At 43.7% G+C, this 51,626-nt stretch overlaps 1 protein-coding gene across 1 annotated transcript; it reads right to left on the bottom strand.

Moving 5' to 3' along the window:
• Positions 1-5,889: 5,889 nt before the first annotated feature.
• SPTY2D1 (SPT2 chromatin protein domain containing 1) lies at positions 5,890-30,533 on the bottom strand. Its single transcript, XM_034770229.1, has 6 exons — positions 30,328-30,533; positions 15,715-15,829; positions 13,391-15,073; positions 12,167-12,326; positions 9,155-9,232; positions 5,890-7,936 (listed from the first exon to the last, which is right to left on the bottom strand). Exons 1-6 carry the CDS (start codon positions 30,385-30,387, stop codon positions 7,840-7,842), a joined length of 2,193 nt encoding a protein of 730 aa, XP_034626120.1. The 5' UTR covers positions 30,388-30,533; the 3' UTR covers positions 5,890-7,839.
• Between the last annotated feature and the right edge of the window lie 21,093 nt (positions 30,534-51,626).

Raw genomic sequence — 51,626 nt, forward strand, 5'->3', positions numbered from 1 at the left:
GGGGCAGGGGGGGGTCCCATGAGGGGGCAGGGGCCAGGCTTTTTGGGGAGGCACAGGCTTCCCTACCCGGCCCTCCATACAGTTTTGGAACCCCGAAGTAGCTCTCAGGCCAAAACTTTGCCCACCCCTGCAGTAGACCTACTTGTGTTTAAATGCTATGCTGAATAGAGGCTAGATATTTCAGCACTTTGAGGGTATGAGTCCTTGATGAACAAACTGCAGGAGACGCCAAAACGTATAAAATGTTTCAGACACCTGGGGATTCTTTTACATATGAATGACTGGTATTTACTGGGAAGATATCCCATCCCTTCAACTCCTTTTGGCTTTTTTTTTTTTTTTTTTTTATTGCAACTACCTTTTCAACAAATGCAAGTCCCAGCCTATGCAGAACACCACTGCATGCACAAAAGTGAGACTGGAAGGTACATAAGAACATTGTAAGACAAAATTTAGTAGATTATTAAATTGTTAGGGAGATTTTTTTTTGGAAGCATTACAGCCCTGTTCATAGTGAACATTTGTTAAAGCTGGGTGTTACAAGTCTCGATGAAATAACCTTTGTCTGCTTTTGATGATATTCTGCACAGATTCAAGACAACTGAAAATCAGGTTTGAATTTGAACCAGTTCTTTGTAGTTCAGAAGTGTTTTCTGTGACAGGAATACGTACTGGATCAGGTACTGGTAGAGGTACTTTCTTTGAGGCCTCACACAAAAGTGTAAAGCATCCTAATTCGATGGAACATGAGCTACAATTTCTCAGATGCTGAGGAAGCAGCAAATCAAGCTGAAGGAACTGCCTACAACTCTAGAACACATTATCTTCAGCAACTATCAGTCTTGAAACTCATTCAGTGTAACTAAATACTGTGAAAAAAGAAGAAAAGGTGAAATCTTCACCACATTTTAATTTTGTTCTCACAATATTAATCTCAATCCTCTACTGAAATCTACATATCCAAAACCTCCAGCCATGTTAATCTTACAATTATATTGTAGGTAAAGGATCCCAAGAGTAACAGGGCCGGCTCTAGTTTTCTTGCCGCCACAAGCAAGAAAAACAAACCTCCAAGAGCGCAACTGCCGAAGCAAAACAAAAACAAAAAACCCACCTCCCTGGAATTGTGCCATCCCAAGCACATGCTTGGTTTGCTGGTGCCTAGAGCCGGTCCTGAATAGTAAGTGACCATGATTTGGGAAATGTGTTAGTAGTGATCTTGATAATAACATTCTCTATGAGCTCATTCTCTCTCAAGAGAACCCTCTGAGGATGTGATGTAATGTCCAAATTAAACTAATAGCAATGGAACTGAAATTCCAAGTTACTACTAAATTTGGATTTACAAATATTAAGATTGCATGAAATTTGACTGACAACCTCAGAGAGTGAAGTCTTGGAGATAAATGAAGATCAGGTTAATACAGGCAGAAGCAACACTGGCTTCTCCAAAGAAGGGGTAGGTCAGTCTCTTTGCCCATCCTGTCCTTGATCTCTCTGTCCTGAGCATTCAGCAAGGTGGCATTTGATGTTATGGTTTGTGTGACCTGGACTATAACTAAACATTTTTACCGCCTCAGAGCCATCATTCAAAAACTACTTTTGTTCACTACCAACTAAGGCTGGATTTAAACCAATAATCTCAAGATGCTGTGTGTCCCAGTGCCAGTCCCATGACACACCCAGTCCCTTCCACAAAATGTTAAAATAAAACCTACCCATCAAGACTCAATGTGCTAAATGCACCAACTAAATAGGTTAAGTTATCCCCTATGGACACTACACTGCTAACATCACAATCATGGAATCCCAGCTGGTGCATAAAGATAGGAAATAGGAATTTGGTAAGTAAACATTTTCTGCAAAGTGCTTTATTCTACTTTCCTTTTCATATTTTTTTAAAAATTACAAACCACACATTCCTGCCCTTACCAAACCCCTCAATTAGCTAATTTCATGCCCCAACAGGTTGTGATGACAGCAGCATAGCGCATGCTGAGACATCAGTTGAAATGCAAGCCAGTTCTTATTCTGCTTACTCTGAACATTCAGCACATGCTTCTGACCTTGGCAAGCTTCCAATACCACATTTAGAAAGTCTGGTAACACAGGAGTGCTGGAAAGGACTGCTTTTTATTACCTGGCCTCAGCCATATAGACTCAGACTTTAAGGTCAGAAGGGACCATCATGATCAGCTAATCCGAACCTCACCCACTCCTGTAATAGACCCCTGACCTCTGACTGAGTTACTGAAGTCCTCAAAACATGGTTTAAAGACTTCAAGGTGCAGAAAATTCACCATTTACACTAGTTTAAACCTGCAAGTGACTTGTGCCCCAGGCTGCAGAGGAAGGTGAAAAACCCACAGGGTCTCTGCCAATCTGACCTGAGGGAAAATTCCTTCCCAACCCCAAATATGGTGATCAGTTATACCCTGAGCATGTGGACAAGACCCACCAGGCATAACTCAAGCAATTCAAGAGACCCAGTGTACACACGACTCTAAACCACTGGAACCCAAGATCCTTTGTCAGGTGTATATAAAATGGGCAGAAGTACGATGGCACCAAATGTCAGAAATTATAACATTGCCACCAAATTTGAGGAATTAGAAGGCTTGAAACCCTAACTTGATGAGTGCAAATAAATTCAGAAGTGGGCCCTTGTGCTTAACATATAAAAAAAAATCAAAGCTCTTATTCTCTCTACAATATCAATCTGCCATGAACATGCAAGTACACAAAACATTTTGAAATGAACTTGGCTACCAGTCTCACTGCACATGGAGCCAAGTCTGCTGAACCATTCACCCGCACCACAGCAAGCAACAGGGCAGCCTTCAACAAACTTAATCCAAAGGACAAGTCCATCCAGAGGAAGAAATAAGCACTAGTGGCCTGCTTTTCACCAAAAGAGGAAAATTTGGAGGAGTTGGGCACAAACAGCACCTGAAATGCATGGGCTGACCTGAAAAATTTACCAATCTGGAGGAAATGGTGGGGGGGAAGTCAGTTGGGAGAGGATGGAAACAGTTCAGCTGACACCAATGTAGAGAGCTGTGAATGAAGTTTCCAAAGGCAACCTGAGTGCCAGATCTGTTCTGGGGAAAGCCGCTGACTGACTGTAGCCACAAAAAGCCAGTCACAGGCAGGGAAGGCTTGACATTAAATAGGCCCAGTTACCCCAGGAAACTAATTACATCCTGCACAAAGACAAAATTACAATGTAATATGCTCAGTGTATCCAAGAATCTAGTGATCAAGAAATCTTACAAATTATTTTAAATAAATTAAGTTGCAGTTAAGCTGCAGAAAAGGAAACAAAACATGGAAACCCACAGCTTCAAAGCAAAACAAGGTATTAACAGGACACTATTCAATGTTAAAATTGGAAAATATGACCTGCCCTGGAGTAAGGTTCTGCTTTTAAGTGTACCCCAAAAGCACTAACCCATTCTGTTCTCTCAAAAAACGGAAGCAGATGGCCTGATTTCCACTACCTTGCACCCTGCGTATTCATTTACCCTCACGCAAGGAGCGTAAATTGCTACCAAATCAGAACAGTACTGATTTACACCCAATTTTCATAGAAGTGAACCACCATGAGGGATGAGGCAATGGAGAAACAGGCTCCAAATCTTTTATATTTCAGAAGCCGGTCAATAACAGGACAAAAGCTTTGTCATAATCAGACCTGAAACTGTGCATGGCTCACTGTTCCTCCACTTCCCCTGTGGGCCCCATTCTTGTCAGCAAAACTAGGCAAAAAGTCTCAAATACATTGGACATAAGGATGGAGTCAGCGCTGAGTGGAGGGATGGCCTGTCACTGTGCAGTCTCAAAATTTGCTGTCCTGAATGGCTGAGTTACCCTGCTAGATTTCCATACATTCAGGTTGGCTATATGAGCACTTGTGATCACTTTCTTCCCCTTTAGGACAACTGGGGGTCACCTAGTATCTTGTAAGGAGTCTAGGAGGGAAAAAATAGCATAAATGTTATATAAATTAATGCAAACCAATGACAAAGATAAATAAAATGTTTAATACCTGTAATTTATTATATACATAATATGCAAAACTTTTATCTGCATTCTGCAAGTGCAAAAGTGTACACTTTCTTGACAGCACCCAGAAAACAGTTAAGCTATGTACGTTTTTACCTGATTTGTCACATTGTGTAAAAAGACACTGTGCACAAATGAAACCCCCAAAGAAAATCATAGGCTAAACTAGAAAGCATTCAATTACACAGACAATTCAATATTGCATCACATGCACCGGAATAAATAAAAGTCAAGTATATTCGTCACAATTTAATCACCAGTCTCTCTCCATATATTTTCTCTCTCTGTTTTGGTCTTCTGCTGTATTGGGAAATATACTTCAGATACTAGTCAGGTTTCAAAATGAGAAAAAAAAAAAGTTTTCCTGCACAATTTTGGGGTTTACACAAAAATAATTCCAGACTCCAGTGAAGAGATTTCATCTACTTTGAAAGATTTCTACTTTAAAACACATCACAGAATTGCACACTAAGGCTTCCTGTGTTGCACTACCCTGCTCTCCCAAGGACAGTCCTGTGATGCGTAAGCACAGCTGAACTGTAAACTCAAAAAGTCTAATACAAAGTGCCCTTAATTTATTTTAGTAATACAGGTAAAGAAATAGCTACTATAATTGTGCAGTCGAAGCCTGACCTAGAAGGGTTTTATGAAAACTAATCATTTCAGACTATCAAGTTTAAAGATCTGTCATCCGTGATAGCAGAAACAGACTAATCTTTACTTTTTTATACTCTTACATTCATGAATAGATTTTTTAGACCCAATTTAGTAAAAAAAAAAGGCACATCTTCAAACATTGAATTTAAAATCTAAAAACCAAAATAAAAGTTTAATTATAATGAACGTCACTAGCTTAACATGTAATCCTTATAAGCAGGAATAGGCAGTGGGTTTTTTTTGTTTGTTTTTTACTTCAAAGTCTTTTGAAGTCTCATCAGATATTGACTACATTAACAAAATAAAATTAATTATCTGGTAGAGAGTAAACAGATTTTTGGATATAAAATATTTTTTTAGTACTTTCCTAGCTGATTTACAAGCAGTAAGAATGCAGTAAATGTACAAAGACAGGTTAATTAAAATCTAGTAACTTGTACAAAGTTTGAAAAATCATTAGTAACCCATACTAGCTATGAGAAAGTATTTGACTGCAAAGAGTGAATTAAATTTCTATATGAAATATCAAAAAAAATGTTAAACAATGATTATTTTATGAGGGAACAAATACAGCACAAGGTGTACTGTGTTTGAGGAAGGCTGGCAATGGAGACAATATTCCAGTCATCTTGTACAAGACAAACGACAACACAGTGCTTTCAAGATAAAAGAGTTGAACTAATCTTGTAATAGTGGTTAATTACAGCATCTCTCTGCCAATTCCATAAGTAAAAAAAGGATAATCAGGGCTTTATTTCACCTATTTTTATCTGAAATGCAGATTTAGCTCTAAACTGAATGTTTTAGAAGTGTCATTTTCTAATACACACTTTTAAAAATTTCAGTGGATCAAACAGTGAATACATTTTTTCATTTCCAAAGTTTTTTTCAACAATTCAGATGATTGTTCGTGGCTAATATAGTTATCTGGGCTGACAAAGATCTAGAGGTTCAATTCAGTTTAAAAAAATGAATAGCCACTTGGTCATGGTCCCAACATTCAGTCATTGTCTTGAGTGGATAATTCTAGAAACTACAGCAATCAATTCAGCTGGTCCCATTAATTAGAGCAAACATACAATGGCATGTAAATAATCAACCAATCAGGTTACAGTATCTTGCATCATCTCAAAAATATTGCATAACATAAAAACTGATCCAGCTCTATTGTACTTGAGATATCTCAAGTACAATAGAGCTGGATCAGTTTTTATGCTATGCAATATACACACTTTTTAAAAAAATACATAGGTGCACTGGTAATTACCTTAATTTGGGTATCTGTCAATTACTACTACACAAACCTGTAACGACTATCCAAAGGGTTCATTCGTTTTAGCAGTGTGTTGAAAAGATGGACTGATTCACCACTGCCCAAAACAGTTTATAATAGGGACAATGTCCCTTTTTTTCCTTACAGTGAGTCAGGTCACCTGCTGCCAATATTGGCCCTTCCACTTTGATGCTAGAATTGGTGTTTCTGGAGACAGCAATGACAAGAAATGCTCTCTGATAGGCTAAGTTCCCTCCGTCCTTGTGTATCTACTCATTTTGCATGCAATTTCTCTTCCCCCACCTCCTCCTTATTCCTTGGCCAGTCTCTTCCACTTACCCCCAATAACCTTGTAACACTTGCCAATTGCTTCTAGCATTAGAGGTTAGCAACAGTTCAAGGATCTAATGGTAGAAGTACTACTAATGGAGAGCTAATGCTTGAAGCAGAGTAGAGTAGTGATACTGGTTCTTTGATGAGACCACACACTATGGTAGCTTGTGGGATAAAAAGTAATGCATCATTAGATTAGGGCTGTGAACCCAGAGTGCAATCTCTGCAGATTTAGATGAACTTTGTGCCTACTGTTTACACGCTTATTTACTGAGAGGAAACGTATCTTTGTAGTGCATAGCTTGAAATAAAGGTGCAATATGGGCATCAAAATAGAGGGCGGAACTCTCTTGATATACATTACATTTAAATTTTTGGTTCACTAAAATTAAATCAGAAGTATTCACTAGTTAAATTCAGCATGACAACTGCAAAGTTATTTGATATCACAGAGGAATTGCAAATGCATCTTGGCTTGATCATAAAAAAATATCTGAAAATTCTGTATTTCACACAACTTCATTCTAATGTACTCTTCCAGACTTTGGAACTGCTTGCATAAATAACTGCTTCATATTTAAAAAAAACCTGATTTTTAATACAAGAGAAAACAAAAAAGTGTACTGTACACTCAATGTGTAAAAACAGATGAAACTAAGATCAATTTTAAGATTTACAGGGCAGAAAAAAATTCCTAAGCATTTGCTTGAGCTAAAAAGCACTAGTTATATACAAACGTTGCAAATTCCTATTTTCCAGGAAAAATGTTTATTTGTGTTTTACTGAAATCGGTTGGCATTGACATTCCAGACATAAAAAATGCCAATGTAAACTTGGTCACACTGCTAAATGCAAGGTATAATGAATGACAAGCATTTTTTAGAAATTAAAGGTTCTTCTGTTTGTTTAATTACTATTTTTGTTAAGACACAAGGTTCTCAAATCAGAAAAACACATCATTTTATTGCTTTAAACATTACTGGCAATGGCTGAAATTTACAACCAAGCTGTTTTGAACAGAAGATATTTCAATATTTTGAGGGATCCTAATTCTGGAGATTTAAGACAAAGCAGTACTTTTATCTCTTAAAAATAACTAAGGAACATAAATGGCATTCATCTTTTTTTCCCCACATGTCAAATGAAGAATGCAAGTCTGATTTACTGGTGTATGGGCCCACATAAATCTTGCAAGCCAGTGCATAGTTAGTCAATATTTCTGCTGGCATTTTGAACTAATTTAGTCAATGGAAACATTCATTAATAGCTTTTATTCCAAAAATCTGCATTAGTTTCTTTTTGTAAAAAATTAACCCTGGCAAGTATTAAAAATAAATATTTTAGGGTCAAACTAAAGCCATGTTTTTCTATGCCCTCTCCTCCCTTTACATATTTTCTTGCTCACCAATAAGCAAATAAAAACTAAAGTTATAGTATAAGAGGAGCTGAAATATTGAGGCAAAGGGGTGACCAGGACAGTAGAAAAACAGAACAAAACCACTGTAAATCAGTTAACGTGTCCTCAGCTTCTTTGCCTGCCTCTTACGTTTCAATTCCTCCTCTTCACGTCTCAGCTCTTCTAGGTCCTCTTGGACACCAAGTCTCAAACTGCCAAATAAGAGAAGATATCAAATCCTTTACACACTGCTACCCAGAGACATTAATGTGTACAACTCCTGCTCTTCTTTTCATGTAGAAAAAGTAACTAACCCAAATTTAGAGTTTAACTTAAAGTAATAAATACACCAAGTATTCAAATATTTGAAGTTTGGCATAAGATATTTTTCTTTTAAAATGAAAGCTGCATGGTACCCAGAATTTTAGGTTTGTTGGGTTAGAAAGATCTCTCTCCACTTGAAGGATGCACAACAAGTCTAGGATATTTGGTTAAAAGCATTTTGGGGTAGAGAGAAAAAGATATTTTGCACAGGTGCTTTACAATTAATACAACTCTTTCCTTAGACTTTTAAGGGGAGCATCTAAACCTTCAGAAACAGGTTTTTCAGTTGAACAGGGAGCCAGGTGATCAACACTGAAAAACCCTTGTTTCATGGTCCCAATCACACAATCTGGTGAAGAGCAGCTGCTGTGTAGCATTCAAGTAATCAATTGGACAGTTGGTCCCCGTAACTCCATATTGCAGGCTGGCTAACTTTGTGAGAAGAGTAGCTGTACCTGGGGAAGCAATCAAGACCTACTGACCAACCTTGGTGAGAAGTTGCAAGTATGCAATACTTAACATCTTTTAAAGGACAACGAAAAGGCCCAATAAGGAAACAGGAAACTTGCGCAACTGTCTCTATGCTTGAGTCCCAGTACTCAGTAGCTGGGGTAAAACACTGAGTAGATTTTATAACTCCACCACATTCACCTTCAAACCATGCAGATGATAAAAATCTATTACAGGTTGTTGGCCTGTGTCATATATTGCCACTAAAGAGCAGCCCCAGAGATGAATGACTGAAATTCAAAAATCTGCTTTATTTTTCATTATTTTATTACTACTATATTTTGCATTTTTGTGTCTGGACGATGTTTATATATGCATTTACTAGTCAATTCCTTTCCCCAGCTCTCAAGAATTAGCAAAATTCTACAATATTTAAGTGATAAACCGCAAGGTTTGTTAACATTTTTTGACTGGAACTATAAGACACTTATGGAAGATATTTGGCCTTAAGTTTTATGTAAGCCCGTTTTCACAAAGCTTGTATTTAGGACCAAATTTCACCTGACAAATGTCCATTTTAACTCAGCTACATGACAAAGGTTCTAGTAGTAAGCAGAAGAAAATTCTTACTAACAAAACTTAAATCTAATTCATACCTCCTGGCTTCCTCTTTTTGTTGCTCTTTCCAGCTGCTCTCCATGTAACGTAAGGCATAATCACTTTCATCTTTATATCTGAAAGCAAATACTTATATTTAATCCAATATAATGAAAAACAAAAATTAGCGCTAATCAACACGAATACATATGGTTGAATTAAGAATAGGCAAGATTTTTTAAAATAAAAGATTATCCTGATTTATACCCTATTACACTTCTCCAAAAAATTAAACTCAAGTTTTAACCCGCTGAATAATAAGCATACTTTAACTTACTTATCCGAGTATTTGTTAACCCACGTTCAATAGTGAATTACAGAAAGCGTGTCCTGTCCTATGCAGCACACCTGACACTTGATATGGCTCATTCTGTTTCGTTTCTGTTGCAGTGCTAACTATATCAGACCTGCTGTTGAAGGTCCAGGTGTCCATAACAGCAAAATATGGAAAAGGCTGAAATCCTTCCTAGTATTCTTCATTAGAAAATAACAAATATATCCATATGATTTAGTCTTTGAGCCACTAGCCCAACATTGTAAAAGAAAAGCTCTTGACAGTATGCCAGGTTTTTTTAATCTCTTATTTGAATAGTTTCGCTCTTTTCCTCACCTGGGACTTTGGACAGTTTAGTTACCCACCTTCCCTCCCATCCACCCAAAAAAAAAAAAAAAAAAGACAAATGAAAGTCAAGTAGAAACAAAGTTTGAATTGTGTGAAGGAGGAAGCAGTTGCCTACTTGTGGATGAACTGTCATGATATTTTAATGACAACTATACTGATTGGCAAGACAGCTGCGAAAGAACAATTGCAAGCAGAAGAGGGTAACACTTCTGCTTCACAAATCTTCACGTCAAAAATGTTCACTTGACACTATTCACACTAATTAATTCATATGGTGGGTTATGCTTACATGGCAGCTCTATTAGGGGTGCCACACTGTTAAAGAAAATATTGTTTTATCAAGAAAAACTGAGGTTTTTGAAATATCATTAAGTTTAAAAATATACTTTAAGAAAGGAGGCAGAGTATGAAATGAGGCAAATAAAAGGTTTCATTTCTGTGTCAATGTGTGCATATGTTAATTGCTCCATGTAACAAATATATCAGAGGTTTGACCCTCTGACAGAACAGTTAACACAAATTGAAGAGCTAGCTACACAGCTTTACACTTAGGCAACAAAATACTATAATGTTGAATATAGTATAAATATTTAGAAGAGACTATGAAATATTACAGGCTTCCATAGAAAGCATTCCAAAGGGCAGGAGGGATAGCTCAGTGGTTTGAGCATTGGCCTGCTAAACCCAGGGTTGTGAATTCAGTCCTTGAAGGGGACATTTAGGGAACTGCGGTAAAAAACTGTCTGGGGATTGGTCCTGCTTTGAGCAGGGGGTTGGACTAGATGACCTCCTGAGGTCCCTTCCAACCCTAATATTCTATTCTATAATAAAGCATTAAATACCACAGGGCTGGAAATACATATTGTCAGTTATCACATACGGCGACTCAAAGAATTGATAATTTTTTAATTTATGCTTCATTACCACCAAATTTTAGATCATTCTAGTTTTTTAATCAAAATGTCATGCAGTACCAAGTCAAATACCTTACAGAAGTCTAAATATATTATGCAACACTATTACTTTTATCAACCAAACTTGTAATCTCTAGGGGAAAAAAAAGATATCAAGTCAGTTTGATAGGATCTATCTTCCATAAAGCCACGTTGATTTGCATTAATTACATTACCCTCCTTTAAGTGTTTGTTAATCGAGACCCATATCACCCACTCCACTATCTTGCCTGGGACTCACATCAGGCTGCCAGGCCTATAATTACCCAGGACATCCCATTTACCCTTTTTAAAACTTGACACATTATCAGCTTTTTCCTCATCTTCTGGAACTTCCCAGTGCTCCAAGACTTATTGAAAATCAACATTAACAGTCCAGTGAACTCCTTAGCAAGCTTTTTTAAAAATCTTGGATGGTAGTTATCTGGACCTGATGATTTAAAAACGTCCAACTTTAGTAGAAAGAAGAACAGGAGTACTTGTGGCACCTTAGAGACTAACAAATTTATTAGAGCAACTTTAGTAGCTTCTTTAGTAGCTTAACACCCTCCAGAAATACTTGCGGAATGGAAAGCGCGTAATCACCATGTGATTAGACTATATCATCTGTTTCCCCCCCACAAATACAGAACAAGAATATTTACTGAACCCTTCTGTCTTTTCTGATTATTGATAATTCTACCATTTCCATCTAGTAATAGACCAATAACATTGGCAGGATTCTTTTTGTTTCCAACATATTTTAAAAAGTCCTTCTTATTGTCCTTAATTCTGCTGGCTATAGATTTTTCCTTGTGTCCCTTTGCTTTCATTATCAATTTTCTACAATTCCTAACTTTCAATTTATATTCATCACTGTCAACATCTCCTTTCTTCCATTTGTTTTAAATATATATATATATATATATATATATATATATATATATATATATATATATATATATATATTTATATTTTTTTTTTTTAGTTTTTTTCTCTTTCTCTCTAAATCAGATTGTTTTTTTTAACCACCATGACCTTCCACTTCAGTTGGTGGATTTTTGGAGCATTTAGTAAGATGTTTTTAAATGATCCTCAATTATCATTCACATTTTTTCTGATTAAATTCTTCCTTCCAGCTGATTTGGCTCATAATTGTTTTCAGCTTTGTAAAGTTGGCTCTGTTAAAGCATCAAGTATATATACACTACTGGTTTGGACTTTCTTCTGTTTGCACATTTTAAATGTGATCAAGTCATGATCACTTGTAACTAAGCTACCATTAATTTTTAGTTCTGTGATCAGTTCTAGCCTGTTAGGGGAATTCTTTATTAGAGCTTCTTCTATGTTGGGTGCAACACTAAGTGTTTAACAATTTACAGTTTCAGAAGAAAAGAGCTGGTCAAACAAAATTAATGTAGGACATGAAAATATTGTTACATCTTAATTTCTCTTACTTATTCCGATCATAGCCAAATATTTCTCGAATATGTTTTGATATTTCTTCCTGGGGTTGCCCTTCATCATCAATGAAATCGTCCATTTCAGAGTCATATTCCTCATCATCTTCTATTTGCCTTTTATAACTTATAGGTGGAAGAGAAGGCCTTGGAAGACCTAAAGAGAAAGAGTAAAAATATTTACAGCTTCTGTAACGCATCTGTCACAAAATAATCTTCACTACTGAAATTATTATTTTTATTATTTTTCTATTTATGCTTCTCCCCATTACTTCTCTCCCATTTTTTTCTCCTTGATAAACACATGATTTCACTGGACTCTGTGCAGGTATATCTATGATTTGGAGTACAATTTGCAGTTCTGGGCCGCAAGACTGAGTTTTAAAAAAAAAAAAAATGATTTGGACATTCCAAGAGTCTCAGCAAGAGGAAATATTTCCTCTAAGCTACACATACAAGCCAAGTTTCCCATCATTACAGTCAACTGCATCCCAGAAGAACTGCTAGAATGAAAGGTAAATATATGCCTGCATACTTGCTCAACCATGGAATTTCAATACACTCATTTGTAAAAGTGCTATCCTATTTACAACTACAAAGATTTTTTTCTTAAACTTCACTTCCCCATGCCAACAAGGTAGAGTAAATCCAGACAACACTTACTAAGCATACGTCACAGATTTGTTGTGGGGCCTAACGTTTATGAAGTGCTTTGAGATCCTTGAACAGAAGGCACTATTAAAATTTAATTAATCACAATTTTAAATGACACCTGGCCTCAGGAATCCTTCATTTCTCTCCCCTTTGGCTACTCACCCACCTACCCTTAAAAAGCAGCTCGTGTTTATAAAAGTTACCTGAAAAGACCTAATTACATTTTTTTTGGTTAGTTGGACTCCTCCCTCCTTCCTTTCTATTTATTAATTTTGTTCTCTCTCTTTCCCTGGAAAAGATCTCACCCACACAAGGATCTTATTTTCTTGGGTGTAAGTGTTCGGTGAAAAGGAAAGAAATATTGCAATGAGTGGCAAGGGGAGAGAAAAAGTCATACTGCTATTTAGTGGCATTCTTCAGAATGCAACTCTGGCTATCAGATACACTTAGAAAAATCTATCTACAATTCGCTGGGAATTCTGATCAACTTCAACCTCAGAAATGTGCAACAAGTAATGCATGAAACATATTTGTAACACAAAACATTATTTGCTGAAAACAGCATACCTTGTGGATGAAACACTGGTCTATGCCCTGGAGGAGGTCTCGTTCCATTCATTGGTACATTACTTGGTCTGGAGACTAAATTTTTAGATGAGATTGTTTCTGATACAACAGTGCACTTAGGTTTTGGAGGTGCAGCTGAGCTGCTGCCTGGTCGCCCAGGTTCCACGCTTGAATTGACTGACTTTCCAGGTCCTATCCTCACACTGCTCCCCGGCCGCCCAGGCCCACCCATCCCCGCACTGCTCCCTGGCCGCCCGGGCCCACCCATCCTGACACTGCTCCCCGGCCTGCCCATTCCCGCACTGCTCCCCGGCCGCCCGGGCCCGCCCGTCCCCGCACTGCTGGACAGCCGCCCGGGCCCGCCCATCCCCGAACTGCTCCCCGGCCTGCTCATCCCCGCACTGCTCCCTGGCCGCCCCGGCCCACCCGTTCCTGCACTACTGGGCAGCCTCCCGGGCCCGCCTGTCCCCGCACTGCTCCCTGGCCTACCAGGCCCGCCTGTTCCTGCACTGCTGGGTAGCCGCCCGGGCCCACCCATTCCCGCACTGCTCCCCGGCCTACCAGGCCCGCCTGTTCCTGCACTGCTGGGTAGCCGTCCGGGCCCGCCCATTCCCGCACTGCTCCCTGGCCTACCAGGCCCGCCTGTTCCCGCACTGCTCCCCAGCCTACCNCCCGGCCGCCCGGGCCCGCTCGACCCCGCACTGCTCCCCGGCCGCCCAGAGCTGGAATTTTTAACTATTTCATGCTGAGGGGATGTTGCACTACCCAGTTTTGTATGGACAGAAGTAGATTTTTTCAGACTAAGTTCTTTAACAGATTGTAGTTTCTGAGCCCCATTAGCAGGTGCTTTTGCGTTTGGTGTATGAGTGCTTGACCCAAATTTTCCTACTCCATTGACTGAAGATTTACTATGGATGCCACTCGATGAGCTTTTTAAAGATCCATTTTGTGTGACTTTTGCTTTTTCCACTTGACTGGATTTGGAGGAAGATGATGACCTTGCATGTTTGTCGCTAAACACAGGCCCACTGGATTTCTTATCAGCACCACACTGAGAGGGGAAACTACCTTTTGAAGAGGAATGTTTATCCACTGAGTTTTTGCTAAGTTTTGCATTTATAAAGTCTTTCTGAGAAAACACTTTATTTGAAGAATTTGATGCAGTTACATTCTTAATCTCTTTTTCAGGTTTTTTCTTCTCTTTCTGGATTTCCCCTTTTTTGTTTTTCCGGTCCAAAAATTCTCTCTCTCTCAATTCTTCTGCTGTTCTTGGCCTTTCTTCTGTCTTTTTCACTACTTTTATTTCTACTGGTTCATACTGTTTTTTTTCAGCCAGCCTCAGAAGATCTACAAAGTTCATAGGGGTAGGGGCACTTTTGGGAGGTGCCTTTGGTTTCACTGCAGCTTTGGATGGTTTCTCTTCATATTCCTCTGGTTCATGCTCAGATTCAGTCTGACTGTATTCAAATTGCTCTGCCTCATCTTCTGTCATATATTCTGCATCTGTGCATCGATCGACATTTTCACAAGTCTGTCTCTTTTTAGGCTTCTCTTCAATAGGAATGCCATTATAGCCATAAAAGTTGTCCTTTGTCCGTGAAGCCATAGCTCTTGCTTTTCGGTCATGTTTCAGTTCAATACGCTTAGCTAGAAGTTCCTCCTTCTTCCTTTTTGCCTCTAGTTCTGTAAAAGAATATCAGGAAAAGATTTTTCAGTCACGTCTAATCTAAATTTCTGGAGATGAACAATTCCAGAGGGATTAAGTAAATATTATGAAGAACATGGCTACAGTTCAGTCTGAACAACAACAACTATAGGGAACATACACACAACTTTAAAACACCAATGGTTTGAATAAAGTCTATAGCCAAAAGATTTAAAATTAATCCAGATGAGGTTAGCATATCTAATTTTTAAAGGCACAATGTTGTGATATAAAGACAAGAATCCTGGCTTTTTGTCACTTTCAGACTCTGTTAAATACATTTTTTTCAATATTAAAAGCTGTACAAAAGTTCAGAACAATTCCTTGTGCCCGCTCCTGGTTCATGCTATTAGTCCTTTCTGGCTGCTTTGATAGCGAGTGCAGAAGTGCTGCTGAGCAAACATTTGGATTCACAAAGGAGAATGCGCGCAACTCTGAGGATCATTGCTCTACAGTGGGTTCTGACTCCGCAGCAATTATGTAAGGACATTCCAAAGAGTGGGGATCTATAACAATTATATTCAAAGGCACGTAAGGAGTAGGGTAAAAATGTCCCAAAGAGAGTCACTGAAGAAGTTCTTCTCCAGTAGGGAATACTCAGAATAACTTGAACAGGTACCTTTCCCCCTACTTTCTTCTTCTTTCCGTCTCAGAAAAGCTTGCACTGCTGCAGAATGGACGCCCTTGACTTTTGGATCTTTTTTGGGAGGGCCTACTGCCAAACTGTATCTTTTCTGCAAAGAGAAAGCAAATCGATCAGAAGAAAACAAAGGTTTTAATATATATAGCTGTTTTTACTAAATGGGAAAATCACAATCAATGAGAAATTAGGCTGCCTACACTACGGACAGCTGTACCACTGCACCTGCGCTGCTGTAAAGTCTCTTACGCGGCCTCTCTTCTGCTGGCATAATTAAACCACCCCCAATGAACAACGGTAGCTATGTCGGCAGGAGTCGCTCGCCTGCCAACATCGCGCTGGTCACGCTGGTGCTTTTGTCGGTGAAATGTACATCAATCACGGGTGTGTTTTTTCAGACCCCTGACCGACAAAAGTTTTGCTGACAAAAGTGCTAGTGTAGACAAAGCCTTAGTAATAGGGATTTATCTGGCTTTAAATATGTTAACAATGAAAGGCAATATTCATTAAGCAACAGAGTTCAACAAGAAATGAGGCGGCCCAGCATTGCACAGGAACAGGCCCTATGTACAAAGGCCGTGGCAAAGGAGCCATTCTGGGCATAAAATGGACAAGGAACCAGAAAGGAGGAAATGGACCAAAAGAGAGGACAGAAGAAAATCAGAAGGTATTAAGAGGAAAAAAAAGGGAGAAAAGGAGGGGAGATTGACAACATGTGCAATATCTACACCAGTGGTCTAGTAGAAACAGCCATTAGAATGGACCCAGATGCAGCTCTACGCTCTCTGGCCCAGTAGGGGAAAGGAGTACCACACACAACACATGAGCCTTTGTCTGGAGAGTGAGGTAATACACCTCACTCTTGGATGACTCCCCCTTTCCAGATCGAAAGAGTTTACAGGCTTCATCTGGCCTTCCTTGTCTGCCTGCATACAAACTGGAATCAATATAACTACATTGGCTCTATTTTATACTATTAGTTATTTTTGATGCAAGTCTGTGTGTGGACCCTAATGTCAGATTAAGAGTAATTTCTTTGGATGTAATTTCATTTGGTAAAAAATCAATTTACATTACATCTAAATAGGATACTCTTAATCCAAAATGTGTGTCCACACAAAGATTTGCTCTGACATAATTAAAGGTGTGAAACTGATGTTATTTCAGTTCAAGGCTTATGTGGTTAGTATCACACAGAACTTGCAAGGTGTGGAAGAGGTAAAAAGGAGAGACTAGGGGATTACTGGAACTTCTTCCCTTATATAAAAGACACATTTCAAACTAAAAAGGGTTAGAGAAGGAAACAAAGGTGACAATGGATAAGATAACTGAAATAGGGGAAATTAGTTAAATCCAAAAGCAGCCGGGAGAACCCAAAGATCTAGGAGGAAGAAAAGTATGTGTAAAATTACACTGCTAACCAGTTTAAATACATGTCCAGGTGGAGTTTTTTATCTCTAATTTCTGATGAAGACTGCAACATACCAACACAAATGCTTTGAGTGTTTTATATAAAAATATGAGCGAGTGTTAAAACAAATATGTTTACTAAGATTCAAGGTTCAGAAGATTATTTCTAAGAACCAGTGCGCTAAGCCAAAACTGGTTCTTAGAACACCAGCTGCAAGGCTCCTGTAGCAGCTGTTTAAAAGTTGCCTTTTAGTAATTCCTAAAATTGCTAAAGCAAAACTAAAAAAAACCACAATCTCATTTCAGTAGCAAAACTTGACATTCAGCATCAAGTTTACGAGCTTTCTACAACCTGAATGTATCTACTGACAAAATGTATCTTCACAATCTGAGGACTTCTTGCAAACCCCTTACTCCTTTGAGTAGTTCTTAACTCACACAAACAACAATCCTTTGCACTTGCAATTGAAATCAGTGGGACTAATCATCTTAGTAATAACTAGGGTTACCATATTTTGTGCCTCCAAATGGAGGACACTCCACGGCCCACGGCCCCGCCCCCAGCCCCGCCCAACCCCGCCCCCTCCCCAAAGTCTCCGCCCCCTCCCCTGCTTCCCGCGAATATTTGATTCGCGGGAAGCCTGAAGCAGGTAAGGGGGGTGTGGGGGGAGGAGGCGCGGCCCAGGCTGGCCCCCCGGCGTTTCCAGCCTGGGTCAGCTCGGGCCCTGGGGTGCCGGCCCCGGCCGACCACCCCTGGCCCGCCCAGCACTGCCAGGGGCTCCCGGCCCCGCGGGCCCGGCTCCCCGCCGGCCCGGCTGACCCGGCTCCCCACCGGCCGGGGTCCCCGCCGGCCCGACTGACCCGGCTCCCCGCCGGCCGGGCTCCCCGCCGGCCCGACTGACCCGGCTCCCCGCGGGCCCGGCTGACCCGGCTCCCCGCCGGCCGGGCTCCCCGCGGGCCCGGCTGACCCGGCTCCCCGCCGGCCGGGGTCCCCGCGGGCCCGGCTGACCCGGCTCCCCGCCGGCCGGGGTCCCCGCGGGCCCGGCTGACCCGGACATGTCCGGGAAAATCCGGACGTATGGTAACCCTAGTAATAACAACTAGAGACAGTAAAGATTTCCAGGGTCAGGCCCTTCATTCAAAAGGCACCAATAGCAGTTTTGTTGTTAGTTCAACTTTCCTATTGGGTACAAAATAAAATGTCCGGGGAACTAAACAGTTCAGGGGATCTGAATTGGGATATGAAGTTTTCCACATCTGGGTTTTTGGTTCAAATCCAACCCATGTTTGTAGTGGGTGAAAATACTGCCATATAACAATTCTTCAGAGGTCTATGGGAAATGTTGGCACGTTCAGTCCAGCTCTTATTGGACAGATACACCTCTATCCCGATATAACGTGGTTGTAGGGAGACAAAAATCCGTACTGCGTTATAGGTGAAACCCCATTATATCGGGGTAGCAGCGGCAGGGCTCCAGTGGTGATTTAAAGAGCCCCGGGCCCTTTAAATCGCCACCCAAGCCCCGCTGCTGGAGCCCCGGGGTTACCGCGCTATATGTTAACCCATTATATCAGGTCGCGTTATATCGGGGTAGAGATGTATTTACACATCATCAAGACTGAGCTTTTTGTTAACAGTTTCAGATGTTAGACCTAAGACTGAAAGGACAAAGACTGAACTACCCTCTCATTCTTAGAAGAGATCCTTCCAGAACAAGGTTGACACACACTGGTGAGCAGTTTAGAGAACCTTGCACTGCTACTACCGGTTATATTCTTGCTCTGTGGATGATTTCATTCCTAAAGCTGATAACACATTTCACCAACAGTACATTTACATTTGAAAATTTATCATTCAATTTCTACAAATGATTTTAAAAAATAATGAATGTACAAAATAGAAATTTTGTTTAAGAGTTTTGTACAAGAGGACCTCTTGGCAAAAAATGGTTTACATATAGCAGGGCCAAATGCAGAATGATCTATCACATTAGAAAGGCTTATAAAGAAATTAAGTGTTAGAGAAGCATTTTTGAGCACTGTATTATAATGCAGCAAAATACACTGCTTTCTGGTGAATAAGTAGCATTACAAGCAATCCCTCTCAACACCATTTGTGTGTGAACTTGTACAAGGGTATATAGTAATATTTTTAAAATGAGTCTTTCCCAGTCAAAGAAGCTTTCTAAATGTCATTTCTATTTGATCTTGAAGATGCAGCTACCAAACACTGCTCAAATTATTTACAGTATTTCTCATGTTATGAATCACTAGTTCTTTCCAAAAAGTATTTTCTTCAAACTCGGTTTGTAAGCACTGTGAAATGAGTAACCAGAACAGGTTTATAAGTTTAGCTCTATTTAAAAAATGAACAGTTGGTCTGAAGCACAAAGCTGTTCCAGAACCATCCACACAATGATTACTCTAAACTGTGAGCTACTCCAACATCAGTTTCCTGGAATAACCGACAAGATACGCATGAACATTCTACTTTTTATCAAGTAAGCAGCAGCTACACCAATCAAGTTTCACACAGTTATCAGAAAGTTTGTCAAAGGAATGGAAAAACAGCCTTTAGAAAAGAGCAGGTCAAGCTATTCTGGAACAGTGTGCTTCTCAAACTGTAAAAACTGATTATCTCTCAGGGTAGCAACTGATAGCAGCTCCATGGCTAAATATTGCTGAAATGTACCACACTGGCTTTGCTTTCTCACAAAATACAAGATACGTTTTCGAGGCTCATCCTCTGGGCGTTGGAAGCGCCTTTCCTCAACTGTACATTGTGTGCCTTAAAGTATTGAAAAAATTATTCATCCCACTAATGAGCTTTATTGTTAGAAGATATTCTCTTCCCCACCATCCTCCTCCGAGGCTCTTCCATGCTCAGAGGATGCTAATTTTTACCTCATCCTCCCTGAATTTTGCCCACAGCCAACCAACCCCTACCAGCCACAGGCAAGCTGCATGTGGCTCCCTCTGAAATTGGCTCATTGTGTTCCAGAAGGAAGCAGAGGAGCTGCTCAAGGACTAAGTGTTTTCAGACTTTCTTTGCCCAGGAATGAGTGACCGAACTGGAGTCCCACGGTTAAGCACTCTGCATACCATTCTGAGCTACAACTAGACCATCAAACCAGCAGAATTTTCTCTATGCTGGAAAAAAAACTGATTTATTTAAAAAACTAAAGATCTGGGATCTACTGGGCTTAACCTGGTGGATGACAAGTAATAAATGTTAGACTATCATATTGGTGATTCTGGTGAAAGTATTAAAATGCCTTGGCTAGCAGGAGCTAGAAGTGTCAAAGTTGCAACTCAAATATGGCTGCTTAATGATTATGGCCAAAACTTTTTTTGGTTTTAAATTACCTTCTTAACAGCACCTTATTTCTATAAAGCAAACTATAAGATCTTGATTCAGGGACAAGTCCTCTGGTGCTGATACTAAAGAGTCAGGTAGTTCAGGCTGAAAACTTAGCTTTATTAAAATTATTACAAAATCCAATATTAATAGAAATGTTTCATAACTTGAAAAAATTAGAATGAATGGTTTGTTTCATTTTAACCATTCCCTTGCACTGTCTCCAACTCAACAGTGGCATTCTGAAAACCAGAAACAGTCTATTTTGGCTGAACAAGATGAATGAAATGCAAAAGGTAAACAAGATAGAAGAAGAGTGAAAAGTTTCAAAAATTACTCCTAGTTATTAATTTAAGGTGTTAGTAGCACAAGTTTATTAATTTTTAAAAATAGTTGTAATCTCTCAACCATAATCATAGAAAACATGAAGGATAAAATACAATTGGAATAGCTAAAAACAATGTTTAAAACTGAAAAAAACAAAAAAGCAATTTGAGCACTACTCAGACCAATAAGGTAAACCAGTGGCTCTCAATCTTTCCAGACTACTGTATCCCTTCCAGGAGTCTGACTTGTCTTGCGTATTCCCAAGTTCCACCTCACTTAAAATCTACTTGTTTACAAAATCACACATAAAAATACAAAAGTGTCACAGCATGCTATTACTGAAAAACTGCTTTCTTTCTCATTTTTACCATATAATTGTAAAATAAAAATTGGAATATAAATATTGTACACCTCTACCTCAATATAACGCTGTCCTCGGGAGCCAAAAAATCTTACCGCATTATAGGTGAAACTGCGTTATATTGAACTTGCTTTGATCCACCAGAGTGCGCCCCCCCGCCCCCCCAGAGCACTGCTTTACCGCGTTATATCCGAATTTGTGTTATATCGGGTCGCGTTATACCATTACATTTCAATGTCTAGTATACAGAGCAGTATAAACAAGTCATTATCTGCATGAAATTTTAGTTTGTACTCACTTCGCTAGTGCTTTTTACGTAGCCTGTTGTAAAACTAGACAAATATCTAGATTGGTGGTTTTCAAATCGTGAGTCACGACCCAGAACTGGGTTGTGGAATGGAAGGGACTGGTTCGCAGCGGCTTTGGTCAGCACTGCCAATTGGGCCATTAAAAGTCCTGTCGTGGTGCTGCCCGGCTAAGGCAGGCTAGTCCCTACCTGTTCCAATACCGCACCGTGCCCTGGAAACAGCCAGCAGCAGGTCCGGCTCCCAGGCATGCTACCCCCGCCCGAGCACTGGCTCCACACTCCCATTGGCCAGGAACCAGCACAGTGCGGTCCGTGGTGCCAGGACAGGCAGGAAGCCTGCCTTAGCACCCCTGCTGTGCCGCTGACCAGGAGCCACCAGAGGTAAGCCCGTGCCCCAATCCCCTGCCCTAGCCGAGCCCCTTCCTGCACCCCAAACCCCTCATCCCCGGCCCCACCCCAGAGCCTGCAACCCCCACCCCAGAGTCCTGACCCCCTCCTACACCTCAACCCCCTGCCACAGCCCTGAGCCCCCCCCCAAACCTGGAGCCCCCTCCTGCAGCTCAAACCCCTTATCCCCAGCCCACCCCAGAGCCCTGACCTCCTCCCTCACCCTGAAGCCCTCATTCCCAGCCCCACCCCGCAGCCCTCACCCCCCCACCCCCAACCCCCTGCCCCAGCCCTCAGCCCCTCCCTCACCCCAAACTTCTCATCCTCAGGTCCATTTGGTCATGGACATCAACAATTTTCTTCAACTGGGTCGCCAGAAAAAAAGTTTGAAAACCACTGATCTAGATGAGTTGATGTACCCCCTGGAAAACCTATGTGTACCCCCAGGGGTATGCGTATTCATGGCTGAGAACCACTGAGATAAACTATTCAAAAACCTCAAAGTTGATGTTCATTTGGAAAATTTCCTTGAACAGAGTCTTGCATGTCTTTGCTTACAGGGTCAACTAAAAAAATCAGTCTGAACATTTTATACATGTTATTTTCATAAAACCCAAGATTACGGTAGCCAAAAATGATCACAAAAAATATTTTTCTGTTTATGCATTTGACATTTATCAATAGCAAGTTTCACTGTTCCCTCCATATAGTCATTTCCCTTGATTATGTCTTTTACATAGCAATAGAGATTAATTTAAAAAAAAATGAAAAGTCAGATGGGGGGAGGGATAGATCAGTGGTTTGAGCATTAGCCTGCTAAACCCACAGTTGTGAGTTCAATCCTTGAAGCGGCCACTTATGGATCTGGGGCAAAAATCAGTACTTGGCTCTGCTAGTGAAGGCAGGGGGCTGGACTCGACCTTTCAGGGTCCCTTCCAGTTCTATGAGATAGGCATATCTCCATATATTACATACATTTTGGTCACAAACTCTGCCGGACCCTAGATCTCAGTTATGAAAGCAAATCAAGCTCAGAATAAAAAAAAAAATCTTCAGTCCAGACCACCATTTTATATCACGTCCTATGGCTTGCCCATTATCATATGGAAGTTGGTCTAATACAGTTCTTATAGATTCTGAACCTTTACTGCAGCCTGCACCCCTTTGGTTCTCAAAATATGTTCTCGCACCCCTTATCAAAAATCAAAATATGTTCTCGCACCCCTTATCAAAAATCGTTGAAGTAGGTCAGTTCTTTAAACCTAGATATATTTTTGTTTGTATATTACAGTAATCATTAAAAAAATGTATCATGTTAATAAATACATAGGTTTGATGAAACAAAGTAGTTGTACTTACGCGCCTGTGCTTAATTTGTGTTTTCAATGATTTACCTTCTAAAAAAATCTGGCATGTCTCACACCCCCCAGAAAGGGCATCTCGCACCCCAGGTTAAGAACCACTGGTCTAGTAGGATGGTATTTCTAGGCTCTGGTTTATGAGTGAGACACAGTTATATGAACCCATGTATGGGCAGGTCTACACTACCCACCAGATCAGCAGGTAACGATCTATCGGGGTCGATTTATCGCGTCTAGTCTAGATGCGATAAATCGATCCCCGAGTGCTCGTCTGTCGACTCCGGTACTCCACCGTGGCGAGAGGTGCAAGCGGAGTCGACGGGGGAGTGGCAGCAGTTGACTCAGCGCCATGAAGACGCTGCGGTAAGTCAACCTAAACACGTTGACTTCAGCTACGCTATTCTCGTAGCTGAAGTTGCATATCTTAAGTCGATCCCTGCCCCTAGCGTAGACCAGCGCTAAGTGTGGACTGACTGCGGGTAGGCGTGTCATGTTTTTACTCTACATCATGTCCCATCTTCGTATTTCATATGCAGAAATAACATGCCCAAAGTTTCCACTGCCCAGGAGAGGAGGTAATACACATTCCAATGAGCACCAGTAGGTCTTTTGAGTCTTCAGCTGCTCGTAACCTTTTTCAAGTATACACTTTGGGTTATAAGCTCTGTTGGCTTGACCTGTTCATAGCTGTTTGTGCATTGGTGCTACTTCTCAGCCATAGAAAGAAATTTTATAGGGAAGGGGCTTTTATAATGATGCAATATAAACCATGTTACTGATATCCATGTGTCTGCAAATTTTGTTGGAGGCTACTTCTTCAGCATTCAACTTGCACTGCAGCCATTTAAATCCATCCGCATTAGTCCACATGGTTCAGTTTACTCACTTACCACATATCTAAGTGTGGTTTACCATAAAATAACCTCTTCAATCAGTGCAGGTCTGGAGGAAAGTTGTTTCAGTTTTGGGTGACCTCCATGAGATTTAAGTCCTATTCTCTTTCAGGTTTCTAATTGCTGTGTTTTATAAATTCTCTATAATAAGGATTGGCCCTTCACCAGAAGTAGAAGAGATCTCCCTTGTCAGTGGATTTCAATCTGGGGTCTGAAGACTATGTCTAAGGGGTTCGTGAAAGGTTTTCATTACCATAGAACAATGGTTTTCAACCTGGGGGCTCCACAGACTAGGTCTAAGATTTCAAAGGGGTCCACATCTACATTTGAAATTTTTTAGGGGTCTGCAAATTAAAAAAGGTTGAAAACCTAAGCATTTCAGTTACTGATGAGAGGTTCCTCGCAGCAGTCAGAGAACAGAACTAGATAAAGGGGTGATTTTGGTTGTAACAATTCTCAAAGGGTGTGTTAAAATGTTTGTAATTTTATTTTGCATGTACAATATTTTGCACTTTTATAGTATCTTCCATCCAAATATCTCAAAGTACTTTATCTCCATTAAGCCAAAGAACACTCCTGTGAAGTAGAGAAGTCTCCACTTATCACAAATGGGGAAATGGAGACAAGAGTTTAATCCTGCACCCATTGAAGTCAATGGTAAAACTCTCATTGATTAATATGGTACATGATCAAGGTACTAATGCTCAAATCCTGAAAGGTATTTAGGTTCCTAACTTCCATTGGCATTGATGGAAGTTAAGCACCTAAATACTTTCGAGGATCTGGGCCTAAGTGACCTGCCCAAGCTCACACTAGAAACCTGTGCTGGAGCTGAATACTGAATATATAATACTGAAACCACTGTACAGCATAATATCTACAACACACAGGTAAAAATGTGCTTGCAGCTGCACCACAAGGGGCATATCACTTTTCTGTAGCTGCTATGGAAACCTTTGGCAACATCTGCCTAATAAACTCACTACCCAGATGTATATACTCATGGTTGTATTTACTGATAACTTTACAAGGAGTTTTCTTTAAAAAAGCCAACATTCCCCTTCTTACCTTGTACTGGGAATACTCTCTGAATTAAACCACTACTTATAACACTTTTTATTATTTCTGAACTTGGTTTTCTATGGGGAGATGAACAGGTATACGATTTTACTGGGACATGATGCAATACTATCATTCACCATCATCATCATGCATGCAAATTCCAAAGGGGGACAGCCTGCTTGCAGCTCAAGTACCACTCCAATTGATCTCTAGCTAAGTCCTTAAGACAGTCTGGCTGGATGTTCAGTCTAGGGTGACCAAACGTCCCGATTTTATCGGGACTGTCCCGATATTTGCTTGTTTGTACCGCGTCCCGACTGATGTTTGGTCGGGACACGGGACAAACAAGCAATTTTGCCCTCCGCTCCGGCACACAGGCGGAGCCCGGATGGGCTCTTGCCCCCCCCGCCCCGACTCCGCCCCATCTTTCCCCCATTGGATCCCTCCCCAAATCCCCGCCTCTTTACCAAGCACGCGGCATTCCCCCTCCCTCCCAGGTTTGCACACGGGCCATGGCCAGGAGCACAGCACAGAGGCTGTTCCAGCCCTGCAGCCCCTGGGGCAGCGCAGTGGGTCTGGGGGCAGCACAGAGCGGGCAGGGCCCAGGTGGGTGGAGACACGTGTGGGGCGGACACGCTCCTGCCAGGAGGGCCGGGCCGGCTGCCTGGTTCGCCCCCTGTCCAGGTGGGTCCCGAGCTCCCCATGGCCGGAGAGGAGCTACCCGGGGCTGCGGGGGCGAGTGTCCCAGGCGGGGCGGAACGGAGCAGCCTCTGCTGCAGGGCTGGGGCAACGGAGCCCGGGAGCTGCAGGAGGGGCCTGGAGCGCGGCTCGGCTGCACAGCTCAGAGCCCAGGCTGGGCCCGGGAGCGAGAAGCTGGGAGGTATCGGGGGTCAGAGCCAAGAGTTGGGTGGAGACAGGTCTGTGCCACTGCCACCTAGCCGGGGGGGGAGGGAGGGGCCTCCGCTCCAGCTTTTTTTTTTTTTGGTTCCGCCCCCCCATATTTCATCTTTGTCATCTGGTCACCCTAGTTCAGTATGACTGTCTTTGGCAATCTTATTGTGCCACTGAAGCTTTTGATGACCACCTAATCTCCAGTCATGTAGCAGCATCAGTTGGCAAACAGGAGTTGTAATTTGTTATACTATCACTGTTTTTAACTAAACATTATTGACAAAAGCGCTTAATTTCTTTTGAAAAAAAATTTTCTTTTGATAATGACAAATGTAGTGAACTTTCACAGAGATAACCTTTTATATAAATAAATGATGGAGAACACCACTTTGGCTTCTAGCAAAGGGCAACTCCTTAGAGACTTAATAGGATGAAGCAATTATAAACCTTTTCTACTAAAAGCATATTTAAATTCAAACATATAGGTAGAACCAACACCAGTTATGCACCCAGAAAAGGATGTTGAATGATTGATCAAACGTTCTGGCTGATGAACTTGAAAGTAGTGTTTTTGTTCCAGTTCCAAGGCAGGCTGCCCGCCCAACCTCACCATTCCCACTCCACCTTAATTGCTCCTCTTAAAATAACCATTTATGGTCCAGATTGGGGCCAAGCTGTCTCTATGCTAGACTCAATTACAGCCCCTCCTCTCTGAATTGTTGCCTGGAGTTCAAAAGTCTGGGATTCAGAGGCTCTAGATCAGGGGTGGGCAAACTTGGCCCGCGGGCCACATCCAGCCTGTCAGACCATTTAATCCGGCCCTGAGCTCCCGCCGGGGAGTGGGGTCAGGGATTTGCTCTGCTCCGCACGGCTCCCAGGAAGAAGCCGGCAAGATCCCCCCCTCCAGTTCGACCCCCCTCCGGCTCCTACGTAGTACATGGAGGCTTGGCCAGGTGGCTCTGCGCACCACCCCATCCGCAGGCACCGCCCCTGCAGCTCCCATTGGCCGCAGTTCCCGGCCAATGGGAGCTGCAGGGGTGGCACCTGCAGATGGGGCAACGCACAGAGCTGCCTGGCCAAGCCTCGGAGCAGGAGGGGGAACATGCTTCCAGGAGCTGCTTGCGGTAAGCGTCACGCGGAGCCTGTACCCCTGAGCCCCCCCCCGTGCCCCAATCCCCTGCCACAGCCCTGATCCTCCTCCTGCCCTCCGAACCCCTCAATCCCAGCCCAGATCCCCCTCTTGTACCCCAAGTCCCTCATCCCCAGAGCCCTCAAGTCTTGAAGCCAATGAATGATACATAGATGGGAAAGACTGCAGAGCAAGCTTTCCAGTGCCCTTAAATTGAACTTCTCAAATACCCAGCCTTTCTGCACTCTCTGGCCTTGGCTACACTTACCCGGTAGTTCGACGGCTGGAAATCGAACTTCTGGGTTCGACTTATCGCGTCTAGTCTGGACGTGATAAGTCGAACCCGGAAGTGCTCGCCGTCGACTGCGGTACTCCAGCTCGCCGAGAGGAGTACCGCGGAGTCGACGGGGGAGCCTGCCTGCCGCGTGTGGACCAAGGTAAGTTCGAACTAATTCGAACTAAGGTACTTCGAACTTCAGCTACGTTATTCACGTAGCTGAAGTTGCGTACCTTAGTTCGAATTAGAGGGGTTGTGTAGACCAAGCCTCTGTGATAACACTGAGCAACCTGCTTTGGTTTTCCAGTTTTAAAAATCTCATTGCCAATGACTTTATTCCACCCAAAATACTATGTTGCAAGAACATTAAGGTTAAAGCAGCAGAAGTCAGGAAAAGGCTACAGTGAAGTTGCACACTTTATCTATGACTCTAATGAGCATGCACTACAATACAGTCTAACTTAAAGACCGCATACTAGTTCTAAAAAATACAAATATACTTTTCTACAAATCAGATGCATATCCACAGCATCCTGTTTTTTTTCCATTGTCATGAAGTGGAACATATTGTCTTCATTAACACTCAAGTACTAAAAACTTATTTATAGTAAATAAGCCTTGCTTGAGTAAAATTCAGGGAATAAGTCAGTTAAGAAAGACGCTAATCTAGCTGTGAATTTGTGGCGTTTATATGCCAGGAAGTTTTCCTAATTACTCTGTATGGTACATTTAACATGATGTATGATGCAAAAGTATGGTTTATTGTATACCTTTCATACAAATGGCTTTCATAAACTCAGACATACACAAACATCATCTTGTATTACTGTGTATCTAAGGTTATAGAAAAATGTATTAAATTGCATACAGTGATGTGATCATTAAAGATGATACTGCAGAGAATACACAGACGGGGGAGCGTTACCTAGCATATGAAACCATAACTTAATTGACTTTCCATAGTGCATAGTGAGAGTCCTTAGTTGTACAACTTCATGTCACATAATTTCTTACGTTTTTCTAAAAGAAAAAAAGAAAAAAATGTTCTTAACTGTCCTGCTGGTTTGCAAAGAACTGACAATAGCATGTGTAAATTCTATAATCTGGAATTATTCTGCTAGACCCCACTAAACTACATTGTCCCTTACATTTGAAGTCAACAGCAGGTAGGGGTGCCTTAGATGTCTACTATCTTCAGAAGCCCACAAGAAATAGCCTCTCCTATACCTTAGCAACTGCACCTAAAAGACCACACAGCAGAGTTCCCACTGCACACCTCACTGAGAACAGCAACCCTTCCTAAGGCTCTCCACACTACACAGATGGCCTTGCCTACAAGCAGAAGTTGCACTAATTTCACTTATATCAGTGCAGGGAGACAAGGAAGCCTCAACTCCTGTACACCTGAAATGCACTTTTTCACTCTGCAATTAAGTTAATCATGCAAGTAAATCCTGCTGATCCGGCTTTCTTTGAAGACAACGGCTATGGCTAAACACCCATTCAAAGCAACAGGAGAAGGACTGGGCCCTTGAATAGTATAAAACCTCTGATATGGAACATGAGAGCCATTTCAACAATGCATAGTAACAACATGCAACTATTTAGGATAGAAAGCAAATACAAGTACTCCATTAAAACTGCAGGAGAAAACTGAGTAGACGTGTAATTTTAAAGGTGCAAGACACCCAACTACTACAAGACAGAAACAGATCAAGTGTTAGGGATAGAATACAACATACAGGCAAATGAATTACCTGTCAAGACAAAAGTTAAAGGTTCTGTTTTTCTTGCAATTGCTGATTCATCACTAATACCAAAAACAAATGCCTCCACCCTACCCCAAGATCTACACCAAGATAAGTGAAGATATCAAATGTTACCAGGGAAAGAGAACCTCAAAGCTCTGACTGAAGAATGGACAAGACCACGACAGTCTTTAGCAACAGTAAATTTCCTTAGCTAGCTGGAGTGATCACTGCTGAAAAATGAGGAAAGTTCCTTGTCCCCCCCCCCCCCCCCCCAACAGGTACACTGTGTTAGAAGTAATTTCAGCCCTTGCCAGTCAAGGGTAGCAGAGACAGGAGCAGGGAATCCAGACCACCTAACACAGTACTACCACCAGGCCACTTGCCCTTACCTGCTTTCAGATTTCACACGTACCAATTAATTGGCTCATTTTATACACAAATCTACATTAATTCCACATAAAACTGATTTTATTCCGTTTGTTGTAAAAGCGAACAAAGACGGACGTTAAATTTGTTTTAAATGTTTTACCCAGAAAAAAAGAAATTAATCCCAGCACACTGCAGTCTTCCACCTGCCACAGCTGCCTCCTTCATTTCACAGCGATCAAAGCTAGAAAAGATCTACGGGGCTGCTTAGGAAGTGCGCTGCTCCCGGACGGTCTTTCTGCCTCTTAGTCCCACACGGGAAACAAACGTCAACTGTATTTTAAACGCAAGCGAAAAGGAGGATCCCACCTGGACCCCAGTAACTGCAGCTCCCTGCAAACATTTCACCGGAATACGCGTCTCATTTCGGGCCGCTGGACGGAGCAGGCCGAGGACAAGCCCACTCCGCTCCCACAGCGCTGAGAGCCGCGGCTGGAAAGGCGCCCGCCGCGCTGCTCCAGGGAATTGACAACGGACTCCTGGCTGCAGTGACCCGGCCCGGCCCAGCCCGTGGCCCCCCGCACCCCCTCCCCGACTCGCCCCATCTACCAGCTCAGGTCCCCCCAGCTCTCACGAAAGCCCCCCCCGGCCTTTTCCTTCTCAGCGCCCCCCACCCCTTCACCAGCGCCCGCCCCCCGCCCCGGGCTCTCACCGACACCGCGCTCAGCCCCTGCTGCTCAGACGCCACCATCAGGATCTCCCGGAAATCCATGTCTGCCCGCGGCTGGCTCCGCTCTGCGGCTCCGGGAGGCGATGGGCCGGCGGCGAGACGGGCCCCAGACCGCCCAGCTGAGAAGGCTTCACTCCAGCTGCAACTCCCCCCTGACCACTTCCGGCCCCCCCCAGCCTACGACTGCGCCGAACCAACGTCTTATATGACCTCGTACACGTCACCACCTTCATGCGTCACTTCCTGGCTAACGTCACATTCCCCCGTGCGTGGGACACGTGTCATCAACAACACGTGACTCGGGTTCTATTGGCTCCACCTCTTCCCAGCAGCAGGGAGACGGAATCAGGGCTTTAGGCCCCGCCCCCGAGGTGCAGGGAGGGGATGGGGTCAGGCTGGGGCTCTAGCCAGTCCCCAGGGTGGGGTCAGAGCTCTGGCTCCGCCCCCAAGGAGCGGGGAGTGGGGGGGAATCAGGGTTGCCACCAGTGTACAAGTAGGTGGGAATCAGCTAAACAATCCTTCCACCTCCCCAACCCTTGCCCTTAGGATGTAAGGGAGGGGAATCAGAGCTATACTCCCTTGCCCAGGATGCAGGGAATTGGGGAATCAGTGGTACCTGCTCCCCACCCTTCCCCCCCAAAAAATGCAAGGAGGAGAGAATCAGGCCTCTATACCCTCTCTGATGCAGTCTGGGATAGTGGTGGGATTCAGAGCTGCACAACAAGCCCCAAATATTCCTAAACTAATTAAAATTTTAAATTCCAGGTAGAAGTTCTAGAACATGTTGCAAACTACTCCCTTCTCAACCTGGCATCACCAGTCTTGTTAAATTGCAGTTTCATGGAGACTTCTGTGATACTTGTTGTTTTTCTTGAAGCATCAGTTCCTGGAATCGTGATTGTAACGGATTCTCAGTTTTCATTTTTTTAAAAGTAATTTTTACCTCCTCTGGTTGCAGAGAAAACGTGACCCCAAAAGACTCAAAAGCCAGATGGTTAATGTAAAGAACCCAATTTTTGTTATTTTTTTTAAATCTCATTTTAAGATGATCTCATGATGGGGGGGGGCAGATTCATGCTTTTTGAATGCTTGAAGTGGGCAATACTGCATCACAAAACTTCAAAAGGGCAAACATACAGTTCAGGAAAGAGTGTGGTGGGCTGTGTGTGCCCTCTCCTTCCTCCCCTGTACACACATAAATTTGACTCCTAAAATACTTGGTAGCCTAACATTACTCAGAATTCTATACAGGAGCAAAATCTGTAGCCAAACTCTAACTGCAAACTTCATGAATGGGACAAAATCCCAACAAAAATCCCATATTTGCAGTTCTGCAAAAATTAGGAACTCTCATGAAGACTGTAAGGCAATTTCTCTTTGGCTATCAAGATATGAAAAAGGGCACTCAGCTCCTGGTGCTGTGTCAACTAAAGCAGCAGGCACTCTGTGTACCAAAAATGAAAAACCTGATAACACATTCCATTCCCACATAGCAGCAGGTCTGAGCAATGCTCAGCTACAGAACAACAGAGTAAACATTTCAACCCAAACTCAAATGTTCCTCAAATCATTGACAAAACCCCACAAGACAACACAAACCACTGAGAAGAACAAATGAGAGGTAATACTGAGTCTCATCAATACCCTTAACTTTACCATCTCTTCCACTTTCAACTCATTTGTTCCTACCAGATCCCAGCCCTGGCTTACACCTCAGATCCAATTCCTCTGGCCCGATTGCCTCAAAACAAAATGGAGACCTAGGAGATTTTTTGTGTATAAGATTGCCCTCTTCTCCTCCAGTTCTGTCATCTTTCTCACCCAACAGTCCTATTTCTCCTACCTCAAAACCTCAACACTTGTCTGCCAGTTTTCACTTCCTCCTTAAACTCTCCACCACCACCACTCACCCTCTCCATCCAGATTCCTGTTGACTGCAGGAAGATTGGCAAGATTAGACGTTCCTCCACTTCTCATCCCTTCCTTTTCCACATCCCTTCTTTCAGTCACCAGGGTGAGGGGGTGTTTTTTAGGATGGGGGAATAAATTTCTGTTTGTACACACAGGGAAAGCAGTAAGGACAGAGAGTTTCAAGGCAAGGAAATTGTGAGGGCAGGGGCAAGGAAGGTGAACAACAGAAGAAGAGTGGGTCAAAGGGGAAAGTGGAGGAATTGGAAGTGGAGAATAGATGACCTGAGGTTAGTCATTTATTCTCCACTTCCAGTTCCTCCACTTTCCCCTCACAATTCCCTCACCTTGAAACTCTCTCTGTCCTCTTTCTGCTTTCCCTGTATGTATAAACAGGCATTTATTCCTGCATCCTAAAAAACACCCCCTCACCTCATCCATCTCTCCTCCCCTTTACTTCTAATCTCAGTGGAAGTCTGGCTACAAGTGCTGCATCAACATCCTTTCCTTTGACTTACTCCTAGATCCCTTCCACACTGGGTTCTAGCCCCTTCATTCCACTAAAGACCACAACAACCTTCTCAGCCAAGTTTCAGGGCCTGTGCTCCTTCCTTGACTTCACCAGTGGCTTTGATATAGTGGATCACTTGTCTTCAACATTCTGTCTTCCCTCAGAATTTATTATGCTGTTTTCTCCTGGTCCTCTTCCTATAGAAATCAACCAGTGTCTCTTTCATTAGAACTCCCCCTCTCATTTCCACATTTGTCATGCCCCTGCCCTCCCTTTCTGGATAGGTCTCCTGGCTTGGTTATGACTCAGATTCCTGTGCAGTGGTCACCAGCCGGTAGATCGTGATTGACTGATCGATCGTGGAGCGCCTGACAGTCGATCTCAGTCTCAGTCTAGGGTTGCCAATCCTCCTGCAGCCAAACCGGGAGATCGGCTGCTAACAGTCCGGCGGCACAGCGGGGCTAAGGCAGGCTCCCTGCCTGCCCTGACTTCGTGCCGCTCCTGGACGCGCACCCCAACCCCTGGCCCCAGCCCTGAGCCCCCTCCCACACCCCAACCCCCTCCCAGAGCCTGCACCCCCTCCTGTACCCAAACCCCCTGCCCCACCCCCTCCCAGAGCCCACACCCTGCACCCCAACCTCATGCCCCAGGCCTAAGCCCACTCCTGCACCTAAACTCCCTCCCAGAGCCCTCACCCTGAAATCCCTCCTGCACCCCAACCCCCTGCCCCAAGCTCAGGCCGGAGCCCCTCCCACACTCTAAACCCCGCGGCCCCAGCCCAGAGCCTGCACCCCAACCCCCTGTCCCAGCCTGGTGAAAGTGAGTGAGGGTAGGGGAGAGTGAGTAACGGAGGGAGGGGGGATGGATTGAGCAGGGCGGGGCCTCGGAGAAGGGGCAGGGCAGGGGCATGGCCTCAGGGAAGGGGCAGGGCAGGGGGTGGGGCAAGGGTGTTTGGTTTGTCCTAGGGAAGTGAGTGAGGCTATTAGTCTGGGGCTTCTGTGTTTGCTTAGTTTAGTTTTCTTTGCATTTGATAATTACATTTGGTCCCATACACTCTCTTAATTCTGCTGACTGTAATCCTGGGAATGAGTGCAGGAACTAGGGTAACCAGATAGCAAGTGTGAAAAATTGGGACAGGGGGTGGGGAGCTATAGCCGCCTATATAAGACAAAGCCCCGAATATTGGGACTGTCCCAATAAAGTCGGGACATCTGGTCACCCTAGCAGGAAACTGATCTTTTCCTAGATCTAACAGGATAACAAAGGCCAGTCTTGGATACAAGTACTATGATTCTTTAGAGCCCTGCATTTTTGTGACGCTCAGTATCCAGTTGCTACTTTTTCTTGTGCATCATAATAGAATGACATCCCCACCAACATTGTCTACACTAGTGGTGGTTAAAATGATGTGTCTGTGTGCCATCAGGTTGTGTGGTATAGACATTTCATGGGCCACTGATGAGTGACATGTAAACATTCCCAGGCAATGCCTGAGGGATGGATATCATTTTCATAAATTAAAAATGATTTCAGAAATTTGAGCACATTTACACATCATCTTGTAGCCTGGCATCACCCAGTCTCTTCTCTGGCAGTAGTGTGACACAAGGGACTGGAAACTTGCTGCTGTGGATAACTACAACCCTGTATCTTCAGCCAGCTCCAGTACATCATTTAAGGAAGTCACTTCCGACATTTTGTTTAGTCCCATGAACTTCTCATGTGTTTGACCACAATGTAAAGAATAATTCCACAATAAACTCATCAGACTTTCCCAAAATAGTGATTCAACTCATGGAGGACAACACAGTATACCAACTCCAGAGTTTCTAAGCCTGATTTCCTGTTATGACCTGGCATAAAAAAGGTAGGAGATTTTTCTTCTGATTTTGTTTTTTCCAAACTTTCTGATCTGACTGATCTATTGCCTAATTACCCTCAAACCTTCCACAATATAATTACCAAAAAAAAAAAAAAAAACCAACTTACTGAAGAGGAGAAATTTCAGTTAGATTGGTTCATTTTGGCTACAGCCACTGGACATTTTTCAAAGAAAATTTCACATTTTTTCTACTAGTTTATAGAGCTAGTTAATTGTTTTAAAAAATTATGCATCTCAGTACAAGTTTTGGGGGGAAAAATATCCCCATGAAATGTTACCACGATTTGTCAACCAGTTCTAATTTTGGCAAAGTTAAAGGAAATTTCAAAAAACAGTTTTATAGTGAGAAGCTAGTTACAACTAGAACTGGTTGAAAAAAATGGACTTCTTTTTCACCAAATGTTTTGCCCCCAAAAATGTTTTCAATTGAAGTTTGAACCAGCTAGATTTATTACAGTGATAGGCCCCAATCACACTTTTTATGTGCTATATGACTAGTCTCATTAACGTCAAGTTAAACACGTGTATAAGTGTTTACAGGACTGATGACTTAATTTACAGGTCAGCTACAGTTATCAGATTTTAGAGAGATAGGTCTGTGTGGAACTTCAATATTTTGCTTTTTTTCAGATAGTATTTTGTATCAGTTATTCTGTCCCCATTTCATACAGCATACTTAGTGTAATAAATTGAATGTTTATTCCAGCAAAATCATCCTAATGTCCAATGGTAAGTTCTCAAGATCATAAATCACCTTAGATATTAGCACAGCTGGTGATCTATGCTCAAGAGAAGCCTGAGATTTGAATAAACATGGGTGTTGCAAATCAAGATTCAAGTAAGTGGGCAGAGAGTTTTCACAATACTTGCCTGTTATGCTTGGCTCTAGCTCTTGATTTCTTGGGCACTAAAACGCAACTAAAATCTGTATTTAAAATGACATATTAAAATATAAACAGAAAAAGAGTAATTAGGGTGGCAATTGGCAGGAGATGGAGTGACGTGGCAGGTTAGCTCAAAGGTGTACCAAGAAATGAGAATTATCAAAAATCACAAACTAGTGAAACAGGGAGAGGACAAACAGTTCACAAATTAAAATGGAAACTGAAATGTCACTAAATAATTACAAAAGTATCTATGCTTGAAATATGTACTTATTCTTAATAGCATCTATTGCTTAAATGCCACAAAATAAAGGGAAGGGGAACCCTCAAGGTTTAGATACTGAATAAAGGGGAAAGTGCCCAAAAATGGGGATGGGGTCAGTGGGAGAAGGACTGAAAACAGTATATACTGGAGAGGCTACAGAGCCATAAATATTTCCCTCCATGGCTAGGATGGCTGTTTCTTTGCACCCAAACCTCCCATTGACTTAGTTGCTCAAGGAATGCAAGCTTTTCAGTAACAGTGTCCAAAAGTAAGTAATTTCTGGTCTGAGGCAGTAGTCTCTCAATTCAATAAATGATTCCCTTGGACCATTGGATTGATACTGGTACAAGATCTCTACTAGAGACTGGCTGGAACCAAACCTCCAAATCTATACCTCTGATCTGGGCTCAGAATCCAGTGATGAGCAATTTGACTAGCCTCTAAATCCTATTAGTTGAATTTGAACAAAATGATACTACTGATGCAGCTGTAAACCCAGATGAATATAAGTCCCTTAAGTTGACAATGACATCATAATCACAACTCCCTCCAGCATCATAAGGTTAAAAGCTGTGCCACTGTTTGATTCTGGTTGCTTGTCTGTATGTCATGCAAAGTGTTACAGCTCTGTCTTGCTCCTTCCTTGGTTGTAGTAAATAAATAAAAAGGTAAAATAAGTGAGAGTAAACATTAAAACCTAGGCAAAGTAAGAAGAGAGAAACTAAGGACTTGATCCTAAAGCCAATCCTTTCAACTAGCCCAGGGGTTCTCAAACTTCATTGCATTGCAACCCCCTTCTGACAAGAAAAATTACTACACGACCCCAGGAGAGGGGACTGAAGCCTGAACCTGCCCGAGTCCCACCACCCAGCAGGGGGGGCCAAAGCCAAAGCCTGAGCCCACCGCCCATGGCAGGGGGCCAAAGCAGAAGCCCGAGGGCTTCAGCCCCAGGCAGGGGGCCTGTAATCTGAGCCCCAACACCCAGGGCTGAAGCCCTCAGACTTTGGCTTTGGCCCAGGGCAGTGGAGCTTGGGCTTCAGCCCCGGACCCCAGCAAGTCTAATATCAGCCCTGACGCCCCCATTAAAATGGGGTCATGACCCACTTTGGGGTCCCAACCCACAGTTTGAAAACCACTGAACTAACTCCAGTGGGCTTTGGATCAGGCACTTGCAGGTGCCAAGCTTTCCAATCTTGGTTTCACCTCATTATAGTTTAATCCTGCCAGAGTACTAGTGCAAAAGCAGATGGCGCCAGTGTCCTTGTTACGGCAGCAGCAGTAGAAAATAGTATGCTAAGAGATATTGCACAATTGCATGCCAAAAGAAGCATCTGTGAACCTTATTTGGTGCCAGCCCGTTGTTCTTATTGGCTGCTTGTCAGACAAGTTTGTACATGATGTTTTTTCTCCCCTAAAAGTCTCAGCCTTGCGTTACTGAGCTTTAAACCCCAGAGGGCCTCAGCGTACAAGATTTTTTCATATGCAGGCATGGAGATGAAGTTGAATAGCAAAAAGAGCATACCAAGGATTGTATTATTTAATGTGGAATTAAAATCTTTTCATGATCATACGTTTCTTATCCAACTGAGAAGTGTGAGTTTCCTGCATGCAATTGCAGATGGTTGTGGTGGCATCTGAAGCAAATCAGATGGATTGTACGTTTTTACATATCACTCTTGAGCCAAAGTATATTCTTTCCAAACACATTTATCTAAGTGTTTGGATTTTGTTCCCAAACGGTGCTAGCAGCCTGGTTTTCAGAGCTACTCCCCTTGCTTTGCGCTCAGCTCTTCTGGAGATCAGGCTCGCAACTACTTTTACAAATCTGTAAAATAAATGAAAACAAAATAGAATAAGATGCCTATTATTATTATGTATATTACTGTCAAGCAGTGCTCCAGTCCTAATAAAAGAAGTGCTGGAATGCGCTTCTGGTATGTCCGGTAAGTGATAGTGGTGTAAGTAGGGTGACCAGATCACCAAAGACAAATATCGGGACGGGGGGGGGGGCGTGGCGGGGGGGGGGGCCAAAAAAAAAAAAACCCTTCCTCCGCAAGCGCTGGAGGGAGGCCCGGGAGACTCAGGGGAAGCGCGGGGCCGGGGTAGTGAGAGTCCGGCCTGGTCCCTTGCAGGCAGGACTCAGTTGGGTGGTAGGGCGAGGAGGGGGGCGGCCCGCGGGGCCAGGCGGTGGCTGTTCTCACCCCCAGCCAGCGGGACTCGGGAGCAGCCGCTGCTGCAGCTCCCACTGCCGCGGGGGAGGAAGCGGCCATGGCGCTCCGCGGCTGCAGCTCTGGCGCCCCCGAACCCCCCGAGTGCGTATGCTGGGTCCAGCCCCTGGCCCCTCGCGTCTGGGCTGCTGCCCAGCTGGTGCTATCGCGCGGCGGCCCCGGAGTGGGGGCAGCAGGCCCCAGCCCCCCCGTCCCGCAGGGGAACGAACGGGGCTGGGCTGCCGATGCCTCCGCCCCGGGGCCGCCGGGGGATAGCACCAGCTGGGCAGCAGCCCAGACGCGACCGGCCAGGGGCTGGGCCCAGCGTGCGCGCTGCTGGGTCCCTGCAGCAGGCCCCGGCTCGGGGGGTTCGGAGGCGCCGCAGCCGCGGAGCGCCATGGCCGCTTCCTCCCCCCGCGGCAGTGGGAGCTGCAGCAGCGGCTGCTCCCGAGTCCCGCTGCCCGGGGGGACAACAACAGCCGCCGCCTGGCCCCGCGGGCCGCCCCCCTCCTCTCCTACCACCCAACTGAGTCCTGCCTGCTCGGGACCAGGCCGGACTGTTACTCACCCCGGCCCCGCGCTCCCCCTGCGTCTCCCGGGCCTCCCTCCAGCGCTTGCGGAGGGGGGAGGAAGGGTGAGCCCGGGGAAGAGGTGGGGATTCGGGGAGGGAGCCAATCGGGGGAGGAGGGGGCGGAGTCGGGGCAGGGGGGGGTGCGAGCACTTCCGGGCTCTAGGCTCCGGGGCATTTCCTTGTTTGTCCGGTTGTCCCGACCGCATGTCGGTCGGGACGCGGGACAAACAAGGAAATATCGGGACGGTCCCGATAAAATCGGGACGTCTGGTCACCCTAGGTGTAAGTACCGGAACACCATTACTGCTCCCCCCAAAAGTGCCAGAACAGGAAACAATCCAATTAAGCAAACTCCCCCCACCATCATATGGTGTTTATTCTCAACCCGCTGCACTCAGACAATAGGTACACCCTGCAGCATGCTCTTCTAAAGATCAACAGACCTGGGTTCTGCTGGAGCACAGGGCACGGAGTCAGTTCCAGAGTCGAGGACCCCTGACAAAAATTGTCTTGCCACCATCCTCTTTCATTTACATAGAAAGCAGTTAGTTCAAGAGCCTCCTTTGGTTGCAGCTGTGACTATATCACACTGAAATAGAGAGGCTCTCTCAGGTAACCACGTCCTAACCCATGTAGGGCATTATAAGACTAAATCACTGCTTTAAACTCCACCAGGAAACTAATTGAAAGCCAGAGCACATCCTGGCGCACCTGTGTAATATGCTCTCTGTGTGAAGAGCTGCCTAATAAATGGGCTGCTACATTTTACACTAGCTTCATCTTCCGAACGTAGCCCCATGTTGAGTGTATTACAGGAGTGTAATCTCAAATGGAGTTTTCACTGCATGAGCCTTTACAGTGATAAATTGTTTTCAGTGCAGTCAACATAATAAAAACTAGAGCGTGTCATATTTAAAACCAGTAGAATGAAATCTTGATTATCCGCAAGAAGGTCCTGATCTTGCAAAATGCTGAGCCTTTAAGTCAATGGAAGTTGAGGGTGCTCAGCACCTTGTGGGGTTGGGTCTGAAATGCAGAATAGGCATTCATTTAGATAAATGTGGTTTCAGTTAAGTAAGGGACTTGTAGTACGTAGGGGGCATATTCATTCAGATACATTTATTAGGTAGTTCAGCTTTGTATGATCAAGATTTCACTATCGTTAGCTAAACTTTCTTCAACAGTAGATTCACCTCTATTTGGATTTATCCTCAATTTCTTAGGAAACTTGTAATTTGCATCTCTTCATATTGCACGTTTGGTGTTGATTTGAAAAATAGAAGACCTTCAGCATATTAGTAAACAATACGGTCTTTTCTGAATTTCCTTCAGCAAAACTGTCTTGTTATCAGTGACGGCCTTATGCTGTAATATTCTTCCATTTTATCCCCAATATAAGTTGTTTATAGGAGAAACTGTCCACTCTCAGTTTTGCTTTGATAAAGCTAATTCCATTTGCATAAAATTAATAGTACAAAGGAGGTCATAGATTACAGAGAAATACTAAGATGTCTTCAGCCAGATCCTCAGCTGCCATAAATCAGCATAGCTCCATTGACTTCGGTGGATCTATGCCAATTTACAACAGATGAAGATACTCAGTACTATAGCTCAGTACTATAGCTGCTATAGTCAACATGATAGCCATTACAGGGGCGTCAGACTGGAATTTGAGCTTTAATTCAGATTTCCTTGCTTTTGTGAGTTTAAATATTATTTTGAAGAGCTTTTTTGTGGAGTGTCATGGAGTAGGAAGTTGATCTGAAAGTTGGAGGTATTCCCACCCTTGTGAGTGAGCTTTTCAAGCAGGCTCACTGCAGTGTTAATAGTACAAAGGAGGTCATAGATTACAGCTGGAGCGGACTGGGCCCTTGTCAGCTTTTGCAATCCATATGTTTCAACTTTTGAAATGCAGCCTTCAGGGCAATACAAATGACAGGATCAGTCGATTCAGTGTCTAAGGCTGTAATGATGCGATGGTGCTCAGTGAGAGATGATTGGTCTTTGTACATTAATTTTCCTGTGAAACACTCATCCTCTGACAGTACTAAACTTGTAAGAAGTGAATATTTAAACAGGATACAGCATACACTATTTAAACAAAGTCCAATGCAGGGAGGAGCCAGCCAGAGAGTGAAGCACAAGTGGTGCTGGCTGTAGGCCCGGGATGCTGGAACCATTTGAATAGTGGGGTGCTGAGAGCCATTGAATCAAACTGTAAACCCTGTATGTGATGAAAACCACTTCAAGCCAGGGGCTGTGGCAGCACACCCAGGTAGGGTTGCCAACTTTCCAGTTGCAGAAAACCGAACACCCTTGCCCTGCCCCTTCTCGAGGCCCTGCCCCCGCCCCTTCTCCAAGCCTCTGCCCTCTGCTCCCTCCCCCCCCCCCCCCCCGTCGCTCGCTCTCCCCCACACTCACTCGCTCACTCATTTTTACTGGGCTGGAGCAGGGAGATAGGGTTTGTGAAGGGGTACGGGCTCTGGGCTGGGGCCAGAAATGAGGGGTTCAGGTTGCGGGGAGGGCTCTGGCTTGGGATGAAGGGTTCAGGTGCAGGGTGGTGAGGGCTCCGACTGGGGGTGTGGGCTCTGGTGTGGGGCTGGGGATGAGGGGTTTGGGGTGCAGGAGGAGGATCTAGGCTGGGGCTGAGGGATTCAGAGTGCGGGAGCAGGGTGTGGGCTCTGGGAGGGAGTTCAGGTGCGGAAGGGGGCTCATGGCTGGGGCAGGGGGTTGGGGTGCAGGAGCGGGCTCTGGGAGGGAGTTTGAGTGCAGGAGGAGGCTTAGGACTGGGGCAGGGCGTTGGGGCATGGGAGGAGGTTTGGGGTGCAGGCTCCGGGTGGCGCTTACCTCAGGTGGTTCCCCAGAAGCGGCTGGCATTTCTCTCTGGCTCCTAGGCGGAGGCATGGCCAGGCGGCCCTGCACTGCCCCATACACAGGCACTGCCTCTACAGCTCCCATTGGCTGTGGTTCCCAGCCAATGGGAGCTGCAGAGCTGGGTTATCGGTGCTGACTGCAGCTGCCAGGATCCCTTTTTGACCGGGCGTTCCGGTCGAAAACTGGACACCTGGCAACCCTACCCCCAGCACCTCTAGTTCCAGCACTTATGTGTAGGCCATTATATCCCAACATACTTATGTCTTTCATATACTGTAGTAAAAATTGTCCTTGCCACTTTTTTTCTTTACAAGAGACGTTTGTGTTTTGAAGCCAGTGAGAGCAGGTGCAGAAGCAGCTTAAGCAGGGACCTATGGACACTAATAATATTTTCTACAGTTTTGTGTGGATGTTCTTTCCCCTATGCTGACTGGCTGTTCACTCCAACCCTTTCCCACTCCCATCTCACAGTCTCTTCTGCCCCAGAGCCTCATTCCACACCTGCCCTTCCTACTTACTCCTTCCTCCCCTCCCCACCCCACTTGGTTTAATGTCCCCTCCCCCTTTCTTTCTGTTGAGCTTATTCCCTCCCAATGAAGCACCCACCTACTCAAGAAAAGAATCATGACACTAATTTGATGTTTGACACTATCTTTGTCCACTCTGCTAGTTTGTTCTACCCCTTTCCTACCTTACATCTGTCCTGTCTATGTAGACTGTAAGCTCGTACAGTTAGGAGACACAATGGGTACAACGGGGCCTAGATCTTGGTTGGTCCATACTAATAACAATCTACTCTGCTTGTAACTTTCTCTGTTCCCTCTGCTATTACTTATGCTGTCCAAGCTTGAGTAATCTCTCAGCTTAGCTTGTCCTGCCGAATCCTGCATTCTAACTTGACTGCACAGGGCTGAACAGAGAGTGAAGAAAGGAAACGAAGAAGAAAGCCATTGCCTGAATGCAAATGTCCTTTGGAATGAAGAAAAGCAGCAAGGACTATTTTTACTAAAGTACATGAAAAACATGTTATTTGAGGCTGTAATGGTCTATATACAATCTATAGCCATAACAGCCTGTGTTGTGATTCTATTAGATCTCACAAGGTTCAGGACAGGTCAGTACAGGTTGAACCTCTCAGGTGTGGCACTCTGTGGTCCGGCAATATCCATGGTCCGGCATGACTTTATTTTATGTTTTTTATGCTTTATCTCTTTATTTCCTTGTGCCAATACAGTAAAATTGTGTAACAGACTAACACTTTGTTATGAAGAGAGCCAGTAAGCCTTGGCTAGGCGGCGTTGCAAGTGTTGTTCCATTTATTTGCCTTGGCAAGATAAATATAAAAAGAGACCTGCTTGCTAGGATATTGACCTCCCGTGGTTCAGAAATTCTCTGATCCTGAGGGTGCTGGACTAGAGAGGTTCAACTTGTAGTTGGATGAGAGACCCCTACTGAGAAAAACAAGGAACTGCAAGAAGTGGTGTTGGGGAGTTATCAGGTGACACTTTTCTGAGTGATCCAGTGCACTGGTATAGCATTGAGTGCACTGTGCAGATGCTTTGTCTTTCAGATGAGACCTTCTTGTGGACATGGCATTTCTCACAATCACCGGAGTTTTGGCTAAATTCCACCCTCAGTAATTACATTCTGCCTGCCTAAATTCTCCTGCCATTTCAGTTCAATTTAAGTTAATTGTCACTTCCTGTCCTAAGCATTATGTAGTTGCTGTGCACTCATTAAACAGTGACTACCTTTCACCCCAAATGTTGCTGCATTTGAATGGAGGGTGAGGGATCACTATAAACACAGAAGCCTTCAGGGTGAAGGTGCTGTATGAATACAAGATATTATCATGAGCATAGAATTCCCTTTTTTAAGAAGTCTGATTATTCAGCAAAAACGATCACACAGTTAAATGGTTCTGAAAATGCCCATCAGCAGACCAGGCTCCCACATTTTCCCAATCTAAATTCAAATCAGCACCACACTTATCTTGGGAGCAAAGACTACAGCTTTATTTACTCTTTTAAAAGAATGATACAAACAATGGCAGCATCAGTTGGAACACTGATCATTGCTGTTGACTTTACCAAAGAGCAGCTCTCTGTAACGTCCCACTTCTAACAAGAGCAACAGAGCACTTCAGTGGCAACAGTATCCCATTCTTATGAATAATTAACACAATGGCACCTGTCTCCTGAACATTTCTTCAATTGTCATTATGCACGATGACAGTCTTCAACACATCCCAGCCAAAGGCTCCCTTGTGCAGCAAGCACCCACTCAAGATGTCCAAGAACATCACTTGGCCAACGCTTCTGCTCAAGGCCAGATGCTGCCATGTCCCCACAGTCCCATGATTCTATTGTAGGCCAATGAGAGGCTGGATATGGGGATGATGCATCTCCATGTGCCCTGAACAATTCCCTGGTGCCTCTTGCTATGGGATGTGCCTCCAGAAGTTTTTGCATCGTGCACAATTGAGTACAGCACCAATGAGGAGGAAGGGCACTGAACTCACTTGTTATTTTTACAGTGACGTTGCACTCTCTTGTGTAAGGGAAGTCACTTGAGGTTGAATCATTTGAGTGAATTCTGTAGGGTGGACATATAGTCTCTGGCAGCACAGAGGAGGTATTTGGAAGTGAGTTAAGGAAGAGGCACACAGTGTAAACCCTCCCCCAAAGAGTAGCACAGAGTCCTCAGTTGCTAGTATCATCCATCAAACTGTCAGAGTGACAGTGGTGCAGCTACTTCTCACCCATTGCTGGACTGCGCAAAGGATTCCTTCCCACCCACATCTCTCAGATCTCCTGTGCAAAGCCCATGTGCTCTGGCTTTGTGTCAGGGTGAGGAGTGGCATTTGCCTTGTGGAGAAGTTTCCAGCCGTAGGTTACATAAGAATGGCTCTTACTGCTTGTCTCCAGGTAGGGTGACCAGATAGCAAGTGTGAAAAATCGGGACAGGGGGAGTTGGGTAATAGGTGCTCCTATCAGACAAAGCCCTGAATACCAAGGCATCTGGTCACCCTACCTCCAGATTCATTTCTTCTGAATTGCTTTTGTGACAAGCACACTGCAGACAAATTATGATAACTCATTTATAGAGTAACACATTCTAAATTAAGGGTCAAATTGCAAGGTCCTTAGTCGGGCAAACCCCCAACAAAGGAAATGTGTCAAGATCAGGGCCATACTGTACCACCAGTTTTTAGCCAGAAATACTCAATGATTTCACTCACACTTACAATATGCCCCCTCCTGAGCACCTGCAATGTCCATTGGCCTCAATACCTCACTTTGTCAGGGTGAATATTTTAAGGCTGATTAGCTAAATGATTCTAATCTAAGAACAGGAGTACTTGTGGCACCTTAGAGACTAGTCACTATATGAAATTAGAAGGAGTGAAACAACTGGATACACTTGATTCTTAAAACAAGAACACTGGACTGTGTTAGGAGACCTGGATTCTTGTTCTGTGTCTGCCACAGACCTGCTATGTGACCTTGGGCAAGTCACTTTACCCATCAGTGCCTCTCCCACCCTTTGTCTATTTAGGTTATAAGCTCTTCAGAGCTTGGACTGTCTCTTAGTCTCTGTATGCACAATGCCTAGCACAATGGGGTCCAATCTCAGTTGTGAGCTCCAGGTGCTACAAATAATAATAAAACAAGATAATAATAGCAGTGTCACTGTGCCAGTTTCTCGTCAATTCAGCTGTATGCTGGAAAAACCTCCTTTGATGGCTGGCTCCAGATGCTCTCCTGCATTAGGTTGCATTTGGCACAGAAAAGGAGAGGTGCTGTCAGGGAGCAAGTTATACCTCCCTGCTTTTCATGCACCAGCCCCAGATGATTGGCATAATTTAGAGCAGCTAATGGGCTGCTCTAATTTACACCAACTAGCTAAGGTCACAGGGGCTTTACACTACTTGTGAATTAGTGTAGCTCAAGTGCACTTTTCCCACCCATAACTCACCTCTTCCTGGCCCCTACATATAGGGTTACCAGATAGCAACTGTGAAAAAATGGGACAGGGAGTGGGGGGGGGGTAATAGGAGCCTATATAAGAAAAAGTCCCCAAAAACAGGACTGTCCCTTTAAAAATGGGACAGATGATCACCCTACCTACATAGGATGCAGATGGACATTTGCCATAGGAACTAGCTATGCCACTTTATATTAGCTCAGAGCTCCCCATTGCCAGGGAAATTCTTAGCTGGTCATTAGGGCCAGATTCTGCTACTTTGCACTTGCTTGAGTGTGCTGAAGAGGCCAGAACAGCAGGAGGGATTCTGAGCCCATTAGCTTCTCTATCTTCCACTTTTGCTAGATAATCTCATGATTTGTGTGGGAAGGAGGAATCTTCTAATGGGACAGCCATAGCAATAGGAACACTCTGACTGGGAACAATTCCAATTTCCAGTTATTTTATTGGCAATTGTGAGCCAGCATGATTTGTTGATTCTGTACAGAAATAGAAACAAACATGAAATCTGCCTCAGGAAAGATAAACTGATTTAAATTCTCATTTGTCTATCATTTCTGGGGCCTCTTAACAAATGTACAAGAGGGAAACCTCCGAAAGTCCATAGAATCTTAGCTCCTTTCTTGTGCACTTCCTAATGCATACAGGAAGGAGCAGGACAGATGTTCCATCCATCCACACCTTGCAAAGTACAGCAGAAAGGTCCTCAGGAGGGAAGCATCCAATACTCTCCTGTCCTGTGGAGTTCCTGAACTCTGCAGGATTGGGGCATTTCTGAAATTCCTCTCTGCTGCGCTGCTCAGGTACTCTTTGGGCAAAGGGAGCTTTTGCTATCTCTCTCCCCTGCAGAATTCCTTAGCTCCACAGGAGATGTGGAAGCTCCTCTCTCTCTCTCCCGGCCTCCAGCAGATTTGCCCTAGCTACTTAAAGTTTTGGCATGAAAAAAAAATGTTTTGTGTCAGATCCTGATTGTTACTAGGTCAGCTGCCTCCCAAGTGCCCCCTCATGGCCTGAGGTTGCTCTGCAGCCCTGCCTCAGTTTCGCCACTTTTCAGGGCTCTCCGACTCAAGCTACCATAACAAACTCTTTGGTTCAACAACAGTTCTCCTTAGGGCTGGATTTATTAAAATAACAATCATACCCCAAATCAAGTTATCAAATCTCCAGCAAGTCCATAGTTCCCCTCCCTGCCCCCCCCTTCCTACTAGGAGTCTCCAAGGCCTTCTGTGGTTGGAACCTTTTCTTTAAAGACTCAGGGATCCCTGCTAAAATCTACTCGCTCTCAGCAGTCATTCCATGCCTTGCTAAACCTCTGCTGAAATCTCACACACTAGCTTCATTCCGGTCATCTCCCTCTATAGTTTGCTGCCTGCTGCTCTTTATAGGGGAATCAATTCCTTCATACTCAGCTGGTTTTACCAATTAAACTTCAAGTCACACCCCATCTCAGGGGTGGCAGGCAGGTTAATTGACAGACCCATTCCAGGCCTCCAGCCCTTAAAGGAGCTGGGCACCCCGTTACACTTACAACATATTTTCTATCAGCTTCTGGGGGGTGTTGAACAAAACCAAAAAGGACAAATAATGGTTGTAACAGCTTCCTCTTTAAGTTTAGATTACAATGTACCCTGATTCTTGAATGATCTGTGATATGTGAAAGTCTGAAGGACCCAAGTGATATCATTTTTCCCATTTAAGGATGAGAAAATAAAACCCATAAAGGTTCAGGACAAAAAATTCTCAAAGGGGCGAGTTTTAGCTGCTTCAAATTCCTGCATAAAAGAATCAAATTCTGGTGTCAATTAACCTGGCCTAAATCTAGAGTAATTCTGTTGACTCCAGATTAGTACCTGTGTTATTAAGACCAGAATTTGGCCCACTGCTTTGAAAAATGTCCTAAAATAAATTCATAGAATCATAGACTTTAAGGTCAGAAGGGACCATTATGATCATCTAGTCTGACCGCCTGCACAATGCAGGCTACAGAATCTCACCCACCCACTCCTGTATCAAACCTGTGTCTGAGCCGTTGAAGTTCTCAAATCATGGTTTAAAGACTTCAAGGTGCAGAGACTCTTCCAGCAAGTGGCCCATGCCCCATGCTGCAGAGGAAGGTGAAAAACCTCCAGGGCCTCTGCCAATCTGCCCTAGAGGAAAATTCCTTCCCAACCCCAAATATGGCGATCAGCTAAACCCTGAGCATGTGGGCAAGACTCACCAGCCAGACAGCCAGGAAAGAATTCTCTGTAGTAACTCAGATCTGCCCCATCTAACCTCCCATCACAAGCCATTGGGCATATTTACCGCTAATAGTCAAAGACCAATCTCATTATACCATCCCCTCCATAAGCTTATCAAGCTTAGTCTTGAAGCCAGATATGTTTTTTGCCCCCACTCCTCCCCTTGGAAGGCTGTTCCAGAACTTCACTCCTCTGATGGTTAGAAACCTTCGTCTAATTTCAAGTCTAAACTTCCTGATGGCCAGTTTATATCCATTTGTTCTTGTGTCCACATTGGTACTGAGTTTAAATAATTCCTCTCCCTCCCTGGTATTTATCCCTCTGATATATTTATAGAGAGCAATCATATCTTCCTTCAGCCTTCTTTTGGTTAGGCTAAACAAGCCAAGCTCTTTGAGTCTCCTTTCATAAGACAGGTTTTCCATTCCTCGGATCATCCTAGTGGCCCTTTTCTGTACCTGTTCCAGTTTGAATTCATCCTTCTTAAACATGGGAGACCAGAACTTCACACTGTATTCCAGATGAGGTCTCACCAGTGCCTTGTATAATGGTACTAACACCTCCTTAACTCTACTGGAAATACCTCACCTGATGCATCCCAAGACCGCATTAGCTTTTTTCACAGCCATATCACATTGGCGGCTCATAGTCATCCTGTGATCAACCAATACTTCTCCATTACTTCCAACTGATGCGTCCCCAGCTTATAACAATAATTCTTGTTAGTAATCCCTAAATGCATGACCTTGCACTTTTCACTATTAAATTTCATCCTATTACTATTACTCCAGTTTACGAGGTCATCCAGATCTTCCTGTATGATATTCCGGTCCTTCTCTGTATTGGCAATACCTCCCAGCTTTGTGTCATCCGCAAACTTTATTAGCACATTCCCACTTTTTGTGCCAAGGTCAGTAATAAAAAGATTAAATAAGATTGGTCCCAAAACTGATCCCTGAGGAACTCCACTAGTAACTTCCCTCCAGCCTGACAGTTCACCTTTCAGTACGACTCGTTGTAGTCTCCCCTTTAACCAGTTCCTTATCCACCTTTCAATTTTCATACTGATCCCCATCTTTTCCAATTTAGCTAATAATTCCCCATGTGGAACCGTATCGAATGCCTTACTGAAATCCAAGTAAATTGTATCCACTGCATTTTCTTTGTCTAAAAAATCTGTTACCGTCTCAAAGAAGGAGCTCAGCTTGGTTTGGCATGATCTACCTTTTGTAAAACCATGTTGTAATTTGTCCCAATTACCATTGGCCTCAATGTCCTTAACTACTTTTTCCTTCAAATTTTTTTCCAAGACCTTGCATACTACAGATGTCAAACTAAGAGGCCTGTAGTTGCAGTTGTTTGGATGCAGATTCATTTTTATTTGGAAAGTAATTAAAGGTTTGCAGGACATAGACATGCTCTGAAGGTAAAACTGAACAGTATGGAGTCACCAGTAACACCTCTGTCTATACAAGCTAGCTAACTGGGGTTCTTTGGGAAACTCCGGTTTCAACCTCTGTGGCAATTTCCAAGGCTTTGCTGACAAAGCCAGAGGCCAGTTCCTGACTCTGGCATCTAATGAGTGTGGCTTGTCACTCCGAGGAGTTTGATTAGCTATCATAGTGACATGTCTGTGTGTCCCATCAATGCCTGCTATTTTTTAAATTGATTTTTTTGGAGCTCTGTTCAATATTTGTTTGGCCAGTTTATTTGGCAACCCTGCTGAGTCACTGCCGAGAGCCACATGAACCAGGAGCAATGCTAAGCAACTAGAAGTGGAGAGACTGGGAGCAACAAGAAAAATATATTTGTTTTTCTGCGGTTAAACATGATTCGCTAGCCAGGATGCTCTTTTTCAGCAATCTCAGCAGGAAAATCAGGTATTCATTAACCTAGCCCAGAGTATAACCACACCATGCAATTTCATCCTACATGTTACTCATACAAATCTCTCTCAATGCACAGCAGTTATAGCTTATAATCATGGAAACATTATAGAAGGAAGGAATCGACAGCAGTAGTTGGGGACAGTAGACACAGACAGTGATGAGAGGCTGCCATGGGGAACTTCAGTAGTTTACGCCTGTAGGCAACAAAGAAATGGTAGGTTTTTGAGCTTATCACAGTTCTGCAGAACAACCCCCTGAGTTTAGGGGGATTGGTGCTCCTTTAACCCATGGCATTGCCCCCAGCGCAAGTTATAAACAGCCTCAGAAGTTCTTTAAACTATGCCAGCTTGTAATGGGCTTGGTGGAGATCACCAGAGTGCAGCACATTCTGGCCCTACTCTCTTCCATGTGCCCCCAACCCAGGGGGCAGGACAGAGGGGGGCATAGAACCAGCTACAGGAGCTCTATGCTAGGCAAAGATTCATCCGTACTTGGGGAATCCTAAGCTGCCCACTGAGGGCTGCTTTTGAGCCCCTTTGCACCATTGGAGCTGCACAAAGAAGTGAGAGCAGGAGCCAGAATCTGGCATTGCGCAGATAAACAGAAGACGTCTGTCTCCAGGACCATCAATCTGGCACCTTGCATCAGCACTAAATTCATGCTAAAATAAACGGATCCAAAGCCAATAGAAGTCAAAGGCCTTATATCCAGAAATCCAGACTCTGTAGCTGTGTGAGAATGTAACTGACTGCTGCAGCTAGTACTGAAAAACAATAGAAGCTATACTGGCCACATCCAAATCACGGAACCATTCTCCCCTCATGTAACTGGCATTTGTCCCACTGCAGGCTGTCATGTGCTGCTGAACTGGCTAGCTGACATTGCACCTTTTAACTTTGCTTGCATCAGCTAAGAAATGTCTTTGTTTCTCTCCCAGTGACAAGGAGGATGGTGATTGTCAACTGAGAGATGGGGGGAAACTAGCTGCCTCCTGCTGCTGCTGCTGCTTTTCCTGCTGAGGCAGATAAACTCTTGTCTTTTGAAATGAAAGTTACTTGGACATCACATGGTTTTCAGAGTAAGTTGCAAGTCTAAGCAGCTAATCCCAGAGATCTCAGTTGAATTACCCCACTTTGTGTGTGAGATTTAATTCAGCACCTAAAAAAGTATTAACTGACCTTTAAAAAAACCCACCCTTTTTATCCCCTCCCCCAACTTGGTGCACTCTGACATTTCCTGGTTTGCTGAATATAACTCTTTATAATAAAATTAATCACTATGTGAGATCATGAAAAGCAGAAGTCTCTTTGCAGCCTGTAAAATTTCTGGTAGCTGTAATATAATAAAATTATGCATTATGGGATTACTTTAGTGAACCAAGAAGGGCCAATATATTTCACCATTGGAACTGTAGCTTTTTAAGCCAAAAGATGGGATTTCAATTTACTTGGCTTGTGTCTTTTCTTTCCTTTTCGCCATAAAGCAATCCTAACTCCCCGACTGCTTCTACGATTCACATAGCTACAGTGTGACCCCTGTTTTCACTTTCTTAGCCCTGCCCTGACTTCCGCCTGCCTTATTAAAAAGAACAGGAGTACTTGTGGCACCTTAGAGACTAACAAATAAATTTGTTAGTCTCTAAGGTGCCACAAGTACTCCTGTTCTTTTTGTGGATACAGACTAACACGGCTGCTACTCTGAATACTGCCTTATTGCTACCCCCTGTGTCTGTCTATGTCCTTTCCCGTTTTTCCTCAAGTTGCTGCCTTAGTGTGCACAGCCCAACTATTATATCTTCAGCTTACCTCCTACTCAGATGCTCTGTGTACAGGGAAAGAGTGAAGTCTGGAATCTGCCTCTTCCTCGCACCTGCTAGGATAGTCACACTCTGCTTCCTGACTGCTCCAGAGGCCGTGAAACAATGCACTGCCCCTTGCTTGGAGCATAGAGCTTGCTAAGTCCTGGAAATAGACAAAAATAGCACTGCGGGGCTGAAGAAGCAGTGACCATTTTAATGTCCAGTATTTTGTGGTCATTTAATAGCAGGTGTCTGAACCTTTTAT

The sequence above is a fragment of the Trachemys scripta genome, chromosome 4, assembly GCF_013100865.1.
Source record: "Trachemys scripta elegans isolate TJP31775 chromosome 4, CAS_Tse_1.0, whole genome shotgun sequence".
Classification (NCBI taxonomy): Eukaryota; Metazoa; Chordata; order Testudines; family Emydidae; genus Trachemys; species Trachemys scripta.